The following is a 72,089-nucleotide window of genomic DNA, read 5'->3' on the forward strand; positions in this document are numbered from 1 at the left end:
TTACCTTTAAAAAATACATTTTTTTTTTTTTTATTTATCCTGTAACAGGCCTTAATTTTAAAACTAATTTGTTACATTGCCACACCATCCATTTAATTCAGCCAAAAAGCTGCAAAAAAATTGAATTAAATGTAATATTAAATATTAAATGTTTAAAATGTAAACTTCAAATCTATCTATTGTTACATTTAAAACCGTATTTAGTCACCAGGAGAGGGCAGCATTGCCTTCTCCATTTCTCTGGCTCTTTATCTCCATTTTAGTCCTTTGTGTGAAACAGTTTTTTTGTGCTTCTATATTTGTCCCAGATGGCACAAAATGCACTTGACACATGTAGAGCAACTGCAGCGGAGTCTATTTGAAATACCACAAGAGAGATGTTTTTAGTTTACTAAAGCACACATTCAGCATGAGAAATCCCAGTACCCCTCACGTACGACAATCATTACGACCGTGGATGACAATGTATTGTCAAAAGGACCCTATACTTCACCTGTAAACCTCAGACCTGCAAATTAAATCCCACGTAATTTATATTGAGAGCTAAATGGATATCAATGCAAAACAGATACTGTATAATAGTGTGTTTTCCAGTAACCCATGAGGAAGCTTTCCTTAATTTTGTCTGTCAACACGGACTATCTTGACCGTTGTGCTCCTATAAAAAACAGGCACTGTTTTGCTTCTACTTATAGAATCGAACCCAAGCTGTTGACTTGTGTGTGGCTGTGTGTATGTATTGCGTACATGTGTAGAGTCAGGTGTGCATGTGGGTTGAAGCGTGTGACGCAAAGTGCTCAAGAGAATCCTTGACGCACACGCTCGAACGAAAACGTGTCTCAAAACGTGTGGGAGGCTCAGAGCTTCAGAAACGCGGCTCTCCTCTTGTCGTTCTCCTCTCACGCGCGCCGTATCCTCTCGCCTGAGGACTTTCCTCAAACTGCATTTGCATTCGTTCTGTAACGTACCCTGGAAACGGTGGGCAAATGCTCAAGATGTATTTCCTTTTCTATCCCTCGTCTATATATAGGTGAATCGTGGGTGAAATGCCATCGATTTCGCCAAGGTCTCTAGTTCAGAACGGATGATACTTACGCTTTACAGCCAGTAAAAATAGATTAAACCTAAAGGGCGGAAAGTCCGGCGCGCACAGGCCGCTGTCTGTGAATGGCTTATGGGATTTTGCTTACACTTTAAACACACCAAGGTTGAACAAGATGGATGGGTTTGATCACGGAGAGTCGGCCGAGAATGTGCGGCCCATTACTTTTTACTTTATTTTTTACCTTAGAAGCCATCTTCTATAATTCACTGCTCAGCTGCTGAGTAATTTTGATCTAACCGCCGTGCTTTGTGTAGGCTTGACCCAAATGAATCGCTCGATCTCGACGAAGAGTTCCCGCCGAAGGTCTTTAATTTACGCCGAATGGGTGCGAATATCTTTCCGTTCAGCTCGTTTTTATATGGATAGGAGATTTCTTTAAATTACCATAAAGCATTTTTAAACAGTCAGTGGAGTGTTATTACTTCATTAGTCAGTGATGGCTTAAATACAGCTTGTCAATTTTTTTTTTTTTTACTGAAGAAACAGTTTGGAGGAAGTCTGTAATTAAACAATCATGATTTGATTGTTAATTTTACAAGACAGACAGTTTCGTTGTTGTTTTAAACACAAACGAAATGCACAATGTGGCTCCAAAATGTATTCAGATGGTTAAGGTCCACTGAAGTGCCTTATTCTGTGTGGTGACGTAATTTCAAATAACTAAATAACTCAGTCATTTTAAACAGGAAAACAGGGCGGGACATATCGATCAATCCCGCCCCCTTTTTAAAATAGCCAATAGCGTTTGGCCACTCGGTAAAGCCGCATTTGACAGCTTATGACAGCCACAGTCTAATTAGTGATGGGGAGTTCGGATCATTTTACCGACTCAGACCTTTGAGTGTCGTTCAGCAAAATGAACAAATCTTTTTTCGAGTCAATTCGCTCATTTTGGCAAAATATAATACAAATGTTACATGTTACCTCCCTAACACATCTACTGCATACACAAACGTTGATCACACTACAAACAAGACAAAACTATAATGCTATAAGAAACAGAAAAGATTAATTCATTGTTTACCTGTGTCTTTAGTCTATGATTAGCTCACCTCACCTCTTATCTGACAAGTTTTCGGGTTGGAGTCGTTCGTTCATCACGTGACAGCCCCATGAGCTTAAAAGAGAAGTCCACTTTCAGAACAACAATTCATAAATAATTTACTCCCCCCCTTGTCATCCAAGATGTTCATGTCTTTCTGCCTTCAGTCGTAAAGAAATTATGGTTTTTGAGGAAAGCATTTCAGGATTTTTTTTAAGCACAAAAGCTTGTGTAGCACAGGTTCTGGTATGCGCGTTCACGATGCTACGAATTGAATCATGTCAAAAGGTCACGCCGAATGTAGGCCGATCTACAGACCCAGTGTTTACAAAGCGAACGCCCAAAGACTAAGAAAGTAAGTCAAACGCTGTTTACAAACAAAAAGGTACAACGTGTAGGACGATTCTGAAGTTGTAGGAGAAAATAATATGGAGCTTTTCGCCATACTCAGATGATGAACTTAGACGTGATTCGTAGTAGTGATGGGAAGTTCAGATCATTTTACCGACTCGGACCTTTGAGTCTCATTCAGCAAAATGAACAGATCTTTTTCGAGTCATTTCGTTCATTTTAGCAAAATCAGCATCATGTGACAGCCCCATAAGATGAACGAACGACTAGAAAAACCCGAAGACTCAAAGCAGGTGAACTCATTCCAGTACAGAACCTAATAGGATGTTGCGCATGCGCGACTGGACGAATCACTCCCCAAAACGACTCGTTCTTCGCGAGTCACATTAAAGATTTGTTCAAAATGAACGAATCGTTCAAGAACGACCCGTGGACGCGCATCCGAGATGCAAATTTTGTCTTGTCTTTTTTATTTGAAAGAAAACACTTTTTGAGCTAACAGTTTAAAGTCTTTTTGGCACGTTGTGGTTGCAACATGTTAGTGTGATCTACACCTGTGGTTTCTCTGATAGGGTCGTGCCAACGTCATACACTCACTAAAAATGACCCAGTTATATGGACTAGTTAATTAAAGGTAATTATAAAAATTATGAAAGTGATTTTTTTTTTTTTGTCATCTAATGCAGAGATATTAGTACATTATAGTAATTAGTTCATTGTTCTGGAAGAGTATGTTCACTTATAGTCTGTTTCTGATGAAGTGATTCCTGTGTAAGTGCAGAGCTCCACCGTAAAGCTGGTTTGAGGAGAGTGTGACCTGGTTTCAGGGCAGATGACTGAACATTTGCTTGCTGTTTCAGGTCAGTGCTGTGCTGTCACTGAAAATCTTACATTTCACCTTGAGTGAATCTTGTACTTCTATTTTTACCTTTGGTAAACTTAAACGATTGGTTTTCTGAGATGTGTCCCATGTTCCCATGTTGTTGGAAATTCTCTGATTTATCAATTAGACAGTGTTTTTAGCTGATTAACATTGATTCAGTTTTGGTCAAACTGGAAAAAAAAAAAAAAAAAAAGAGGGAGGGACGTAAAGAACTTAAAATGTTATTAATGTTAAAAAAATATAAATGTTTTAAGAAACTTTTGTGAAGGAATAAAAATGTACAAAAAACAATCTGTTAAAAATAGAAATATTTCTAGCAAATACAAAAAAATCATTGCTAAAAAATGTAACTTGAAAATTCATTTGCAAATTGAAAAAAAATGTAGGAAAAATAACTTAATCAAAAAATATAAATATTACTTCTAGATAGTATAAAAATACTATGTAGTATTAAAAAATATAATTACAAATAAATTTTGTAGAGTGGAGAGAGTTTGTACAGGATTTTACACAAAATATGTAATGGGCCACTAGAGATGTATTTTAATTTAAAAAAAGAAATAATAATAATTTAATTTGCTTGATTGATTGATTTGGTTTGAAAAAAATATTAAAAAATTAAAATGTTACAATAAAAACATTCTCTCTGTGGGGGAAATGTTAAAAAAAATATAAATGTTTCAAGAAAATATAAGAATGCTTTGCTAAAAATAAAAATGTAACTGAAATTAAATTGAAAATAAAAAATGCTTTTGTAAAGGGAAAATTAAATGAAAATATGTAAAAGGAAAAACATAAGTAAAAAAATAACAATTAAAAAATATAAATATTACTTCTAGATAATATAAAAATACTATATAATATTAATTAAAAAATGTCATTGAAAATAATAAATTCTGTAGAGAGGAGGGAGTTTATACAGTAGTTGATACAAAAAAAAATAAAGAGCTTAAAATATTACAATAAATTTCTCTCTCTCTCTCTATGGGGCAAATGTAAAATGTGAAACTTAAAATGTTATTAATGTTAAATGTTACAAAATAAACATTTCAAGAAAATATAAAAATGCTTTGCAAAAAATAACAATTTAACTGAAAATTTGATTGTAAAATGAAAAAAAAAAATCATTTTGTGAAGGAAAAAATGTACAGCAATGCTCAAATAACATAACTTGAAAATTCATTTGAAAACTGAAATAGAAAATGTAAAGAGAAAAACGTAAAGAAATATAACTTCAAATCGCATTGAAAATAATAAATTCTATAGGGTGGAGAGAGATTATACAGCATTTTATACAAAATACGCAGTAATGAGCCACTAGAGATTTGGAAACAAAAAAACAAAAGAAGCATCAGACACTAGTTTGAAAATACATGATCCTTTATTTTTTGTGGTTGTACATAATTAGACATTTATCTATTTTATGCCCATATAAATTGTATAATTCTGTGTAGAATAGCAGAAACATGCTAGCCCTCATGAAGCATTGTTCAAGAACAACAGTTAACATAGACTCGATGGATTACATAAAACATTCCTTCTGTTTTGAAATCCATGCTTTATAGTAAATATGTGGAACGAATGTCATCGTCACGTTAATTATGCACCGCTCGGACTCCGGCCGTCACGTCTACCGAGTTCATCTCGCTCGTTTGGGTTCTTTAAGGCATGATCTCTCCGCTTTGCCTTCAGTAGACCTTCAGGATGCTTTACTGGAAATGCTAAGTTGCCACGACACACGACTATGTACAAGAAATGCTAATTTGAAACACTCTAAATGTAGCATAATCTTAACCTGACACCTTATTTTAAGTTATGGTGTGTAACCGTATGCAGTGGACCGAGTGAAAGGATGATTTCACACAGACTGTCAATACACATGTCCATACACAGGCCAATGCATTGATTCACAGAAGCTTAACATAAGCATACACATACTGCGATCCATCACGTCTTCTCAAGGCTGTTTGTTCCTCATCATGACAGGCTGATAGAAATAGTAACGCGGAGCCTATTTTTGTTTCTCATTTTAAACGGGGACTGAACGTTTTATGATGAACTATTTATTCTCAGTCTTCAAAGACGCTTGTGATGCTTCAAATATAACTTGAAAATGATGCCTTTCGTTCTTATGCGAAACACAACTGTTTTTGTCCATACAATGAAAGAATGATTATCATTGAAAACAGTTGTACTACTTAAAGGGACAGTTCACCCAAAAAAATGAAAATTACCCCATGATTTACTAACCCTCAAGCCATCTTAGGTATGCATGACTTTCTTCTTTCAGACGAATACAATCAGGGTTATATTAAAAAATGTTCTATTAACCTGCTGGAGCTATCTGGAGTACTTTTTATGATGGATTGATGCACTTTATTGGACTTCAAAATCTCAACACCCATTCACTGCCATTATAAAGCTTGGAAGAGCCAGAATATTTTTTAATATAATTCCGATTGTATTCGTCTGAAAGAAGAAAGTCATATACAGCTAAGATGGCTTGAGCGTTAGTAAATCATGGAGTAATTTTCATTTTTTGGGTGAACTGTCCCTTTAATTAGTACAACTGTTTTCAATGATAATAAATGATTATTTCATTGTATGGACAAAAACAATTGTGTTTCTGAAAGAAGAAAGTCATATACAGCTAGGATGGTTTGAGGTCGAGTAAATCGTGGGGTCATTTTCATTTTTGGGTGAACTGTCCTTTAATATTTTTGTGGAAACTGTGATTTTTTTTTTTTTTTACATTAAAAGTTCAAAAGAACAGCATTTTTAATGGAACTGTTTTATAGTAATTTAGATGTTTGTATTTAAAGGCATTTTTGTATTTAAATACAAGTTTTCACCTTACAGTAAAGAAAATTCAGCTTAATGTCAAGCAAAAACATTTTAATAAGCTAAATATTATACGTCTATTAATTGTTTATTTCGATTTTGAGATCAAATTTGACTCTGGCATGTTTTTAAATGGATTTCATGTCTTCCATGCTATGAAAGTTAAGTCAAATGAACATTTTGGACCCCAAAATATATATATTTTTTGTGTTTTCTGAAAGAAAGGAAGCCGTTTGAGTTTGAATTTGTAAGGAAATGAACAAAGTTTCATTTTTATGGGTGAACTATCCCTTTAAGATGTTGCCATTACTACAACTTTTGCTCCCACTATTTTCAAAGTTTGCAAATCTAATGATTTTAAACTCAATTTTCTAAACTTCAAAAATAATTTATGTCAGCTAGGGAGATGATTTTAAACTTTCTACTCTACAATTGGAGAGACATATCAAGCTGTTTTAAGCATTTAGACCATATACTTGTAAACATTTGGTTCTTAAAGGGACAGTTCACTCAAAATGAAAATTCTGTCATTATTTACTCTCACATGCTGTTTTAACCCTATAGACCAATTCGGTGTTTGCAAACAGTGATGACGTTTTTGTGGGCGGAGCCTATCTGGTGGCAGAAAATGACAGTTACAAAACAGATAGTTCCGGTCTTTGATTCTGATTGGTTGAGCCACATTCGAAGCTGTTGTAAATTACACTACAAACAAACACCTTTGTTACATCTGTGTGTTGCTCTACAACCACTTTGTTGCAACCACAATTGTTTCTGAGGAACTACATTGTTTGGCAGAAGAATACTGTTTGTATTAAAATCATTGCACTATATTTACTCTTTTTCACTATATTTACAGACTTTATAAAGTCTGAAATATGACACACAAACTGGCATTTGAGACAAAAAAGTCAGAATTGTAAGATAAAATAGGTAAATGTAAAATGTTATAGGTTTAAATAGTATTTCATGCTGTAACTGTAGGGCTAATATAGTATGTTCCCTATGAATTGCATATGTGAATATTATATAGACCTATTGTTTAAATTAAATTTATGCTTTAAATGTAGAGTAATCATAGCAGGTTTCATCCATTAGTCTGTACGAGCATCTGCGTTTAGCTTCAAATGGTGTCTTTGACGACAGTATTCTATAAAAATTATTCGCATTTCGATTCTGACATCCAAAGGCACAATATATTTTTCTCTTTTCCCATGGAGTTTTTCTGCCACCACAAAGTGCGCGCAGCTGCAAGTGACATAACTGTGACGCCTACTCCAAATTGGTCTATATGACTGACTTTCTTGTGTAAAACACAAAAGGAGAAAATTAGCAGAATGTTCACACTGCTCATTCCCATACAGTCTTTGGTCCCCATCCAGTTTCATTATGGAAAAGATCAGCTTTGACATTCTGCTATTTTTTTTTTTTCTCATGTTCAACAAGTATGGCTCATATGGGTTTGGAATGACATTATTTGAATATCCTTTGAAAGCACAAGCCAAGCTTCTCAAATTAGTTGAGCTATTTGTGTCAGCGTCTGTGTTTTAGTCTACGTCACACGAGCACCAGAAGCCCGTCCAGCTCTTCTAACTGATGACACAAGCACGGGAGCACAAAATGTGATTACATTTTCTAAATCTCTCCAACTGTGCAGCCTGCGAAAGCTCTCTGGAGTGTCACTAACAGGAGAATTATTCTCTTCAATAAGTAGCAAATGAGCTGCCTCTCTTAAATCCAGACGTTTGCGCTCCGTCTTTGGAGATTTCTCTTTGAAAGGACATTGGAAGTAAAGAATGGGATAAGCTTGGATTGCGGGAGGGGAATACATTGCTCATTCTGAAATGATTTCAAACTCCTCGTGAAATGTGAATCCTGATCGAATGACACACTATTAGTGTAGATTGCTGGTTTTCATATGCGGGGGAACAATCTAAGCTGATTTGTATGATTATGACTGCGTTCGGAATAGCATAATACTATACTCATTTTCTGTTTGCGTGGGGGCATCTAATCAGAAAATGTCCAGGTCATAATTCAACCGAATGAATAAATAAAGAAAAATGAAAAAAAAAAAAACCCATTATATTTTGCATAATGTAAAGCCTGTTTTAGGACCATTGATATTTCTGTTTTCCCTCTCAATATTTTGATTCAAAATATATCCTGGTGTATATTTTCTTGAAACTTTTTATTTAAAGTCAGCATAAAAAAAATAAATAAATAAAACAAAATTGGGGCTAATGAAAATGTTTTTGAAAAGAAATCTCTTATACTCACCAAGGCTGCATTTGTTTGATTAAAAATACACTAAAAACAGTAAAATTGTAAAATATTATTACAATTTAAAATACCTGTTTTCTATATGAATATTTTTTAAAATATAATTTATTCCTGTGATGCAAAGCTGAATTTTCAGCATCATTACTCCAGTCTTCAGTCACATGATCTTTCAGAAATCATTCTAATATGCTGATTTGCTGCTTAAGAAACATTTCTTGTTATTATCAATGTTGAAAACAGTTGTGCTGTTTAATATTTTGTGCGTACTGTGATATTTTTTTAGGATTCGCTGATGAGTAGAAAGTTCAAAAGAACAGCATTTATTTAAAATAAAAATCTTTTGCAGCATTACAAAAGATTTTTGTCACTTTTGATCAATTTAACGCATCCTTGCTGAATATAAGTATTCATTTCTTAAAAAAAAAAAAAAAAAAAGACCCCAAACTGTTGAGCGATACTGTGCAAATCATTTAAACATTTTAAAATTAGTTAATATTTTTACAAATAATTATATCAAGCTAAATATTACATGTAATAATATTTAGTTTGATATTATTAAAAATATATTTTCTTTTTCTTTCTTTAGATTTTGGGTTAAGACATGTTCTTGAATAGATTTGCCAAAATGTGCAGTATATGTGACTCTTGACCACAAAACCAGTCTCAAGTAGCACGGGTATAGTTGTAGCAATAGCCAAAAACAGTACATTGTAGGGGTCAAAATAATCGATTTTTCTTTTATGCCAAAAATCATCAGGATATTAAGTAAAGATCATATTCCATTAAGATGTTTTGTAAATTTCCTACCATAAATATGTCAAAACTTAATTTTTGATTAGTAATATGCGTTGCTAAGAACTTCATTTAGACAACTTTAAAGGTGATTTTCTCAATATTTTATTTTTTTGCACCCTCAGATTTCAGATTTTCCAAATATTGTCTTATCCTATCAAACCATACATCAATGAAAAGCTTATTTATTCAGCTTTCAGATGATGCATAAATCTCAATTTCAAAAATCGACCCATATGACTGGTTTTGTGGTTCTTGGTGACATATTATATGGAGAACAGCAAGAAATACAAACTCAGTCTTGCATTTCCAGGTTGATAAATGAACCAGCTGTGATTTTGAAACGGATCAGAAACAGACATTTTTCCATAAACTGGAAAGCAAGCAGTAAGCAGTACACTAGTATTCCACTCCGAACACATGAAATGTTCAATAATCTGCATTAAAAGTGCTGCCGGTTAATACAGGACCCGAAACCTCAACACATCTCTGAAGAGAAAGCACGTGGCCGGTCCTCTCTGGTTCGAGCCGGTCCTCACACCCAGCCTTCTGTTCCTGTGCGTAAGCCGCTCAGACAGAATATTGATATGAGCCATTTTTCACCCAGCAGTCTGCCTGAGCTCCCTTCCCCATGGCCAAGGTTAATTAGCAGTCATTAAAGAAGAAATATACGCGTTCCTCCTCTGGCGGGAATGAAAAACGAAGGTGCGGATGACTCGTGGATGGCAGCGGAGTGAGAGGACAGTCCGTTAGCCTGTCGCCATGGTGATAGAAACGAGAAGGTATTGGTCACCAATGCGGGGATGTTTAATTGTTCTCAGATTCCTTCAGGTGCCTTTCAGCTCACTTGATTAATGGTGCAATCCATCCCGACAATGAGGGCTTTTGAATATGAATGACCACACAAAGTCTTCTATACGTACATAGAAGTATCAGCCTTTTAACTTCTACGCTCTTCTATGCGTTTGAAAAATGAGATTGCTCTGTTTCAATTCCACTGCTCATTGTGTACTCATTCAGGTTGGTTTGGAGATTAATGGGAGGTTTTGTTCTTCAGATCAGATGCTAACAGTCTCATGCACGTCCTTGGGAAATGCATGCGGTCTGTAACCTTATTAAAGTCGAACTGCCGCAATGTTGTGGAGTCCCAAATGGCCAATGGCTGAGGGAATCAATGTTTTCTAGACCTCTGACCTGCATTTCTACAATTCTTCATTCCTGACATGTGAGGACTTATTCAGTCTAGCTGATAAGGACACTAACAGACAAGACTGCTCGCCTGGTCTTGCGTACATTTCGCTTGAATTGTCAAAACATTTCTTATACTGCGAATAAAGTCGACATGAAATGTACTCACACAACCCTTTTTACTTTTGTAATGTGATTTTGAAACCAAATTACTTTTTACAAAGAGCTTTGAAAAAAAAAAAAAAGATGAAAAACATGCTTAGGGCTGGGTAAAAACATTGATTTCACGATTTTAATCGATTCTAATTTTTACAAATAATATTGATTCTTATGTTGCGTTCATGCCGTATCGTAATTAGCGTTCACGTCAGCTGTTCACGTCCTCAGAATCAGAATTATGCTTTTCTATGGCAACACTATCAACGCCTAAACCTATGTTGGTCAGGTGGTACAGCGGTCATGGGGTACAAGTCGTAGCGCTCAGAAGACTCCCAGTTCACATGTTGTAATTACGAGCTCTACGAGGACGTGAACGCTTTCTAAAAGCAAAGTCCCTTTAAGGCAAGTCATTTCACTCAGCAGCCATCAAACTCGTTTAAAAAGCTTATTTTTCAGGCTAGATCAGCCAGTGCACATGCACAGTACTGAGTGCACGTCTCAGATCACCTTATTTTTTTAGTGTGGAAGTAAACTGTTCATAATCTGCCATAGGGAAACAATGAGACGAATATCGAAGTGCAGTAAACGGTAAAACAGTTTGCACTACAAACCAGTGTGTTCATAATTAAGATAATACATTAAAATGATATGTAAGACACACCAGTTTGCAATATCAAGCAGCGAAACGAGCTTTTTGTGCAGCTAAAAATAGCTGGAAGTGGATGAGACCGGAAGCCAGACACAAAAAAAAATTACAAATGGCTGCACCCACTCTTATAGGAAAAATAAGGTATCCAACCGGGACTTTGCGGCTATAATGAGCATTGCATCTTTCCCATAGACTGTAAAAAATATAGACGTAGTGTCTGTGACGTCACCCGTAGGTTTCTGAAGAGCATTTTTGAAGCTCTTAGCGGGCGGGAGTCGGCCGTCGCCATCTTGGAATCTCGTCACTGCACGGGCGGGACATAGATGGAGCTGGTTGCTGAAACCACGCCCGTCTAGTGCGACAGTGCTGACAGCAGCGGCAATCCACCTGTCACTCAAGTGGCCGCGCCCTACATTATGCAGAACTTTAAGGCTTAATATAAATTAAACGGATGAGTATATGGGATTGACTCCTTTTTGGAGCCAGTATCTAGCGGCCAGTCGATGAATTGCAGTTTTAGTCACTTCCGTTTTGGCTTCAGGAGGGAGACCGGAAGGTTGCCGCTTGATCTTTCCCGATTCAAAATGATACCAGTGACCAGTCTTGGATATTCTATAGTCTTTGTTACAAGTTGGAATCACGTAATAACGGGAATTCCGATATGGCTCGAACGCACCTTTAAATCCAAAGAATCGATTAGTCTACCCTGTTTTTATTTAATGAATGGATATAGCACGCCGTCCATCCAATAGGACAAATCAAAATAAGTGTTGTGCTTTGTTACTTTTTGTATGAAACACAGTCTCAGATTTCAAATTCTGTCTATTAGAGTATACAAACACTAAAGGCTGTTTTGGCGCTGTTTAATAGAGTGAGAGATCTTTATATTTCAAAAAATAAATTGGAGTAGAAATATAATTATGCAACTAATTTTATTATTATAAAAACCTAATTGAGTGTAATTTAGGCGTTTGTATATGGGTAATTGCTAGGATTCATTGCTTTTGTGTCCCCAGTAAAGATCATGATATTATTGCCTTAAATATTTCAACAACATCAAGTTTAAAGTTGTCTTTGACATAAATAACAGCTTTTGAATTTTAAGCATATTTAATTTTTAATTTAATTTAATTTTTCTAACAATTCTGAACATTTTGCAGCATTTTAAACCACCAAATATCCCCAGGCTTGTGTCTGCCATCAGTAATAGTTTTCTATAATATTAGTATTAAATTAATAATAAATAAATAAATATATAAAGGTTTTTAGCTTGTCTCTCATAAAATTGTCCACCCTGTTATATTTGACTACTGTCCCTTGTTACCATTTTTTTTTAATTAATTAATTAATTTATTTATTTATTTTTGCTCAGACTTGGCTGATTTTAGGTCAAAATGTCCACTCTGTTAGTGTCCACCCTGTTAAGTCAGAAAACAGGGTGGACATATTTAGTAAATGGATCCTTAAATGTATATACCTAAGATTGATCCAAAATTATTTTTCACATGTTTTACATCTCCATATTAATTACACAAGAATTGATTTAAAAAAAAAAAAAAAAAAAAAAAAGTGTAATTTGCGTGTAATTTAAGTGTTATGATGTCCAAAACACACTGAATACTAGGAATGACCTATTTCCTTCAACAAGGTGGACATGGAAGAATGGTGATATTTGGTGGTTTCAAATGTTGTAAAATATTTAGAATTGTTTAAAACAAACCAACTTAAATATGCTTAAAGTTCAAAGGGCATTATTTGTGTCAAAGGCAACTTTAAAATTGATGTTGTTGAAAATTTCAATATCATGATCTTTACTGGTGACACAAAAGACACCAAATCCCAAGCTGTTTATGAACCCGAATCCTGTATATGAGTCGAATCGTAAGCTTGTGAATCAGTATCGAATCGAGTCGTCAAATTTGTGTCAAAACCCAGCCCGAAACATAATGATAATTAAATGGTTCATTTTTAACTGCAAATGACTGGAAATGATAGAAAAAAAAAAAAATGCAAAATCAAATTCAGTAATGACCACCTGAATGAAAACAAGTAAACTGAAGTGTTTTGCTAGCAGTCTAATATACAAGATGATCATATATAAAATGTTTGAATATTTGGTTTAACTTTTGCAATTCTTGTCAACTAAATTGTCAAGAAAAATTAAAAGTGATTTTAAAATAGAAAAAAACTAAAACCATGAATAACAAAAAAGTGTAAAATTGTAGTTCCATAATATGAAATGCAGGATTTAAAAAAAAAAAAAAAAAAAGATATTATGTCCATTAATTAAGAATTAGTTAAATTTTGTGGCCACGTTTTACTAATTTGTGCACTTGTTTTAATTTAAGTAAAATGTGACCACGATTTAACTAAATCAAGGAATTAATAAGTAGTGGAAACAAATTCTCAATTCATAGCTATGATATCTTGTTTTTTCCAACCCGCATATCATATGGGGCTCCAGGAAAAATAAATAAATAAATAACATTAAATGTGCATTTTTACATCTTAAAATCAGGGTAGGTGATTTGGTTCTAAAACATTTTTTGTCATGCTGGTTGAAAGTCTCTTCACATTCTGCTAGCATCTAAGTTAAGTGGTCTAAATGCATTTATATGTGTATATATATATATATATATATATATATATATATATATCATCTGTGGAAGGCTTAGGACCATAAAATGTTCGTCCAATCATTTCCCTCGGTCCGAGGGCTACGATAGGCTGTCCTACCCGCCTGTCAACGTATTTATTTGCATCCCTCCGTGCACCTTTTTCGCGTCATCAGCACATTCATACGCTATTTCAGACCGAGCGAGAATGGAAGGCGTTAGTGTACTATTAAGTGCTTTGTACTGTAATGTTTTCTCAGTAAATGAGACATGAGGTAATTGACAGCGTTGCGTTCAACCCTCCACCAACGCCGTCTCTCATCGTGTCGCTAGTTAGCATCTGCTTGGTGCGTTTATGTGTTTTGGAGGAGCTGTGGCTTTGGAGACTGATTTTACAGGGCATCTTATGCTTTCAAAGCTAGCTTGCTATTGCTAGCCTCTGCAAAATCGCCTACCCACCCTTTAAGGATGATATCGAACCAGTAAGGAAAAAGAACTAGGAAGATGTAGTATGAAAGTAAATAGGGTCAGTTTTGATTTCATGTCGACTTTAAGACTGTTTAAAGGGAAAGAAATGTAAAAGAAGAGCCTGTAGAAAAAAGGCACCCGACTCTATATCATAGCGGCACATAAAAGCGGTAAATAGCCATACTCATGACCAAAATGCTAATGAATGTAATATGAGGACCAAAATAACCATCACTGTACAGTAATGTGCTCATTAGAGACAGCAAGCTGTTGATTTACTTGAGACACACAAGCGGTTAAATACGTTTTCTATCACTATTATAGTATGGAGGTCTTCATCGTCAATGGCTGATGTGCAGTGATTGGGCCGCAGGTGGGTGAATGCGACGCGGCCGATGTGGTCCATTGTTTTTCCTATGGATGTTTTCCTGAATGCCCTGAGAGCAAGAGTGCTGAGAAGAAAGATCCCACCGCACCAATTAAACCACATCAAATTAGCTAGACTGTCTGTGATTGGCTGCTGGAGGGAGGATAATGGAGGAAAGAAATCGAAGTGTGAAAAGAAAAAAACAAGTACACAAGATAGCGACGAGTATGGAGTGAAGTGAAATATCGTAATGTCATCCCTGTCAGAAACCTGATCCTGGTTCGGAGCTGATAATGACGGTGAGCTCGGAAAAATAAAAAAAACGCTCTCGCTTCTTTTTTTCACAACACACCTTCCTGGTTTATTTGGGGTTTATGCGTGGTGGCAGGTTTCTCCTTATCTCTGTGAGTCTACACCGGAGCCGAAGACACTCCTGGTGGTACGGCGTCTCTGGTTTTCCAGCTCACAGCGGGGTTTGAGTCCTTCAGCTGTGGATCGAAACTCAAACGGCTCAAGCTTCCAGGTCTGGAACCATCTCGTCCATTTCGTCCTCGAGTTTGTGTCAGTGTGCCAAACAGACAAGCACCAAAGAGTTCATGTTGGTCGATGGGAATACTAAAAGGTCGTTTGACTGAGGATGAGAGGTGGGCTTCACAACTTTGTGATTTGATGGCTTACTTGTTTTGTCTCAGAGCACTTTGGGGGAAGACAAAACAAAACGAGAGTTAAAAGAACATAGACCGCATTTCCTCAAGGAAATATAACAATTGCTTGCAAGGCAGTAAAAGAACAGTGTTTTAGGTGAGCTCAGGACACTAAATGTGCGTCTTATTGTCAGTCGGCGGCACACAGGAATCAATAGACACGCTATGTTCCAAAAGCTAGTGAACTGCCTAGGCAGCAATTTAAGGCATCATAGGTCCGACACAAAGGCTGTTCCAAAAGGTAGGCGGTGTAATTATATTAGCATCGCATGAATCCTTTGTGGACAAGAATACATTGCGATGAACAGTCCAATTAAAGGAGAACTCCGCTTCCAGAGCAACAATTTACAAATAATTTACTCCCCCCCTTGTCATGCAAGATGTTCATGTCTTTCTGTCTTCAGTCGTAAAGAAATTATGGTTTTTGAGGAAAATATTTCAGAATTTTTCTTCATATGATGGACTTGATTGGTGCCCCCATTTTGAACTTTCAAAATGTAGTTTAAATGCAGCTTCAAAGGGCTCTAAAAGATCCCAGCCGAGGAAGAAGGGTCTTATCTAGCGAAACGATCTGTCAGTTTTTTTTGGGAAAAAAAGGTGTACTTTTTAAGCCCAAAGCTTGTGTAGCACAGGCTCTGGGATGCACGTTCACAATGCTACGAATTAGTGATGGTTCATTCTTGAACGATTCATTCATTTTGAACGATTCTTTAATGGGAAGAACGAGTCATCTCGGGGAGTGATTCATTCAGTCGCGCAACATCCTATAAGGTTCTGTACTGAAATTAGTTCACTTGTTTTGAGTCTTCGGGTTTTTCGAGTCGTTCATCTTATGGGGCTGTCACGTGATGAACGAATGACTCAAACCCGAAAACTTGTCAGATAAGAGGTGAGGTGAGCTAATTATAGACTAAAGACCCAGGTAAACAATTAATTAATCTTTTCTGTTTCTTATAGCATTATAGTTTTGTCTTGTTTGTAGTGTGATCAGTGTTTGTGTAAGCAGTAGATGTGTTAGGGAAGTAACACGTAACATTTTAATTATATTTTTTGATAAAATAAACGAAATGACTCAAAAAGATTCGTTCATTTTGCTGAACGAGACTCAAAGGTCCGAGTCGGTAAAATGATCTAAACTTCCCATCAATACTACGAATCACATCTAAGTTCATTGCCTGTGTACTCCAGCTCAAAAAGGTAGAGTATGGCGAAAAACTCCATCTTATTTTCTCCTACAACTTCAGAATCGTCCGACATCGTTGTACCTTTTTGTTTGTAAACAGCGTTTGACTTTCTTGCACTTTAGTCTTTGCACGTTCGCTTTGTAAACACTGGGTCTGTAGTTCCGCGTGACCTTTCGACGTGATTCAATAGTATGTCGTGAACGCGCATCCCAGAGCCTGCTCTACACAAGCTTTTGTGTTTAAGAAGTATACAAATTTTTATTTTCTGAAAAAAATGAGCGATCGTTTCGCTAAATAAGACCCTTCTTCCTCGGCTGGGATCGTTTAGAGCCCTTTGAAGCTGCATTTATACTACATTTTGGAAGTTCAAAATCGGGGCACCAATTAAGTCCATTATATGAAGAAAAATCCTGAAATGCTTTCCTCAAAAACCACAATTTCTTTACAGCTGAAGACAGAAAGACATGAATATCTTGGATGAGAAGGGGGTGAGTAAATTATTTGTGAATTGTTGTTCTGGAAGTGGACTTCTCCTTTTATCCAAGAAGGCAGACAAAGTGAGAGAAATGTCAATTATAAACATACTTCTAATTCACTTAATACTAAAATGCATAGCTACAAATTGTTTCAAATGATTAAAACTAGGGTTGCGATGATAAGTCCATGCATCGCAATTCACGGATCAATTCTGAGATTTTCCGAATGCATCATTACTCTCTCTGGAATCGAATCTGAGTTTCATTTATAACAGCAGATGGTGCTCTCTCGATTACTTTTAGATTACTTTTCAATTACTTTCGACCTAACTTGTTTATCACAATGATTTAAATAAAATAATCTTGTACCATATTGACATAAAAATACAAAAACTAATATATCCTGTTTGTTGTGAAGTGCAAACAAATAAAGTGCATTACTAACTTTATATTACGTCAAGGTTTCCCAAACTGGTGTTTGTGAAGGAACTGCAAGGGATTTATGAGTTTAATGAAAAACTAATAATTAATTAAATCATGTGAAAAGGTTAAATTAAAATACATCATTTTAAAATCAATCAAAACTTACTAAAAAAATTGGTATTTGTTTACCTGCATGTCATGTGACCATAACCAATGGCAGATAAACAATGAATATGCAAATGTGATACTTAATTATTAAAATATTTATTTTAAAATCTCAGGGTACTTCAAGTAAATATATTAGGTAAAAAAGATCAGATGACAAAAAAGATTGTGAATTTGTGCAGTTTAATGTGTTTGAAAGACAAAATCCTTCCAAAGACATAGAAATACATTCATTAATTGTTAAATAACATATATAATAATATTTTTTTAATTAAAATTAACATTTGTTTTCTATTTAAATATATATTTTAAAATGTAATTTATTCCTGTGATGCAAAGTTGAATTTTCAGCATTATTACTCCAGTCTTAATTTACACGATCCTTCAGAAATCATTCTAATATGCTGATTTACTGCTCAAGAAACATTTCTGATTAATTAATAGTTTTGTTGCTTCATAAATTTGAGGAAACAGTAATACTTTTTTTCTTTGATTCTTTGATAAATAGAAAGTTAAAAAAAAAACAGCATTAATTTTGTAACATTACGAATGTCCTGACATTTGATCAGTCTAATGCATCTTTGCTGAATAAAAGTAATTATTCATTAAAAAAAAAAAAATCTTACTGATTTTATTTATATATATATATATATATATATATACACATATATATATATATATAATATATATATATATATATGTATGTATATGTATGTGTATATATATATATATATATACACACATTTGATGAATAAAGTCTGGAGTCTGGAGGCTTTAAGAAGTTTAATATTTTGGTTTGGCGATTTTGGTCTGAACTACAGTGAGGAATGTCAATAGAGTGCTGCCTTGCAAGTACTTTAATTAAATTAATTAACATTTCCCAAGTCTGTAACCGTAATATCCCATCAATGGTACGTAAAATGGTTTGTATTAGAAAAGCAAACTATAAACCATTTCTTGAAAACTACCAAGCAACAGAAGATCAAACTTCATGTGATATTTTAGTATTTTTGATTCTGTCAAGCAAGCACAGAAACAAGCAAGCAAACATACCTGTCCTGAGGCTAAAGCCTATTATTGCCGACAGGGGAAGGCGTAATTAGACCTTGCTGCGCAGTAGTCCCCCCGTAGGGTGCTCTGGGGTACTGCACTCTGACGAGTTCTTGGCTTTGTCCTTGTTATTGTTGGGCTCGTTGTCTTTGATGATGTCATACTGGCGGCAGAACAGAGCTATCACACCTGTGCACAAACAAGAGTGAGAGAGAATGACGATTCAGAGAGCTGAAGACAGGATGGCAGAGTGGTCGTGATGGATGGGACGTCGTCGAAAAAAGGAAAGGAAATATGTAATGATGGATTGCACCATGATTCTGTCCCAAATAATAACATATCAATTATAGCCAGACTAGAACAGGATGATGAGCTGCGCTTCGGCCTTGAGTTTACGTTGTGCTGGTACTGTCCCATTTGATGATTTATTCTCCAGACTTCTCAAAGGCTTGATATGGATTATAAAAAAGATAAGGAAGGCCTCTAAGACCCAATTATAACATAAAACAAAATTCTCGCAATTTCTCTGCTCTACAAGAAAGAAAGGGTTTATGACCACAGACTACAGATCTTGAAAACTTTATAAGCCCAACTTAATGACTTTTTTATTGAAATCCCATCATTTGCATATGTACACACAAGAAGTTAGAAATGTCATAAAACTTCCAGAATGTGAATGAAAGACACTGCAACTATTGCAAAGAAACGGCAAGTAACACACTGAAGTAAACGTGAAATTTTGAAGTAGAAACGGGCGTTTTCTCCAAGGAGGCAAGGGAGGCAGTTTCTCCTCAAAATATTGGATGAGAAAAAAACACCAATATTACAAAATATAACATTCTAAAGAGTATACATCACTTGTTTTACTAAAAAACACTGTCCTACAGCAACACCAGCAGAAAAAGTTACAGCGTGAGTCTGTGTCTCTCTCGCCTCCCCTGAGTCCATTGAGTTTTAACAGACCCCCTAAAGCATGTCTTGAGTTTGGTCGGGGGTAATTGAGAATGAATGGGGGAAAGTCACATGAGAGGAGGCAGTGCCTCCATCGCGATATGATTGGAAATGACTAGTTGTGTTCGGCTGTGAAAAAAAAGAAGTCAGCAGATTGTACCTGAACTTCGAAGGGGACTCAACCCTCTTTTTAGTTGTGATATATTGTCTGTTGTTTTAGGAAGCCAAACAAATTAGAATATAATAATATTAATAATAATAACAACAATGACAGTAATATTGTAATATTGCCATACATTGTAAAACAACTGCACTGTAAAATAAATAAAAAATGAGTTTTTAATAGGTATATTATTTTTTTTGCTTTACACTACAGTAGGGAAATCACAATACTCCTTTCCTAATTTCTACACTTGAAAGAGATATTTTAAATTTAAACTGCGTTTAAACCATTAGCTGTCAGCAATTCATACTGCACTTATAAGCTTATATTGACCGAAACAGCAGTAGAGCTCTTATTTTGAAGGAAACCCCCAGCTTCAGTGAAACAGGCTTACAAAAAACGTCTCACTACAAATCTTGTGAAATGCTGTAATCATCTGTTGCGAAAATAAAGCTTAACTGGTGGCTGTTGCGTTTCCAAATGCACCCTAAACATTCATTCACAGTGAACTGATCCTTTCTGAGGCGCGGAAAATACCGAATAATGAGCTGATCGGAAAACGAAGGGATTAAGCCATATTGTGCATTCGGTTTTAGTTCGTTTGACAGATACTGTGCCAAAGCATAATGACCCGAAGCACAACTTCAAAGACCTTTTGTATTAGAATGAGGAGTTTAAATATATTTTAAAAACTACACTTTTTGCTTGGAAGACCTATCATTTCATATCGTCATGTGACCATGATAATATCATTACTTCCCTATTCTACAGCGCTTATTGATCTTAGTTTGTTACTTTTTAACATTTACTAATGCATTGTTAAAGGAGAAGTTCACTTCCAGAACAAAAAAATTACAGATGATTTACTCCAGAACAGATGATTTACTCCAGATAAACATTCCAGAAATTCTCGCCATATAGTGGACTTCAATGGTGCCCCCAAGTTCAAAGAGCTCTAAATGATTCCAGTCAAGGAAGAAGGGTCTTATCTAGTGAAACGATCAGTCATTTTTTACACAAATTGACAATTTATATACTTTCTAACCTCAAATGCTCATCTTGTCTCGTCTCTGCGATGCCTATGTGTAGTCTATGCAATCCGGGTCGATGCATTTAGGGTAGGTCGAAAAACTCTGTCTTGTTTCTTCTTCAACATCAAAATTGTCCTACATCGCTATTTTTAATTTTGTTTTTGTAAAGGCCGTTTAATGTTCTTTGCATGTTCACTTGGGTCACTGGGTCAGTACTTCTGCAGCGATGTAGGACGATTTTAAAGTTGGGGAAGAAAGCGAGATGGGAGTTTTTTTGACATACCCTAACTTTATTGACTGTATTGACCTGGACAAAAAAAAACAGTTCACTTTCGCTAGATAGTTTCACTAGATAAGACCCTTCTTCCTTCTTTAGACCCATTTGAAGCTGCATTCAAATGCATTTTGGAAGTTCAAACTTGGGGGCACCATTGAAGTCCATTATATTCAGATAATTCCTGAAATTTTTCTCCTCAAAAAACATAATTTCATATTGACTGAAGAAATAAAGACACAAACATCTTGAGTGACAAGTGGGTGAGTAAATAATCTGTACATTTTTTGTTATGGAAGTGAACTTCTCCTTTAAAAATAACAAAGTTGTGTTTGTTAACATTAGTTAATGCACTCCATATAATGGATTGGTATGGTGCCCCGAGTTTGAACTTCCAAAATTCAGTTTAAATACGGCTTCAAACGATCCCAAATGCAGTTGTAAACTATCCCAACCAAGGAAGAAGGGTCTTATCTAGCGAAAAACATTAAATACTTTTTAATCTCAAACGCTCGTCTTGTCTTACTCTCCCTGAACTCTGTGTACTCTGGCTCAAGACAGTTGGGGTATGTCAACTTCAAAAATTATTTCAAAATCACCCTACATTGCTGCAGAAGTTCAGACCCAGTCTTTGCAAAGTGAACATGCAAAGAAGATCAAACACCCTTAACAAAAAAGGTAAAACAGCGATTTAGGATGATTTTGAAGTTGAGGGAGAATATGAGATGGGAGTTTTTCGACATACCCTAACTGTCATGAACCAGAAAAACAGGTCGGGAGGAGCAAGACAAGACGAGCGTTTGGCATTAAAAAGTATATAAATTGTATTATTTTTATGAAAATGACCGATCGTTTCAGTACATAAGACCCTTCTTCCTCAGCTGGGATCGTTTACAACTACATTTAGGATGGTTTGAAGCCGCATTTACACTGCCTTTTGGAAGTTCAAACTCGGGGCACCATAGCAGTCCATTATAAGGAGTATAATCCTGAAATGTTTTCCTCAAAAAATGTAATTTATAACAACAGAAGAAAGAAAGACATGAACATCTTGGATGACAAGGGGGTGAGTACATTATTTGTAAATTGTTGTTCTGGAAGTGGACTTCTCCTTTAACTAACATGAACAAACAATGGATGACTTCATTTTTTATTAATTAACATCAACAAAGAATAATAGTGTAATAAATGTATTGTCCATTGTGCGTTCAAGTTAATTAATACATTGACTAATATTAACAAATGGCCCCTTATTGTAAAGTGTTACCAAACTTTTTAAAAACTATACATTTTTTGAGTTTTAGAAATGTTGTATTCTATAGCATTGATTCTGTAACCTACATATTCTTTTTCTTCACATGTGACTGTTAATCGAAGTGTGAACAGAAGAAATCACATTCAATCTGACATTTTCAAATTTAATCTAGGTGGCTTTTAAATGTGGAAATACATTTGTGTGAATGTAGGCAATGTGTCAACGATAAGATGATTCTCACCGGCAAACTGCTTGATCGCTGGTCGCATTCTTACCTGCCCACATGACGAGAACCACCACAATGATAATGAGCTCTCCAGCCCTGAGCTGGGCGGCCTGCCCAACTTCCTCCATGGTCACTTCATCTGTGTGAATTCAGACAATCACAATTCATTTGCATGTTTTCCAAGCCGTTATCAAAGCTCAGGCATCATGACAACACGCAAACCACAGTAGAATTATTCAAGGACCATCTTCGAATATCTAATTAATTCTTTAATTAGTCTCAAGGGGATATAAAGCCTAAAGCAAACATTCCTCTCTGGTTCAGATATAACCAAACCTTCATCCTTCTTGCCAAAAACCACGATCGTTTTTATCAAACTGGCTGCTTCCAGCCAAACCACAGTGGAAGCTCATCAGAAGCCATGTTAGAGGATCACTTCAGGGTTGAGCTCTCCTCTCTCTCTGGGACGAGACCTCAGGGGTCACTTTCTTGTCTGGAGATTGAAAGCGTCTAGTAATTAAAGCCTTGTTAGTTAAAAGAAACCATACGGAGCGTTCTGCTCTGTGTTCGCTGATTAACCACAGAGGGGAAAGCGAAGTTCTTCAGCGACCTGCTTATCTGAAGGAGCAGAAGCGCCGCGTTTCGTAATGACTGGGAGAAGTTACACTCGTCTCTTTGTGCGCGGCTCTTCTTTCTCTGAAGAAAACGTCGATACCCTTCAGGTGAAACTGAAATGTTATTGGATGTCTCAGGCGTTTGAGTGCAGGGGGAAAAGTTAGAGCATTTTTCAGCTCAGCATTGACATCAATACACGTCATGAGTCCAGTGAGAAAAACAACATGAAGCCACCCTGAAGCGATGGAGAGGGGAGGCCCGCGGAGAGAAAGATTAACTGTCTGTGTTTATTAGCCGCTCTGGTATTTAGTGAAGTGTAATGGTGCTCGCTTGATTAATTAGAGTGTAACGTGAGCACTAATGCCTGATGATTAAACTGTTTTTTTGTAAACGCTCCTGCTATCTTACTGACACGCGCGTCAGCTAAGAGTTAGCCATCCGTAAACCACTCTCTGCTGCGCCTAAGCACATTTCTACCCCTGATCCATCACAAATGACATTAGTGCAGAGTTAACAGATTTTAGATAGATCCTAAAAAGAGAACTTTATACCTTAATGAAGAGTGTCTCTTAAATGCCATAACTTAATAAATCTGCATCTTAATTTGCAGGTTAATTTTTACATAGGGCCACAGTGTTTTCCAGAATTTGTGAAAATATACAGTTGTCAGTGTAAGTATTGGATTCAGTTTTAAAAATGAATTTAAAAATTTGGTCCCTCTTTATATTAGGTGGCCTTAACTACATCAAAAATAAGTTCAGTGTACTTACTGTGTTCATATTGTATTGCAAAACACTTTTACTGCTATTAAGGTGGGATACGGTAAGGTTAGGGACAGGTTTGGTGGTATGGGTAGGTTTAAGGGTGAGTTAAAGTGTAAGGTATGGGTCAACTGTGTAATGTAATGTAATTACAGAAATTAATTACAGATGTAATTACATGCAGGGTTTTTTTTTTTTTTTTTTTTTTTTTTTTTTTTGAATATGTAAAAACATGTATGAACAATAAGTGCACTGTATCAAATGATTAATTTAAATGTAAGTACATAGTAGTTAATGCCACCTAATTTAAACCCAAAAACCCTAAAATTGTGTTTGGTATGCTGGTAAAATAATGTAAGCAAGAACTTTTGACTTTGAAAGAGTTCAGAATATGAAATATTTTATAATAATTTGACACTTTTTTTTCATTTAAAATGGCTAAAATTAGTAAAATGTGGTTAAAATTAGATTTTTATTTTTTGGGGCCCACTGTATGTTATATACTATAACATTTAACAGTATTTTAATTTAATATTTAGGGCTTCAAGCATGTAGCGCTGACACTCTATTGTAACTGTTAGAATGGTCACAGATCAGCGATCTCCCCGTAAACCTGATTGTGCAGACCAAATCGTAAGTCGTAGAGACTTGAAACTTGGAGGGAGGGTAGTATTCACACCGCCAACAACGTGACCAAGACTCACCCCAATCGGCCTGACTGGGGGCGCTACAGCGAACAAAAGTACAAAACCGCTCATAAGTCCTAAACCGTCAGTCGCAGGCTCAAGTGTCTTATGTCGTCAGAATCCCAGGCTTAGGCCGGAATAAATGCATGCCTTTGGGTATTTTGCATTTTTTTGAAAAATACACTTTTGCAAACTAGTCATGAGCCTGGCGAAATTTTTGGGTATTTCCAAGTTTTGGAAAAACCTTGTTTTGCAAAGTAGTCCTAGGTTTTTCACCTGATCGGAATCAAACCAGTGCAGAAAGATTCTCTGGAAAGTGATTATCAAAAATTATCAAAAAAAAAAGCTGAACTTTCGACTTGCCGTCGCAAAGGGATGCCAAAATGTTTGAAAGGGGCAGGGTCACTTTTAGTAAAATGCCTATAATGCCTATAAATGCCTATAACCGAATGAGATATCTCAGCCAAATGCAGAACACTTCTGTAAGAGCTCATTCTAAGGTCACAGGAAAAAAAATGCAGAGCTTGGCCATTTGGTGGTGCCATAAGAGGAAAAAAAACATGGCTATAACTGCACAACCATTTGTCGTTTCAGCATGAAAATTAGTGTGCACGGTCTTGGTCCAAAGTGCCACAAGTGTCTACAAGTACATTTCCGTATCTCAAAACACATGGTCACCATTGGTTGACGAAGTTTAAGCACCTGTTAGACAAGGTTAACGGAGGGCGATCAGAATGAAACTCGGTAGGCCTACATGCATACATGTGATTATTCATATAATATGATAGAATTCCTCATTGAGGACAGCTTTGCCTCTAGAACCACTGCTGTCAATCAAATTGTTTGTTAAATGATTGAAAAACACTGCAGTATAGTTCTTTGGACTCTCTAGGCCAATAATTATCAAAAAAAAAAAAAAATGTTGAAATTTACCCTTTGGGAAGCCATAACTGGGTCGTTTAGAAAAGGGGCCTATCCAAATTTATCCAAAATCCTATAAACCCTTAAAGAAAGCTCAAAGCTTCATAAAACCTGCTGAGCACATGCGACAGGTGATTCTAAACAAGCATGCAATGTTCTAAGGGCATCGAACCACAGCTGGGGCTAAATAAACATTACAGTAATAATATTTCTATGGTAAATTATTACATTTTAAATCATTGATGTAGGTGGTTACAAGCTTGCTAAATAATTATATATATATATATACACATTTTAAATAAAATAGTGTTCTTTTCAACTTTCTATCCTCGGGGGAAAAAATAAAACCTTATGGTTTCTGCAAAAATATTTCAACATTAATGATAATAATCCATACAAAATCAGTGGAAACGCTTTACAATGAGGTGTCATTAGTTATGAACATGAACATGAACGAACAATGAACAATACATTGATTACACTATTTATAAATCTTTATTAATGTTAGTTAATAAAAATACAGTCATTCATTGTTTGTTCATGTTAGTTCACAGTGCATTATTAATAATATTAATTAGTAAATGCTGAAATTAACATTAACTAAGATTAATAAATGCTGTAGAAGTATTATTCGCTCTTAGTTCATGTTAACTAATGTAGTTAACTAATGAACCTTATTGTAAAGTGTTGCCAAATCAGCATATTAAAATGATTTCTGAAGGATCATGTGACTGGAGCAATGACACTGAAACGATACAGCTTTGATATCACAGGAATGAACTACAGGAAAGTATAATATTTTTAAATAGAAAGCAGTTATTGTATATTGGGATAATAGGATTTCATAATATTACAGTCTTTACAGTTTTTTTTTTTTTTTTTTTTATTTTTTTTTTTATCAAATAAATAAAGCCTCTGTGAGAATAAGAGACTTCTTTTAAAAACATTTAGTGACCTCAGGCTTTTGAACAGTAGATGTACACTATATTTATCACTTTTTTGTGAGTAACATTTCTTGAAACTAAATCATGGTTCACTGTTCTTCAAAAGCATGGATGTGAGGGATGAAGCGGTATCATCACTTGACATTTCACTGATGCCTGCGGTTGCACCTCAGCGAAAACTCCCGTGTGGATCCTGCCCCGACTCTAACCTGCACGACTGAGGGTTTGACACCAAATGTCACCAGCACGATCCAGTGCCAAAGTCTGGCGCTCACCCACAAAATGGCAAGCGTTTCTGGAACATAAACCTCCCCAGCAGATGTTTGTCCAAGTAAGTAGGTCATCGAAATGGATTATACAACAGAAAAATTGACTGTATTGTGCGTCGCTCTGAATAAGGCAAGCTCCTAGTAACAGAAAAATTAATAGGAAAACGCACAAAAGTGAACACTTATGCCCTGAATTATAACACAACACCACTTTTAGAACGGTTGTATAACCACCTCCCGCTGCTTTTTTTTCCCTCTACGGAAGTGTTTTGACGGTTAGTCATCTTTCAAATGAATGTTTTTAAGCTGTACAAATCTTAAAGCATGGATGTGTTTTATCAGCACTGTGTCTCTGCATATAAGCCCCAGAATCTGAATCAAGTATGCCTGATTCATCCTAAAATCAAAATTGTCATAATTTCCTCGCACTCATGTTGTTCTAAAGTGTATAAAGGGACATGTCTAAAAAAATAGGCGTACTAGTTCCATGCAATTGCAATAAATGGATCTTAGGGATTTTAAGCTTCAAAAAGCGCCATTAAAGTCATAAAAGGGTTCATACATTTGTAAACTATGAATCACTCAGACCAGGTTTGCGAACTTGGACCATCTATCCACTGAAAGAATAATCTGTTTGTGAGTCAGACAACTTCGTCATTGAACATCTCACACAGAACTACAGCTGAAGTCAAAAATTTCAGATAATAATCCAGGAAATTTCAGCTCTGTTCTAGCCTGTACTCCTTATTCCAGCACTTCTCATGTTATTGCCCCCTTAGCGTGAATCGCTTTGTTTCATTCCCTATTTGTAAGTCACTTTGGATAAAAGCATCTGCTAAATGAGTAAATGTAAGCTTCAATCTCTTCATAACACAAAGCTATCAAATGTCCTCAGAAGACTATAGGAATATAGTGCGCAAGGCATATAAACTTACTTTATGACACTGTTATGGAGCTTTTTGCTTTTTTGGAGCTTTACAGCCCAAGTCCTCATTCTTTGTCATTTTATTGAAAAGAATCACCAGCAAATTCTTCGAAAACAACTTTTGTTTCACACAGATAAGAAAGACAGTCATACAGGTTTGGGCTGACATTACGATGAGTAATAATAAGTGAATTTACATTTCTAGGTGAACAATGCTTTTAAATTTTATATTTTATTGTGGTTTTTCATGGCCCCTCTTATCAGAACTGCAAGATACAGTTGTGTTCAAAAGTTTACATACCCCTTGCAGAAAATGCAAAATGTTCCATTTTAACAAAATAAGAGGGATCATAAAAATTGCATGTTATTTTTTTATTCAGTACTGTCTTGAATAAGCTATTTCACAGAACATGTGTTTATTATACTCCACAAGACAAAATAATTGAATTTATAAAAATGACTCCATTCAAAAGTGTACATACCCTTGAATATTAATACTATGTATTGTTTCCTGGATGATCCACGACTGTTTTTATATTTAGTGTTATAGTTATAGTTGTTCATGAGCAGAAAAAATCCTCCAGCTCCTGCACATTATTTGGTTTTCCAGCAGCATCTTCATATTTGAACTCTCTCCAAAAGTGAATGTATGATTTTGAGATATTTTCACACTGAGGACAATTGAGAGACTCACACAACATTCACATTTTCAACATTTACTGATGCTCAAGAAAGCAACACAATGCATTAAGAGCCGGGAGTGTAAACTTGTAACTTATATTGTCTTCTTCGAGACGTAAATATTTATGTAGCTTCTGATGTGCAATACTAAATGGAAAAAAAAACAACTGTAAAAAAAAAAAAAAGTACATTGTGTTGCCTTCTTAAGCGTCAGTAATTGTTTTCACCTTTTGTAATAGTTATCACAAAAGATAAAAACAGTCATGGATCATCCAGGAAACGACACACGGTATTAAATTTCAAGGGTATGTAAACTTTTGATCGGGGTCATTTATATAAATTCAGTTATTATTTTGTCTTGTGGAGTATATATATAAACATCTGTTATGTGAAGTAGTTTATTCATGATAGTATTAAAAAAAAATAACATACAGTTTTCAAAATCCCTCTTATTTTGTTAAAATTATTAACATTTAGCATATTCTGCAAGGGGTATGTAAATTTATGAGCACAACTGTATAACGTTGAAATTACAAGAAATTTAAAGCTATTTTTATCACTAATTAATCACACATTTTTTAATTAATTGCGATTAATCCCAACTAAGGTTTTTAAAAATACTTTTATATTGCAATAATATCACATTCAATCTTCAAATTAATGTATAAACAACATAAAGACAGTATATTTTTAATTTTTGTTAAAGGAGAAGTTCACTTCCAGAACAAAAATGTACTGATAATTTACTCACCCCCTTGTCATCCAAGATGTTCATGTCTTTCTTTCTTCAGTCATAAAGAAATAATGTTTTTTCAGGAAAACATTTCAGGATTTTTTCTCTATATTACTTCTATGGTGCCCCCAAGTTTGAACTTCCAAAATGTAGTTTAAGTGCAGTCTCAAATGGCTCTAAACGTAGTCTGTGTTATTCGGGTCTTCAAAATCATCCTACATCGCAATTTTACCTTTTTTTTTGTATAGGGTGTTTGATCTTCTTTGCATGTTCACTTTGTAAACACTGGGTCGGTACTTCTGCAGCAATGTAGGACGATTTTTAAGTTGGGGAAGAAAACATGATGGGAGTTTTTCAACATACCCTAACTGTATTGACTCAGAGTTTATGCATACATAGACAAGCATTTGAGGTTAAAAAGTATATAAATTGTCAAATTTTTGTGAAAATGACAGATCGTTTTGCGATCGGCTGGGATCGTTTAGAGCCATTTGAAGCTGCATTTAAACTACATTTTGGAAATTCAAACTTGGGGGCACCATAGAAGTCCATCGACTGAAGAAAAAAAGACATGAACATCTTGGATGACAAGGGGGTGAGTAAATTATCTGTAAATTTTTGTTCTGGCGATGAACTTCTCCTTTGAATATTTCTTTATGACTAAAGGTGAGTATCACTGATACCAATATTACTGATGTCTCTGGGAAATTGATCTCTTTTCCTAATATTTAACCATTGATAATAGCCATTCAACATTACAGTATAATTGAGAGCTATCAATTCTAACATTTATTAGAGTTTAAAAAATAACTTCTAATTTAAGTGAACTTAAAACAGTCTTCACATGAACCCATTAAATGCCTGTGCCCTTAAGCAAGTAGGAAATATACAGAATTTGAATAAAGTTATCAAACACTACATACTAAATTAAATATAGATTAATCCTTAAAGCTCTTTGATTAACAGACATCACAGCAGGTGGGTTATTAGCTTATTTGGCTGCTATTACTTTAAGAGCTGCCACTGCTGAACGTGGCGCCTGTAGCTGAAGTGAAGTTGGAGTTCTCGTCTGAAAATTCTCCAATTTGACATGGTCGTAAAGTCGTTTTGCGACTAAATAAACGTAATTCTTGTCAAGAAAAAAGACATACGCAGCAGTTGTGAGTGGGATGGCCAACCCTAGCCTCACCCATGCATTAAATATTTTAATGCCGCTAAACTGGAAAAATTAATCACCTGTGTTAACGTGCTAATTTTGACAGCACTAAAGAAATTACATTGTAAATATGCTAAATAAAGTTGTAATTGCAGGATATGAATTGTTTCCATTTCCAAAATGGTACTCTGAAGTGCTTCACATGGTTTATGTTTGTTAGCGCTGACATACCTGGGCTTTTGGAGGCCAGTTTCTCTGACTCTTTGGGAGTGCGGAACAGAACAGGTTCACTCAGAGGGCTGGTGCCGCTCATGCTAATGGACTGCACATGGACTATGTACTCTGTGTCCTCCTCCAAGTCCCACAATGCACATGAACGAGTGGTGGTGTTCACTTCCTGGATGAATCGTAGCATACGAACGTCCTTTTTCTGTGAACATTAAAATAAAATCAATTTCAAATCTGAGACTGCTAATAATTCAAGGACAAATCAAGCATAGCATTTGCTCTGACAGGTCAATTTCTGCCTTCTCAGCTGATGCAGATCTACTTATAGGAATACAATGTCTATCACAGCATCTCTATATGTGTTCCTGAACCACAAAACCAGTCAAAAGGCTCAGTTTTTGTTTTTATTTGAGATTAATACATCATCTGAAAGCTGAATAAATAAGCTTTCTGCTGATGTATGGTTACCCTGCTGCCTTAAAATTTTAAGTTCAGTCAACTCAAATAAGTTTAGTCAGCTTGAAATGTTAAGTTGTACCAAGTGACAACATAGATATTTCTATTTGTTAAACTTAAAAGCAAGGTACACTGTAAAAACCAATTTGTTGAGTCAGCTTAAAATAATTTGTAACCTGGCTGCCTTAAAATTTTAAGTTCAGTCAACTCAAAAAAAGTTTATTCAGCTTGAAATGTTAAATTATACTAAGTGACAGCTTAGATATTTGAGTTTAATCAACTTAAAATTTTAAGGCAGCTGGGTTACTTACTCATCTGTTAAGTTTAGCAAACACAAATATCTAAGTTGTTACTTAGTACAACTTAACATTTCAAGTTGAATAAACTTATTTTAGTTGACTGAACTTAAAATTTTAAGGCAGCAGGGTAACAAATTATTTTAAGTTGACTCAACAAATTGTTTTTTACAGCATAGGAAAATATTTGGGCCAAGATTGGGCCAACTATTTGAAAATCTGGAATCTGAGGGTGCAAAAAAAAATAAAAATCTTAAGAAAACTGCCTTTAAATTTATCCGAATGCAGTTCTTAGCAATGCATATTACCAATCAAAAGTTAGGTTTTGATATATTTACAGTAGGAAATTTACAAAATATCTTCCTGCAATATGATCTTTACTTAATATCCTAATGATTTTTGGCATAAAAGAAAAATTGATAATTTTGACCCATACAATGTATTGTTGGCTATTGTTACAAATATACCCATTCTACTTATGACTGCTTTTGCGGTTCAGGGTCACATATAAGGCTCATTCAGTATTATTCAGCAGCTTTATCATTTTGCTCAGCAGCTGATTACCCTCCTCCATCCCTAGCTCCTCTTGATCCTCAGTCAGGACTTGGCCTACTGCTATTCCTCATTGAATCAGATTCTTTTATCTTGAATTATGCTGTTACATTAAATTGTCATTAAGAGCATTAATGATATCTGCTACATTTAGTTCTGTTCTGTTTACCCTAGGGGGTTATTGCTGCTCTCTCTTTCCTTATCCATGCTAGCCTGCCCAGAACAGAACCACACAGCCAAATACAAAATGTATTTGCTTCACAAAGCGGTAAGATGTCAATCAACACCATTTTTGAAGACAAGTCCACTGACATTAATCTGCTCTCCTGTCTGGTTTGTTTGTCAGACAAAATGACAGATTGAGCATTCTGATTGGTCAGATCAGCTGTCAATCATTCTGTTTTCAAAGGGTCAGTTGTCAGTCATCTTTGACGATAGTGGTCCTGACAGAAATGTGGTTGATGCCACAAGCATTAAAGTCAAAATAAAACCTAAATTCATTCCATTTACTTATTACTAATTGTGAACAATTAATCAGTGTGTTAATCTAAAGAAATAACTGGCACTGTAATACTTGTAATAATCAGTATGTAATATGCAGCAGCTTTGCTCTTGATTGACATCACTCATATTTCTCCTCTATCCATTTATTTATATTTATTTATTTATTTACACTACCAGTCAATAGTTTTTGCACAGTAAGATTTTTAATGATCTTTAAAGAAGTCTCTTCTGCTCACCAAGCCTGCATTTATTTGATCCAAAGTACAGCAAAAGCAGTAATATTGTGAAATATTTTTACTATTTAAAATAACTGTTATCTATTTTAATATATTTTAAGATGTAATTTATTCCTGTGATCAAAGCTTTTTTTTTTGGAAAATAAATGATAGAAATTAATACTTTTATTTCGCAAGGATGCTTTACATTGATCAAAAGTGATGATAAAGACATTTATAATGTTACAAAATATTTCTATTTCAGATAAAAGCCATTCTTCTGAACTGTCTATTCATCAAAGAAACCTGAAAAAAATTCTACTCAACTATTTTCAACATAATAATAATATCAGAATATTAGAATGATTTCTCAAGGATCATGTGACTGGAGTGATGATGCTAAAAATTTAGCATTGAAATCACAGGAATAAATTACATTTTAAAATATTTCAAATAGAAAGCAGTTATTTTAAATGGTAAAAATATTTCAAAATTTTACCGTTTTTGCTGTACTTTGGATCAAATAAATGCAGGCTTGGTGACTTCTTTAAAAACTGGTATTGTATTTTTTGACAGATAAAATTATAGCCATTTAACAACAAAAAAGCCCTTATTTTTAATATTTAATTTGGCCAATACTGCAAATGATCAGATCTTTATTTTTTCTTATTATTTAAATCTCTCATTTATTATTAAAACCAATTCCAGAACAAAACCACTTTTATGTTTTGTGCTTTTAATAACTTCAAATACATAAACTGCAAATGACAAATGTCACCTCCATGAAACCCATTATAACAAATATTAATGAATCATTAGATATGGTTTCTCTTTCATTTCTCTCTCTGCTCTGTTTGTGCATGTATCAAAAGTGAGAGAAAAGAGAAATATTTCACATCCCGTGTAATATTACTGCCAGTTTTCCTCCCACTTCAAAGCAGGTTTACAAAAGTTAACTAAATCTAAAACTAAAACCATAAATTCCTTTTTTAAATAAAATAATAGCCAAAATAAACAACATTTCTCATTTTAATTTTAGTTTAACTCAGTGTACTAAAATAATTTAAACCATAACTGAAATAAAAATAATAAAAACTACACAGTTTAAAAAAAGAACAAATAAAAATGACAAAAATAATTCATTTACTAAAACTTTAACTAAAATTAAAATAAGAAAAAACTACTTTAAAATATTAATATCAATGATTCTAAACATAGTTTCAAAGCTTATGATGCACATTAGTTTTCAAGCTAAATAAGTTTTAACAATGTCCTGTTAGCCAATGACCTGCATTTAAATGAAGTCATTGCCAGATTTACAGTGTGCACTAATAAACAGTGCTATCAGTGCAATTCTTTCTTAGTGAATTCCCATCATAGTTGTGATAAGAGGCATGTGAAATTCATAAAGAGAAAAACAGTTAACACACACACATACACACACACATATTCATTCACACTGCAGAAACTCTGTCTCGCTCAGTTTGGTGACAAGCTGTAATGGCTTTGTACTCCAGCAGATGGTCACTGCAGTCCTTATTACGGAGGTCTCCACAGTGACTGCTTTCCTCAAATCTGCTTACACACACACACAAACTAATGCATGCATGCATAAAACATTTACAGAAAGCTCAAGGCCACCTAAAATATCAACAGCATGTGCCCTCGAAGAGAAAGCAGCCCAGTCTACATCGACACATAATCAACATGCTTACACAAGCATTTCTCCATGATATTGCCTCATTAAACTTGAGTTATGAGGCGATTTTCCCGTGTTTTGCACATGTAACGACTCGAAATTGACCATAAACTGGTTCAATACCTGCTGGGTGATGGCGAACCCAATGACTGGGTCTCCCTCCAGAATGTCCCATGTCACTATCGCAGAGTTCCCCTCCAGTGCTTTGATGGTCACATTGAGCGGAGCAGATAAACTGTCTGAGGATGACAAAAATAAAAGACACAAAGGGATAAAAGGTGCTGATGTGACACTGCAACATCTGTCATGCTTACAGAAAATGTGTGGCAGAAAATGTGCTTGCCTGTATGTTGCATGCTTTCTCTACACAGGAACTTCAACTTGCTTATTTTTAATGTATGAGGATGGGGTAGTCACACATGTTTAAGTCTCAAGCAAGTCTGAAGTCCCTACCATCATGTCTCAAGTAAGTCAAGTCCTAGTGCAAACAAACCAAGCAGGTCAAGTCACAGTACCAAACAGAAACATATTTTTTCCCAAAAAAATGATTTATTTTTACCTCAGAAATGAACTGGTTCTGTGTTTTGTGTTTGTTTGCCAATTTATGTCGAAAAAATAATTTAATCACAATTAGGGCTGTCATTATTTGGTAATCTGTCGATTATTCTAATGATTAATCAAACGATTGGATTTTAAATAATATTTTTGTAGTAAAAATCCACCTAAGTGAACAATAGCCTTTCAAATAAAATATAATAGCAATGAGGCACTAATAATTAGTTCAAATAAAGTATCAAAAGCAAGTAATTATATTGTTTTACTTAACAAAACTGTTAAAACACATGTATTATAAACATTAGAGCTAATGTACATTGCACATTACAACAAATGACTGTAGAGGGCACCACCGGCCTGATGATTGTTTTTACACTTTACTGTTCGATTTAATTCTTGTTTAATATTGACTAAACAACATTTAATTCAAATGTCCACTTAATCTTTAATATATGGCCATTTCTTTATGATAGAAGTGCTACAGCCACTGTAATGTCTTGAATATGTGGAAATCAAAACGTGTAGTGGGGGTTTAAGAGTTGAGGGTTTTTGTTTTGAAATTGTGATGAACATTTAGCATATTTAGAACCATATTGAAGAAATTCTCCTGTGTTTGTGTAGGTTTATTAATTATTTACTTTAAAAATCTGATGAAATAGCACGTTGCGTTCCCAGATGAATGTTATAATAAACCCAAACTCACAAAAACATGCAGAGATGGATTTTGAGACACTTCATACATGTAAATGATAACAGTTTGTGTAGCAGCATTTACTGTGAATGGAGCCGCTCTGAGACGCACGTACGTAACCAACACGCATGTAAATAATTAGTGCATATACTAAACCTGCATTGCATATATTTATTTCATTGAATCGCACTATCTGTGAATTCTTAATAGCTTTATGCTTTATTATGATTTTTTAATAGGTTTAATATGTGGAATGCGCCACTTCCGGTATTTTCCCAATTCCTCGACATGGGCAAAATTCGCATTTAGAAAATATTAGCATTTAAAACTTACAGTCTCACTTCCGCCAATATGCATCAGCGGTTTTGATGACATCACCCTGCACCTCAGCTTCACATTAAACTTTCTGTCCAATCAAATGCTCTCTAGAATCTGAAGCGTCCCGCCCCTACACGCTTAAGCTGTAGCTGAAATCAGTCTCTTGTTCACAGAATTTGTATTTTTTGTACACTGAATGGCACATAGTGCACTATATAGGAGATAGGGAACAATTCAGTGTAAATATGCTTTCCGTTGGGGCAAATGAAATGTGGTTTCAATGTGTGTCACGCGAACCCCCACAGCGCGCACACAGTCTGCTCCGGGCCAGAGACAAGATAGCATGTAGCAGACCACAAACGCATTGGACCCATTTGAATTCTACACGCTATATATTATAGCAATATGGATGAAATTGCGGCTGTCATACGGTATCAAATGCAGCTTTACCGAGTCAACAGCTCTGGCCCAAGCTTTGATATGAACAAAACACTATTGGTTATTTAAAAAAAGGGGACGGGACTGCTTGATATGTCCTGCCCTGTTTTCCTGTTTCAGCTGAAATTATGTCAATACATAGACAGGGTTCCCACACCTTGGTTAACTTCAAATTAAGGACCTTTTAAGGATTTTCTTGGTTTCCTCAAATTCAAGGACTTAATGTGGGGACACATTTCAAGTGAGAGCAAGGTTTACATCATGTTACCTTGCTCGTGTTACCTTTTTTGCATTTATTTTTGGTCACATGACAGTGATCTGATATTCTACTTCTTGTATTTCTGTTTTGAAAAAAACAGAATGAAGAGTATTTGGCTCTGCACCTGGCCAAGTGATGGTCCTTTCTTTGTCATTTTAATTATTATAATTAAAACGCCCCCAACATAGTGCAATGACCATATCCCATATCAAAACTCAAAATATTTCATTTCCACTTAAAATGGATATTTTACAGTCAGCCTTGTGCAGATTGATCATAAACACAGCTAAAAGGCTTCCTACCAGTGTCCATCACAAAACTTAACATCTTGCACAGTTTTATCACATTTAGAATGCAAAATGTTTCAAAACAGGCATTTCAGTTAAATGTAATTTATGCAGTATTTCAAACATTTAACCCTTCACAGAGAGATGACTGACAAATCATGCTGGAGGATTTGCTGCTCAGTAGATAATGTGCTCATATCTGATCTTGTAAGATGTGCTTCTTTTATACAAAGTGCGTATGATTGCGAAATTGAAAGTGAATAGCACTCATTCAAAAGAGATTTAAATACTCTGCATGCGGCTCCCTAATGCACAAATATAATATACAATATTGGAACAACTGCGTGAGCTGGCGGTAATTTCCCAAAATTCAGCTACGGCAGGAAGTAACACAAAATCTTGCCATAAAATAACAATAAATTAAATTTGCTACCTATCACATTCTGTTTTATCAACATCTACACCAGAAGTTGCGTTAACTGAAAATGGTCCGTCACTGACAGAATTTTTTTTATGAGTGACGGAAAAATCTGAAGACTGTCCGTCACTTTGACAGATTACACTGAGGGTGATTGTGGCGGGAGGAGCAAGATGACAGACACAGTGGGTGTGACGTCAGGCCTTGGAAAGGCTTTTATTGAACATAAAATAAACAAAAGTGTCCAAACCCAAGAGGGGTTCTGGTGTCCTCGTCGTGCTGGGGTTCCATAAAGGAGGGGCAGTGTTCAGAAGGGAAGGGTCCAGGTAAGGGGCGGAGTCCGGCGGCCGCACTCGCTACCCGCTGCGGTCTGCTGCAAGAGGGGCTTCTTTTAGCATCTGGGTGCGGTTCATGTCCGGACCGCGGGTACGGCAGCTCGTTCATTTTGGCGGCGCTCGATCCCTCGACGCGTCCTTCCTGGACCCAGAAGGACACCACCGTGCATGCACAGGGAAGAGACCGGTCTCCCGAGGAGAAGCGTGCTTGGCATTTCATCAGTGGCGGTGACGAGGCTTCATTCACGTCAGATGTGCCTCATCACATGCCGCCAGACCTGGCTGTCTCGGCGCCCCTCCTCGTCACAGTGATCCATTGTAAATTGTAACTGTAATTCCCACCCCTTTCCAGTTAGTGGCGAATGTGCTCCGCTTTGGCAGCAGAGCACAGGTTCCAGAACAAAAACGAAACTGTCACAAATGTTTGCCATGCATTTGTTTATGCACAGGTGAGTACACAGAAGCTACAGGGATTTATCATGTCACATTAAAGAGCGCCAAAATGGTATTTATTGCTTAAATTTCCTAATTAAATGGACAGAATTTAAAATCTGGGACTTTGTTTTGTATCAAATGTAACACAAAACTTAGCTTACTGATGTTTTTTGGAAGGAAGGCACACTCTGTGTACTGTTCATTCATCAGCTGAAAACAGCATAGACCAAAAGATGGATTGGGATTTAAGAATCGATATTGGTTCATCAAAATGAGAATCTATTAAAATCGAGAAATCGTTTATGTATTTATTTTTTTGTTTACCCAGCCCTAACGTATTTTGCTGTTTTTAAACACTGTGCTGTTGTCCTGTAGGTTCATGATTAAAAATCAAAATGTGAACAAAAATAAAAGCATTTAAATGTTATTATAATTAAAATATGAAAATTAAAATGACAGGTAAGAATAGATTATGATGGACAGTGTTAAAGTCTAGTGAAACCTCTGGTCTATACCTACCCCAACCCTGAACCTACCCCTTGCAATAATGCAAATACAGTAATTACTGTTGTTCAGCATCACAAAAATGATGCAGTAAACCCTGGTAGAAGCTGTATCTTATTTAGCCTCAACCCCGATTGGCCTCTGCTTTTTTTCTGCGGCCAATGAGATTTCTTGCTCATTATTTAAATAGTCTGGTTCAGTGTTCACTGTAAACTGATCCTACAGCACACCATCAGAGTTCCTCTAAAACCCTCCGCCTCCCCCAGCACCACCTGTCTAGATCGGCTTATGATGTATGCATATTCATGCAGCAGCAGCAGCATATATTACATGCTCACTGAAGCAAGTCTATTGGCAGCATCAAGCCCAAACGTTCTCTGCTGCAGCAGTGTGCATAGCAGATTGAATCTGCCAAGAACAAATACATAAACACTGTCATATCCATTGTATTCTAAAATTGATCTGAGAGTTGTCCTCATTAAAACATTATAAAAGTTTTCCAAATATGCTTGAACACAGTAGCCTACCATACACAAGCTAATTGCCTAATAAAAATCATTTATAGTTATGCAGAATGTACAAGCCAAATTCTTATTTGTTATTATCCTTTACAATTTATTTACAGTTCTGTTGCTAGGGTGCTTCTATATGGTCACTTGCATTCACAGGACACCCAAGCACAACTACATAGCCATGGCAAGATACTGTCATGCATATGATATGAATTATAATGTCAGTACACAGTTTTTTTCACCCCAAATGGTTTGTCATACTCTATTCTCTGTTATGTCATTCTCAAACTCTAAATGAACAGTGTGGTTTGGCTGATGGAATTGCCCTGATGCTTAGCTCCATGTTTGCTCTAGATCAATATTTCCACTGCTCTTTACTTTTATTTACTGTGTGGGAGCTCTTAGATTGTTATCTGAACCAGCCTCTTTGTCTTTGATGGTCATCAAACAAAGAAAATGGCCTGGCACAGCCTAGAGTACACAAAGCAAGCTGCCGTTTGGCCACTGGGCATTTTTTATGAATTAAATGGAAATGGTTTGTGGCGAAGACATCAGAAGTTGTGTGTCATCATCACTTGTCAGAATGATAATATGCTGTTACATAAATCGGTGCGAGAAGATCTAATCATCAGTAATGTTTGTTGACTACGGAGTGAAATGCTTGTCTGCTTAACGTCATCCATCACAATGTAACAAATTCACACCCCGCAGATGGGAAATAATGTATTTAAAGGGGATGACAGACAGAGAAAGCCAGTCATCCCTGAGGACACAATATGTCTCCCACTGGGCACGATGTGTTTGGAGCAGTCATACATTACACTTTAAATAGGGGAGTAATGTAACATGCATTCAGAAACATGCCTCAGTGGTTTATTGATGCCTATGGGGAGCACATTCGCATCCCAGAATTCATGGTTCATGAAATCTTGCTGTGCAAAAGGTTAGTTTGTGCCAAAATCTAAAATTTGTCTTCATTTACTCATTCTCATGTAGTTTTGAACCACTTCTCTATATAGAACACAAAATGAGAAATAAAAGCATATGATCAGCAAAGCAATATTAATGCACTATGTGCTACATTTTTTTTTTTTGCCATGTTGTTATGTTGAAAAAACGTTAATGAATCAAAGAATGAGACGAATGAAAGCATGATAAACTCAAAACAACAACAACAAAATGAAAATAAACTTTTGGCAACTAACTGGAGTTAGAAAAAAAGTACTTAAATTAAAATGAATAAAAATGACAAAAGCATATAATTAAAGGACTTAAATTTAAACAAATCTGAAACAAAATTAATGCAGTTTGTGTTATATTTTAACGTTTTTTGTCATGGCGTGGTGTATTATGTTATAAAACTACACTGACCAAAATTATAAACGCAACACTTTTGTTTTTGCCCCCATTTTTCATGAGCTGAACTGAAAACCTTTTTCTATGTACACAAAAGGCCTATTTCTCTCAAACATTGTTCACAAATCTGTCTAAATCTGTGTTAGTGAGCACTTCTCCTTTGCTGAGATAATCCATCCACCTCACAGGTGTGGCATATCAAGATGCTGATTAGACAGCATCATTATTGTACAGGTGTGCTTTAGGCTGGTCACAATAAAAGGCCACTCTAAAATGTGCAGTTTTGTCACACAGCACAATGCCACAGATGACGCAAGTTTTGAGGGAACGTTCAGTTGGTATGCTGACTGCAGGAATGTCCACCAGCGCTGTTGCCTGTGAATTGAATGTTTATTTCTCTACCATAAGCCGTCTCCAAAGGTGTTTCAGAGAATTTGGCAGTACACCCAAACGGCCTCACAACCGCAGACAACGTGTAACCACACCAGCCCAGGACCTCCACATCCAGCATCTTCACCTCCAAGATCGTCTGAGACCAGCCACCTGGACAGCTGCTGCAACAATCGGTTTGCATAACCAAAGAATTTCTGCACAAACTGTGAGAAACCGTCTCAGGGAAGCTCATCTACATGCTTGTCATCCTCATCAGGGTCTCGACCTGACTGCAGTTCGTTGTCATAACTTGACTTGAGTGGGCAAATGCTCACATTCAATGGCGTCTGGCACTTTGGAGAGGTGTTCTCTTCACAGATGAATCCCGGTTTTCACTGTACAGGGCAGCGTGTATGGAGTCGTGTTGGTGAGCGGCTTTCTGATGTCAACGTTGTGGATTGAGTGGTCCATGGTGGCGGTGGGGTTGTGGTATGGGCAGGCGTATGTTATGGACAACGAACACAGATGCATTTTATTGATGGCATTTTGAATGAACAGAGATACCGTGATGAGATCCTGAGGCCCATTGTTGTGCCATTCATCCAAGACCATCACAGTGTGCTATATTAAGGTCTTTTGCCATGTTATTCTGTTTTATGTTAGTAAGTTTTAAAGTACAACTATTTTAACGTGTTTTTATTCATTGAAACAAACTGAAATACAGGATAGATGAAAATCTTGAATAAATGAAAGAATGAAAAGAATAAAAGAATGAAAAACAAAAAAAATTAAAATAAGAAACATTCTTTGGAATGACTGAAATTAGAAAAGTTTATGTTCTTAAATTACTAAAACTAAAGTAAAAGTGAAATAAACAGAAAGTGAATTAATCCCGGTTTTCACTGTACAGGGCAGATGGCAGACAGCATGTATGGAGTCGTGTGGGTGAGCGGTTTGCTGATGTCAACGTTGTGGATCGAGTGGCCCATGGTGGTGGTGGGGTTATGGTATGGGCAGGCATATGTTATGGACAACGAACACAGATGCATTTTATTGATGGCATTTTGAATGAACAGAGATACCGTGACGGCCCATTGTGGTCCATTGTTGTGCCATTCATCCACGACCATCACCTCATGTTGCAGCATAATAATGCACGGCCCCATGTTGCAAGGATCTGTACACAATTCCTGGAAGCTGAAAACATCCCAGTTCTTGCATGGCCAGCATACTCACCGGACATGTCACCCATTGAGCATGTTTGGGATGCGACAGCGTGTTCCAGTTCCTGCCAATATCCAGCAACTTCACACAGCCATTGAAGAGGAGTGGACCAACATTCCACAGGCCACAATCAACAACCTGATCAACTCTATGCAAAGGAGATGTGTTGCACTGCATGACGCAATGGTGGTCACACCAGATACTGACTGGTTTTCGGACCACCCCCCAATACAGTAAAACTGCACATTTTAGAGTGGCCTTTTATTGTGGCCAGCCTAAAGCACACATGTGCAATAATCATGCTGTCTAATCAGCATCTTGATATGCCACACCTGTGAGGTGGATGGATTATCTCGGCAAAAGAGAAGTGTTCACAAACACAGATTTAGACAGATTTGTGAACATTATTTGAGAGAAATAGGCCTTTTGTGTACATAGAAAAAGGCTTTGAGTTCAGCTCATGAAAAATGGGGGCAAAAACAAAAGTGTTGTGTTTATAATTTTGGTCAGTGTATTAAAATGTGTTTTTGTTAAGTGAGTTAAAACAACTGAAACAAACTGAAATAAATAGATAAAAACTTTAGTAAATGAAAGAATGAAAAGCTAAAAAAAACTAATATAAAAAACTTTGGCAACTAACTGAAATAATAAAATAAAATAAGTCGAAGTACTTAAAATACTAAAACTAAAGTAAAACTGAAATAAAAATAAAGCTAAATAGAAACGAAATTAATAAAAATGACAAAAGCATACAACAAAATTACTAAAATGTAAACCAATTTTAAACAAAATGAATGCACTTTGTTTCATATTTTAATGTTTTTTGCCATGTTGTTGTTTTATGTTGTAAAATTATTTAAAAATGTGTTTAATTGAAACAAACTGAAATAAAACATAAATGAAAAACTTGAATGAATATAAGAATGAAAAGAATGAAAGAATGAAAATAAGTTGAATTACCTAAATTACTAAAACTTAAGTAAAACTGAAATAAAAATAAAGATAAATAGAAAATTAATAAAAATGACAAAAGCATATAACAAAATTTCTAAAATGTAGACATATTTACAAATGAATGAACAGTGTGCTATATTAAGGTCTTTTATATTAAGTCTTTTTAAAACATATAAAACATAAATAAGAGAATGAAAGATTAAACAACTAAAAAAAAACAATAACAACAAAAATGAAAGTAACAAAACAAATAAGTACTTAAATGACTAAAACTAAAGTAAAACTAAAAAATAAGGATAAACCGAAATTAAATTAATAAAAATGGCAAATGCATAAAATGATGTTACTAAAACTGAAACAAATTTTAAACAAAATGAATGCACTGTGTGCTATATTTTAACGTCTTTCGCCATGTTGTTACGTTTTGTTATGCTGTACAGTAAAACTATTAAAGTGTTTTTGTTAACTGAAAAACCTGAATGAATGAAAGAATCAAAAGAATGAAAAAAAGAGAATGTAAGAAACATTGTTTGGCAACTAACTGAAATTAGAAAAAAAGTTTATGTACTTAAATGACTAAAGCTAAAGTAAAACTAAAATAAATAGAAAGATAAATAGAAACTAAATTAATAAAACATGACAAAGGCATAAAACAAATTACCAAAATTAAAAAAAAAACATAAAAAAATTAATGCACTTTGTGCTATATTTTAATGTCTTTTGCCATGTTGTTGTGTTTCATGTTGTTATTTAAAGTAAAACTATTAAAGTGTTTTTTAATTTAAACAAACTGAAATGAAAGCTGAAAAACTTGAATGAATGAACAAATTATAAAGAATGAAAAACTCAAAATAAATAAATAAATGAATAAAAATAAGAAACATTGTTTGGCAACTAATTAAAATGATAAAAACTGAAGTAATAAAATTACTAAAGCAAAAGTAAAACTAAAGTATATAACAACATTTAATAGTTATTAAATAAAAAAATAATAAATATTAAAATAGTATATAAATGCTATGAACTATGGTTTTAAGTACCATTTTCAGTGAATAACAACTTGAATTTTGATTTCTTAAACTATTGTATAACTTCAGAAGACTCTGAAGTCTGCACAAGTCATATTTTTACTTTTAGAAACTTTAATAGTGTCATATGTTCAACTCTCATACTGCTGCCAGTATGCTTGTATTGTATGGAAAAGCATGAACATTCTGCTAAACTACTTCTTTTGGTTTCCATGGAAGTAAGTTATAGGAATTTGGGACGACATCAGAATCAGATTTTCATTTGTTGGCTAAACAATTCCTTTAAATATGAAATCATTGGCTTGATATTTTCTTATTCCAGCAACTCTAATCAAGCCATTTGTACTCATTTCACCTTTAATGATTGGACGTGTTTTATAATGTGCCTTTTATTTGGATATTTTCCAAGTCTTCAACACCGTGACTTCACCTAATACTCACTGGTGAAGCCTTTCAACTTAAATTACCCTCTTAAAAACGAATAAGGTCAAGCTGCCTCAAATACATTTGTTACCACCACTGATAAGTTGAGGTTTCAGACATGATGTTAACACATACAGTACATTAATGTAACCTCAGGCAGAAGATGTTCATTCAGTCTTTCTGGATGCCATCGGTCCGTAATGGCTTCTCTCATGAGACTCATGTGAGCGTTCTATAGGTCCTTGGCTTGCAGCCAGACACCAAACCTAAAGTGTATTAGTCTGTCTGCGGAGACAAACGTGATTTGAATGTATGGACTCTCAGAGCATTCAATCTCGCAATGAGCACTGCTCAGGAATAGCATCCCTTGGAAAAGTTCACGCGATTCATTTTTCAAACTGTCAAACTAAACTCACAATCACATTTGCTCGTTGCTTTTAGAAGCATAAGCATTCTGGTTCCTATATGTCTGAGGGGTGTGCAGTCAGGTGGGCAGCGGCGGTCCGGTGATACTTGTTATACCTAGACCTGCAGCTGTGATTTAGGGAGCCCAGGCTATGAGGTGAATCTTCTGGCTTGGCTTGACTGCCTCCACGGTCCCTGGACATGGCAGCCCTCGTAAATATGTAGCTTAGCACTGCCGTCCCAAAGGAAGCCTTGAAGGGATATTTATCGCTGTAAATTTTGGTCAGGAGCTGAGGTTCTGTCACATTGTAAAGAGTAACCTGAAGCTTATTTGATGGGGAGAGGTTGTGCCAATTTGTTTTAGAGTATTTTTTTAAGTAGAGAAATATTTTTTTGTCTTTGTACAAGGCCGTCAGGTGCAGCAGCTGTTCAAAATCAGATCACAAGTCTGAATTGGATTACAAAAAGTATTACGGTGCAGCAGCAAATTGCACATGACTGATTTTACAACACTGCATAATGAGTCTTCAGTGTCTACAAGAAAACTTATAAAAATAAGCCAACAAGAAACAAATTATACATGTCCCATCATTAGAGGTGAAGTAGATTATTAGAAATGTTGAAAACAGTTGCTTCTTAATAGTTTTGTGGAAGGTAATGCATTAATATTAATATTTGTAGAATGATAAATAGAAAGTTTAAAAGTACAGCATTTATTAAAAGCAGAAATCTTTTGTAACAATGCAAAAGGATTTACTGTGACTTTGGATGAATTTAATGCATCCTTGCTAAACAGATTTTCTTTTTCTTTTTACAGGTATTATTTTTTTTCCCAAACAAACAAACAAACAAAACAACACACTGCACCACAGACGTATTTTCACATGCATTATAAACTTTCAGAACAAAAAATCAGCCAAAATTCAGCTAATATTGTGCACATGTGTGATTATAGTTTGGGGAAATAATTTCCAAAAGTGAGCTACGTCTGACAAAAATTGAGTCTTCAGAATATATGAAAGTCAAATTTATTAGCTAAAAAAAATTATCTTTAGCGTTAGAGTTTGTTTTGTGTGTCACGATTTGAGTACTCAATTTTAAAAAAATCCTCCATTCCATTTTTCCCTTGTCAATTAACCAGCAAAATACCGAAAGTGGCAAATTCCACGGACACGAATCCATGAAACGCATTATTAGACCGTTTTTCAAGGTTGCATGATATGTTAAACCCGTTAAAATTATAATAACGCATAATGCTATCGTTCTCAGTAAATACTGCTCCACAAAACTGTTATCATTTAACGTTACGTGTGAAGTGTCTCAAACTCCATCTCTGCCTATTGCTGTGAGTTTGGGTTTATTATAACGTTCATCTGGAAACGCAACATGCATCATTTCATCAGATTTGTAAGGTAAATCATTTATAAACCTACGCAAACACAGGAGAATACAATATCTTTGTATTTTTCTTCATCGTGATTTCAAAATAAAAGCTCAAACCCTCACTCGGAGTTTACACGTTTTGATATCCGCATATTCAAGAAATGACAGTGGCTGTAGCATTTCTGTCGTAAAGTAATGGCCAAATATTAAAGATTAAGTGGACATTTGAATTAAATGTTGTTTAGTCAATATTAAACAAGGATTAGATCACGCAGTGAAGTGTAAAAACAACCATTAGGCTGAAGTCTACTGTTCGCTTAGGTCTATTTTTTTTACTAAAAAAAGTTATTATAACTTTTTCGACTGATCGACTGATTACTCGATTACCAAAATAATCATTAGTGACAGCCCTAGTCTCGTGTAATCTAATTAGCTTTATAAAAACACAAAAAGTCTGTTGTATGTCCTCATTTAGATAGTAAAGTAAATGTTTGTGTTAGTCAGGTTTTTGTGTGGAGCAAAATGATACAAACCTGAGTTATCTACATTGTGGAGACCAGCCAATGGACCACAGAAGAAAAAAAAAGCCTAATGAACATACTAAATCATATCTTAATGGAATTCTAAAACCACAGAAAGGTTTCTGTGAGAGTTAGGGAACCGAAATTATCATTAGTTCAGCATAAAAATAATAGAAGTCAAAGAAAAATCCGCACTGTGACAAGAAAAAAAGTGAAAAAATTAGGGAAACTTGCAGCTTAGACCGACGTTTCATTATTTCCTTGACCTGCAAGATTATTTCTTACTGTACAGTAATTTAGCAAAGCTCCCTTATGGGGAGGAAAAGGTCTCTGCTTAACAATTCAGTGATGTCAGAGATGACAGGATGCAGTTTTGCCTGAAGTCTGTAAGCGGTTTCACAGCTCAAGCTGACCTCTAGACTGAGAATATTACACCCTTGAGATTCAAATCCCACTCTCTGATCCACAGACCCATGGCCTGCCTTCAACTCAGAGGAAGTGATGCAAACAGCTTCCCTCCAGCATCTAATAACATCTTAGCTTGGAGTCTGCCTGCGCCCCACCTGACGGCCTCTTATTTTCAGGTACTTTAGACAATATTTTGTGAGAGTAATATCAGCCAGCGAGTACGTCAGCCACCATCTATAAAGATTGTGTTTTAATTAGGGCCTTAATTCAACTCGCTTATTTTGTGTGATTAATTATAAAAAATAAAATTACAGTGACTAAAAAATGAACACATTTAATCAAACCATATGACCCACACACACAAAAAAGTGAAATTTGCACAAATTTGGCAGATTTTACAGTATTGCATTGCAGCATTTACACTTTTATTCAGCAAGGACACTTTAGTCAACAGTGACAGTAAAGAGGTTTATAATGTTACAAAATATTCCTATTTCAAATAAATGCTATTATATTGAACTTTATATTATCCTGAGAAAAATAGATAAATAAATAAATAAATTAGTTATTATTATGAGTTATTATTATCAATGTTTAAAAGTAAAAAAAGTATATATATATATATATATATATATATATAATATAATTATATATATATATTTTAAAGATTTTTTAAAGTAAGCAAATCAGCATATAAGAATGATTTCTATAGGTTCATATGACTCTGAAGACTGAAGTAATGATCCTGAAAATTCAGTTTTGCAATCACATGAATAAGCCCTGGTGAGCATAAGAGATTTCTTTAAAAGACATTAAAAAGATCAATATATATTGGCCTATTGTCTCTTTCATTAGCTTTATTATCTTTTATTATTCAGCAAATATAGCAGAGAGTGAAACTGTAAAATGCATTAACCAGTGCAGCACAGTTACAAACGGCTGAGCAATTCAGGCTTTATGTGCTTCACCAAACTGCGTGACAAACAATATACTGACGTCTCTTTTTGTACGTCTATTTAAGTATTGTCAGCGCCTTCATTTGCAGGCTTTCATCAGTTAAATATTCATTTACTGTATGTGATTACCCACGATTAATTCAACAATTTTATGCAATTAACATTTTACTGACTGACATCCCTAATGCGTCAAAAACAAAATCTCAGACTGATAAACTGATATGTAATGCACAGGAGCGATTGGCCCCACTAAACAACATCAAACTCATAAAATATTCACAATGTCCTCCCGTAGCTTTGATGAGATGCCTGACACTGTCAGATGAAACAAACATGTGAGAGCTCGGAGCGAGGAACTCCACGTTGCACATTGCGGGGGCACCTCTGCCTTTCATCACAGGCGTCATAACAAAACACATCAGGCCTGTAATAAAACCAAACCCGGCGTACGGCCTCTAAAGTTGATCAGTTATTCTCTGACATGTTTGTTTCACCTGCTTCCTCTGTTGCTTCTGTGTTTGGAACTGTGTTCTTTTCATAATGGTGAGGAAATGTCACTTGCTCTCTTCATTAATATTCCTCCGTCCTGCATCACTGCCAGAGCCTCAGTATAAAGACGTATGGGCAGAGGCTTTGTTGCCACTCTAGACCACATAAAAGAGAAAAGCGGGGTGAAAATGGTTCGGTGTGCTTTGTTTCTGTGTATTGTCAGCCGTGGATGTCTATTACGGTTAATCTGTACATAATGTTACACATTAACAGCCACAACACCGTAATCACGTAACACACGCTGCGCTCTTATTTCCACAAACAAACAGCTATGTTTCCACATCCCAAATTTATGTCTTGACAGATATATGGCACGGCCATATCATTTCACAGCAACTTTTATGATACACTTCTATAGCAGTATATAATTTTCAGATTGGCAAACAGGTGCTGCTGATGTGAAATAGTAGACTGTTTTAGCAGACTGCCCTTCTTTACCAAACAACTGTAATAGAATGAAATCACAGGTGACTTCCTCTAGAAAGCCATACGTTTAAGTCCTGTAGGTTTCTTGATGGCGGTTATTACCGATGCACTGATTTATCATCCGATTAATGCAATTTTCTGTTGACTGTTTAATGATCAAAACTAATTATGTCTTGTCAATCAAAAGGGGGCGGGGAAAGCATTTGCTGAAACTCACTCAGCCTGCGTCCCAGTGTAGCCATCCTAAATTCTATGTGATAGTAGTCATTTTCAATACTATTTAGGACAGATAGGGTGGATAGTATGCACATTGGGATGCAGGGTCAGTGTATAAAATGTCTCTGGCTTGGGTGAAAATGACTGCAGAATTGCAATTTGCAATATAAAAAAACAGATTTCTTTTTTTTTTTTTTTTTTAGATTAAATTTTACACAGAATGCAAGCATCACAACAACATTCAATGCCCTTATCAGTTATATCATCAACAAATCTAATCTAACAGATTCAAACATACACTAAAAAAATTGTAACCTAAAAATCATAACATCTTAAAATATATATCTAAATATATGTATGCCACCAAAACTACTTTAAATAAGGTAGAAATAGTTTTTTGAAGTAACAATTGCAGGTTACCATTTCTGCAGTTTAGCAAGCTGCAAAATATAATTTCTAATTAGTGCTGATATATACTTTTTTCTAAATGTTTTTTTTTTCTCTCCATAATGCACTCATTTTCATGCCAGTACAAATAGAAATTACTTAAAGCTACTTAAAATACACATACAATATGTGGACCAAACTGCTGAAAACTTGCTAATTAGGACCAGTTATTGTTATGAATATTTACATTTGCATTTGCCATTGCATTCATGCACCCTAATATGTTTTAATGCTTTTGTTTCAGTGTTTTCCATCAAAAACCGAAGATGAATGTACAGAAATTGTGGTAGTCATTAGTTTACAATTGCCATGCAAATTATTTGCACTGTATTTTTAATATCTCAGCTCTTTATATTGAGAAGTTGAGTTATAAAGCACTTTACAAAAGTAAATTATTATTGTAATTTATTTCCAAGCTGTGCAATTAACTATCAGTATTAAAAAAAAAAATCTAAAAAATGATATTACCAACAATCTCTGCACATCTTTGTATTAGTGTAAAACCAGATTTTTTATAGGTTTGCAAAAAAATTAAAATAATAAATTGTCATTATTTTTGGGTTATATCCAGGCCAGAGAACATGCATACTAATACAACACGTCGATAAATGATAAAGCTTTGAAAGCCTAAATTAATGGAGAAAGACAAACGCAAATACGATTAAACGGGATGGATTTGTGACGTTAACAACTAAAGTAATCATTATTCTGCTGTAGTTATTTAGCTGTGCTAGTTATCAGATCGTTTCCTATTTAACAAATGAATTCAGTAGCCTACTATAAATGTGTCTTCGTCCAGACACATTCCCTAAATCCCAGTGCCCTAAAATGTGATGTATTGTGCATTCAAACTGTCATTTCTGTCTGGCGACCAGGTTTCTGCTGTCTCTGTGAACAGAATCAATTAGGATCACATGAATTGTTCACAGCATTTACATGCAGTCTGAATGAACAGTGGAAACCACGAGCGTCTTGTGCTTCCCAATGGAGGGCTGAACAGGTAGTAGCGCATCATTTATTCATCTCATACCCGCAACCTGTCTGTTCTCTGCCAATGTGAACATATCAGAATGCATTGCACTATGGATATTATTTGTAGTTAATAGATAAAACCGTTGCAATTCTGTCTATGCATGCAAAATAGTGTAAAGGGGTTTCGTGTCTCTTTCTATACCGTGCGCAAAAGCCCAACCATGACCATATATTATAATGACATTTCTTTCAAAATGAATGCAATCACGCAAACTTACCGGCATTAACCGAGGACACGGAGATATAAGCCAAAAACAACAATAACAGCGCAGCGCACAAGCCTTTAATTCCCCACATCCTTCAAGGAATTCTTTACATTCTGTTCGGAAGACGTTGAATCCCATTTACTCGCAAGATTTTTAAACTTATAAGTCGGCGTCTATGTGTTTAACATTCACGACTGGTTACCGTCTTTATTCCTGCATCAGTCCAGAACAGCACTGGATCTAAACTCCGTACTTGCCGCAGAAAGTCGACATGAGAGGACTGCGTGAGCCCATTGGACGGCATATGTCACTGTTACCGATGGGACGTAACGCTTACATCCTCCAGGTGTCGCTCGGTGGCTCACAAAGCCGAGTCCTCTATTTAAACGTACTTAAATTTACGTTGGGTTTTAAGAGCATTTCTAAGCCAAAAAGCATATTGCATTAAACTTATTATTAATACTCTACGTGTCTAGCATATCAACGACAAGTCAGTTTCAGCAATCGCTGTATAAAGGCTAAATAAAAGACTCTAATCTGTAATCACAAACGACCACGATTCGTCCGCTTATTCAGCGTTGAGAAAAGTAACAGATGCCACGTGACAACGCTGTCTGAGTTCCAACAGTGGTCTGGACGATAATTCACACCCGAATAAAGACACTGAGGATCTTCAGAACAGAAAAAGGACTGGAATTGAAGAAGAAAGGAGTGTACTCAGACCGTTAGGGGGTCTAAATAATAACTCTCAAACTGTGGCATGACCCAAAAACCAAAGGTTCAGGGAAGCTTTAAAAGTAGGCTACACGAAGGCCTACGAAACTGTTTTGATATACATGTTTCAACAGCTTATTTAAATAATATTTCATGTTATTCCAAACCAGTAAGACCTTAAAGATAATTAAGTTATCTTAAATTAAAATATTTTTGATAAAATCTGAAAGCTTTCTGACTTTGCATATAAAGCAATGTAAGTGAAATCCCTGTTGAAAAATCAGCATATGCTGTTTATGTATGTTTTGAAGCAGGGCTGCTGGCTTGAGCTGGTTTAAGCTGGTCCTGAGCAGGAGCTAGTTGCTTAGGACCAGCTTAAAATCAACACATGACCAGCTAAGGACCAGCTCAAACCAGCAGCCATGCTTCAAAACATACCTAAACAGCATATGCTGTTTTTTGCAACAGGGATTTCACTTACGTTGCTGCACAAACGTAGTATGGACATTGGTAAAACAGTCCATTGTGACATCAGTGGTTCAACCGCAAATACAAAGCTACGAGAATACTTTTTGTGCACAAAGAAAACAAAAATAATGACTTTATTCAGCAATTCTTCTCCATTTCACTACATTTCTAGGCCTGTGAACATTTCAATTATGTTGCTGTCTGGGTAAGAAAGCTCTTGGATTTCATCAAAAATATCTTAATTTGTGATGTGAAGATGAACGAAGGCCCTACGGGTTTGGAACGACATGAGAGTGATTAATTAATGACAGAATTTTTATTTTTGGGTGAACTATGCATATTTTCACCTAGCATAAAATAAATGCTTAAATACAGTAACTCAAAGATACACTTATGTGCTAACTGTTAGGATCATTGACTGACAAAACACACATTTTGTAATATACTGTATTTTATTATAGCGTTATGTATGATTAAAAAAAAACTTTAGTTTTCTGTTTTAAACTTTTAAAATTGAAAATCTGTGCTACATTTAAAAAAAAAATGGTAAACTTAAATGTAACATCTAAGTTAACTGGTTTTCAAGGCAAAAATAGTTTTTAATATCACTGAATTGACTGAAATACATTTATTTATATAACAAAACTACATTTTATGGGTAAATTGAACAGAAATAGCTTTTTAAGGTAGCAATTGCAGGTCAACACTTTTTACAGTGGGTGTCAAATAATAATCTTGGTTTTGGCAAGACCCAATCGATTGCAAGATTTTCCACAGAAGTTTCTTTAAATATGTGACCCTGGACCACAAAACCAGTCATATGGGTCAGTTTTTTGAAATTGAGATTTATACATAATCTGAAAGCTGAATAAACAAACTGTGATGCATTGATGTATGGTTTGTTAGGACAGGACAATATTTGCCCAATATACAACTATTTGGAAATCTGGAATCTGAGGGTGCAAAAAAATCAAAATATTGAGAAAATCGCCTTTAAAGTTGTCCAGATGAAGTTCTTAGCAATGCATATTACTAATATATATTTAACTTTTTTATATATTTATGGTAGGAAATTTACAAAATAGCTTCATGGAAGATATCTTTACTTCATATCATAATAGTTTTTACAAATATACCCATTCTACTTATGACTGGTTTTGTGGTCCACGATCACATATATAACCCACCTCAGTCATTGTGTAGGTTGCACACTGATTGTAGACAGAGAGACAATGTCTGGGTTGTTAAGCTCCACCTATTTTAGGACTCCCTTTGTCATGGTAATTGCCATTCTACGCGTGTATTACATTTCTATGGTGTAGCCACTACCTGGGACAGCGCAATGAGCTCTGCACGACAGCTTCAGCTTTACTACGCATCGACGCTTTCAGTGTACAACATGAGGTACACAACTACAAAGCAGCTCAAAATGCGATGACTAAAGCTAAACGGACGCTTCAGTGACTGCTGCTCTATAGTCATCCGCTGCAGCCCATTCAGTCTCCAAATGAAATTCTGAGTGAAAGTGCTGGCAATGTCTTCATCGCTCCCCCTCGCTTGTTCCTGCCAGAATGCTTACTGAGGGAAACCACTCTTCCTAAATTTGTGGAGGTCTTTCCAGCTCTCTCCTTTCACTCTCATGCCAAGTGCTGAGAAAATACCCTCTGCGTACCGAAAGGAATTGCCTCTGGATGACACCACTCTAAATTCTCACAATGCACTTTCCATTCACACCGTCTGACACATTTTCATTATTCTAATGCACCTACAGTTGTCCTGATGTTGTCAGAATGCCAAAAACAAATACAATGTGTACATTCAGGATATGCTGACATTTACACTTGCAATGCAGATTTTATCAAGTGTGACACTGGGCCTATTAAACCAAGTCACTTCTTGATTTTAATATACTGATGTAGTTCTATTTAACCAGCTTCATTTACACAAGTAATGTCTTACATGTATCCCAAACCACCTTCAAATCTGTCTCAAATGCATCTTTAAGGGCATTTAATCTTACAATGTATCTGAATATGGCTACTTCCATACCATATGGTAGGGGAAAAAATGAAAAGAGTTGCATTTTCACAGTATTTCCAAAAACGGTAGGTGAAAAGTACCCGGATGACCTACTACTTCTGGCAAGACATACTAAATATGCATTCAATGGATACTTTACCATCCCATCAGAGTCAGTACTGTCATTTTACTTAAAGGTGACACATGAAAATCTGACTTTTTTCCATGTTTAAGTGCCATAATCATGTCCCCTGTCCCCTACCAACCCAGAAAACATTAAAAAGGGACAACCCAGTAATTTCATATTGGTAAGCCTTTTTCTGCAACGTGAAAAAAACAAGCACGTCAGATTTTGCTCCCTAGATTTAGAATGTCTAAAGCGGACTATCAAAATAAAGTGTTACCTGATTTTTTTCCCCAGCTGTTTACCTTTACAATTTTTTTAACTCCTGTGTGTTTTTAACAAACTTGTGTTTGACAGTTTAAGTGCAATAAGACATGAAAGAAAAATTAGTTTAGTACACACATGCTGCTTGACAGCCACTTTCTGTGCGCGTGCTTTGGATGTATGCACTTAGAAAACCCTATATCAGAAGTTTAAACTAATATGGATTAAAACACAAGATTTTAGTGCTATAATAATCCAAACCAAACAGATGTTTTTTTAGGGTACAGGCTGTAAAGGCAAAGTCCTATTCTGGAAAAGGGGGTTAAATTAGCATTTAAGGGACATGCACAAAAACAGCGTGTTTCTGCTTCTATTTAAAATGAGCATTTTCAAAATGATATAATAAATGATCTGTGGAGTATTTTGAGCTGAAACTTCACAGACACATTGTGGGAACACCTGAGACGTATATTGCATGTTGTAAAAAGGGGCATAATTGGTCTCCTTTAATTTTGAAAACATCACAGAAGCATAAAATGAATGACAGGTCTGATTTGAAGCTTGCATTTTCAAGATTACTGGCTGATTTTGGGAATAGAATGAATGAAACTCCACAAAGTACCCACTCTTAACAGGCAGTTGTGTGTATTATGGCTCACAGTGAGACCTCAGAGAGGTTTGGGAATTTTATTCGATTTTTAAAATAATTAACAGAAAATATCTTGTGTTTTTCTATGGGTGCTCGGCCATTCGAAAGTGGCTTGAGCTCCTGAGGGCTCAAGCACCCATAGGAACGGTACCTATGGGTCACGTGACAGAAGCAGTATGTACTATGTCTGGATTTCATTCATACTATCCACCTTATTTTTCCCGTAACAGTGGCCACGGCCATTTGTAAATTTTACGGATCTGTTTGGCTGCTTAATGTTGCGAATTAGTGTGTCTTAGTCACACTGGTTTGTAGTGGAAACAGTTTACTGCACGTTGTTATTATTGTTGTTATTTCCCTAAAGCGACTAATGAACCGTATATATATATATATATATAGTTGCATGTTACTGTTTATTTAGTACTGACCTGATTAAGATATTTCACATTAAATATATTTACATACAGTCCACAAGAGAAAATAATAGCTGAATTTATAAAAATGACCCTGTTCAAAAGTTTACATCCCCTTGATTCTTAATACTATGTTCTTACCTAAATGATCCACAGCTGTTTTTTTTTTTTTTTTTTTTTTTTCAGTGATAGTTGTCTATGAGTCCCTTGTTTGTCTTGAACAGTTAAACTGCCTGCTGTTCTTCAGAAAAAAATCCTTCAGGTCCCACAAATTCTTTGGTTTTCCAGCATTTTTGTGTATTTGAACCGTTTCCAACAATGACTATAATTTGGAGATCCATCTTTTCACATTGAGGACAACTGAGGGACTCATATGCAACTATTACAGCTGGTTCAAACACTCACTGATGCTCCAGAAGGAAACACAATGCATTAAGAGTTGGGGGGTGAAAAGTTTTGAATTTGAAGATCAGGGTAAATTGAACTTATTTTGTCTTCTGGGAAACATGCAACTATCTTCTGTAGCCTCTGAAGGGTATTACAAAATGAAAAAAAAAAAAAAGATGTGCACATTTAATGAATCGTTTTTCCTTCTGGAGCATCAGCGAGTGTTTAAACCTTCTGTAATAGTTGCATATGAGTCCCTCAGTTGTCCTCAGTGTGAAAATCATACAGTCATTGTTGGAAAGGGTTCAAATACACAACAATGCTGGGAAACCAAAGAATTAGTGGGACCTGAAGGATTTTCCTGAATAACAGCAGGCAGTTTAACTGTTCAGGACAAACAAGGGGCTCATGAACAACTATAACTAAACAAAAAAACACAGCTGTGGATCATTCAGGTAACAACACTGTATTAAGAATCAAGGGGATGTAAACTTTTGAACCAGGTGAATTTATAAAAATGATGACTATTTTCTCTTGTGGACTATATGCAAACATCTTTCATGTTCCTCTGAAAACCTCCACTTTCCCAGCTCCACCTGTATAGATTGCCTACGGGTTATTATATGTGCTACTTGTGCAGCGGCAGTATGTCTTAAATACTCAGCGCTGTATTGGCGTATTTATTGGCAGTAGCAAGTTCCTGTACTTGCAGCAGCAGCAGCAATTCAGCAGTGTAGCAGATCTATTCTGCCAAGACTATATACATTAACACTGGCATATCCATTACCATGCTAAGATCCTCAAAGATTTGACATGACAGAAACACTATAATAGTATACAATTAACACTAAATTAACACTGGTAAATACGCTTGCTATCAATGGGTCAGCCCTCAGCACAATAAAGAGGTCTTAGTTTGCAACTATCTGACCTTCCTCTAAAGAACAAGTCCAACACATTCTGATGTTAATGACTGAATGAGACATTAGAGAGCAGGACATTTAGAGTTAGAGACAGCATGTTCCAACACAGTTTCAAATGCTGCGGTCCGTGTGGGAACTTTTTGTCCATCTTTATGTTGCTCCTGCCCTTGAGACTAGTACAACTCGGATACAATATGTGGGACATTCTTCCATCTTTTTGGCAGATGCTGAGTTGTTCAGTGTGCAGAATGAAAATCTGATGTTTAGCATTACGCTTTGTCTCTCTTTCTTTCACTGTTTGAATATGTTTATGTGCTGGTGTTTGCATGCATGAATTAGCGGCTGTGTAGGCAGAATTTTAATCGGAGAGGGATTTTGATCTAATGAGATTGTGCTGCGGCTGCTTTGGACAAAAACTCATATTTATATGGATAGTGTTTATCACTTATCATTTTTTTGGTGTGAGCCAAATGAGATTTTATTATTCAGTCTCCACTAGTGGTTTGGGTCACTGTGGACCCCTGTGAAATTCAATATAGCTGGATGTATAAGTTCATTTTTAAGCACTAACACTCTACAGTGTTTCTTCTGTCTACGGCTGCTGTGTAACGATCATTGAGTACTAGATCAAGAGGGAAATAGCTCTTAAATGAAAAAAAGAAATCAATACGTAATTAGCATTTTGATCAAACTGTTGTTAAAATCTCTTTTTACCATGTTTTACTAAAAATGAATAAATTAGAGAAATCGATAACACTTGAGGGAAGGCGCAAGACTTGCTGAGTTGTCTGGAAAAGAAACACGCTTTTTAGTAATAGAGTGTAGCCTCAGGCGAGAGGTTCTTGTCACGGGAACTCTCAGTAAGAAGTGCTGTCCACAGGAGATGTTGGCTGTTTTCAGCAGTATCTCATCCACAACATATAGACAGAGTGTATGCTGAAAGTAGACTTCCAGGGACTTGAAGTGGGACTGCCACGTTTATGTAATGGCCATATGGCTGCTGTTACACTTGAATGCTCAGTCAGATACTCTGTTTCTCTTTCTTAAAGGGATAGTTCACCTGAAAATAAAATTCTATTATTTATCCATCCTATATGGTGTTCCAAACGTGCATTTTTTTCTTTTTTAAAACACAAAAGGAGAATTATGCTGGTTGTTTTTTTGTGTTGTAATTTAAAAGCATCATTCATGAGAGCTAAGGCTTTTAAACTTCAACAAGGACACGAAGGCACAATAAATGTATCATCAAAAATCCATATGATTTGTGCATTATATTTCAAGACTTCTGAAGTCACATTTCTACATGGGGATTGAGTTATAGGAAAGAGTGGGGTAAGTTGATTCAGTGGGTAAGTTGAGCCACCCCCATGTATTTTGGAACCGCCTATCATTTCTGCCAGACTGTGAAAAGGAGAAACACATGGGAGGAGTGGAAGGCAGCCATTTACTTTAAAAACAGTCTTTTGCTTGTCAAAATAAAAAATTAGCATGACAGATGGAATGGCTGTTACATCAAAGCAAATTTCTGCAGGTCTAAAAATATGTATGATGCATATAGGTGATTTAGCAATATATAAATCTATGCAAATCATTTAACTAAATATTAGCCTGATTTGGTAAGCTAGCGTTTTTTTTTTTTTTTTGCCAAAATTTTTTTGCCAAAATGGCAGATATGGAGCAAAGTGAGCTAAATGCTGTAGGGTAAATTGAGCCAGCATTTATTATACCCCATTATAAGGCACTGACGTTAAGATAAATCTCTGAAGTATACAGTGGTATTTTAATGTGATATTACACATTTGGTTTACTTTATGATATATATATATATATATATATATATATATATCAATATATATCAATATATATATATATATATATGCTATTTAATAGCAATTAGATATGTGCTATTTGTACTTTATCTGATAGGGACAGTGTACAAGTGCACCAAATCCTTCTGATATAATAACAAGAAGATGTTTTTCATTACATTATCATAATCATATATATCTTTCCATCTGTAGTCCTGATGGCCTGTTCGACAAGCTACTATTCCAAGAATCTTCTGACTAAAATGTTTGTTAGATTCAGTGACATTTATTCCTTTATTATAATTTAGTTTTATTTAATTTTACTCAACAAATCCTCTGTTTAGTCTGTTTTTGGGAAGGTTACAACTTTGGTGTTCAACATTTGTTTTAGAAATGGAAACAATTAAAGACAATAAATTAAAAACTTAATTTGGTTCATTTGTGTTGTTAAAGTTGGCTTTAAGAAAAGAAATATGATTGTTTGTAAAAGGACATTTGATTATTAAATTTGTTTTTAAGATACCTTTCAAATTTCACATGGGTTTGAATCAGATTCAATCAGATGGTCAGTTTACACCCAGATGGTGCATCTTAGCCTCTGATTCGGATTGACTTACCCCTACCCTGGGGTAAGCTGAGCCACAGGAACACTTTTTTTTATAAGAATTCATATTTTTAGAAACCTTCGTTACAGATACATTCTTAAAATGATAGGAAACTACTTCAGAATTACTTCAGATACTTTCATAGTACTTCTGCCTCATTTTCCCTTATCTTGAGGACTGATTCAAAAGAATGACATTGCTTTTTCTATTATGAACTTTCATGTATGAGCCAATGAGCACAAATAAAAACCTAATAGAACTATGATATGGTATTAATAGTATTGATAGTTCTGCGAAAAACAAATAAAAATAAAAAAAACACTGCTTCCCATTCAATGTATGCTCTCAGAAGCAAATGTAAGCACTGTAACTTGGGTACCCTTTCAAAAGGTACACTGTAAAAAAAACAATTTGTTGAGTCAGCTTAAAATAATTTGTTACCTGGCTGCCTTTCAAATTTTAAATTCAATCAACTCTACGAAGTTTAGTCAACTTGAAATGTTAAGTTGTATTAAGTGACAACTTATATATTTGAGTTGATTCAACTTAAAATTTTAAGGCAGCTGGATAACTAGCCCAGCTTTTAAGTTTAACAAACCAAATGTTTAGTTTAGTCAACTCAAATATCTAAGTTGTGACTCAGTACAACTTAACATGTCAAGTTGACTTAATTTGAGACTCATTTGAGTTGACAGCTTAAAATTGTAAGGCAGCAATATAACAAATTATTTCAAGTTGATTTAGCAAATTGTTTTTTTTGTTTGTTTTTTTTTTGACAGTGTACTAAAATGTATACTGTAGATACTTATTTATAGTGTAACTGCATGAAAAATAGCAACACGCACATCCTTCAAAGTTTCTCCTTTTGTTACATGCCATTAATGATGCCAGAATGAGTTTTTGCTGAACTAATTATTTCATTTCTGACTTTCAGTTCCATCCTCTCCCAGGTTCTCATCCTGAAGTATTCATTTATCTCTGGATGTAGGTTTTTATATCACTCCCTTCCTATTTTTTGCAGATAGAAAGAAATGAGGGCACAGCAGTTCTGCACACACTGTAGTTCAGGGCAGCAGATGTAGAGAGTCTATAAATTGGCGTGAAGGTGAATCTGTGTCTCTGCATTACTGGGGCTGATCCTGAGGGATAACCCCACATCTTGTGTTTTTCCGAGCGTGAGCCCATTGTCTGTACTTCCTGATCCATCTCACGTTCTCCCAGTCATTCCTGCACAGCTGAGGCTTATGGAGATATAATGAGCGTTTATGTTTTATGTTTTCGAGCATGTGTGATCTTACAGCTGCAATGAGTACTAGGCCTTTTCGCAAGTCTGGTTGTGTGAAACTGTTGGTCTGTTTCGGTTTATTGTTTCTACTCCTACAAAAAAGCTAAAGTAGGTGACAGCAACTAAAATGAAGCGTTTGTTTTTAGCACCTGGACTCCTAGACCTCACATGCTGGTCTCAGTGGGCACTATCTTAGAGAACAAATCACTAAACAGGTTTACAAGATGCCATTTGCTTTATGTTGCAGACGGTCGTGCTGACTCACCGATGGGCCGCAGTGGTTCTGTTGACAGGATGAGAATCTCGGAGCGTGAGCAGTGATTGATAGGCGGGGTGGCGCTTTTCTCTGCATGCAAATGAATAATTTTCTCCTCCATTTTTTTTCTCTGGCCTCATATATCTTTCTTCTGTTCCTTCTGGAGGTGCTTCAGATGATTCATGCACTTTAGAGAAACTCACACGTTTTAGAGGATTTAATTGACTGCTCCAAAGAGCATCATAAATATTGAATGGTGGTCTGGTGGTCGCTATATTTCATAATTAAGCTCCATGTCAGAAAGTTCACAGTCATCCGCAGAGCAAATTTCAGTCATTGCAACAATTCCAATGGCACAGATCATGGGATCCTACTTTGCTGGAATGTTTTTCTCTCTGCACTTCAAAGAATGTAACTATTACACCTCTCCTTAATAAGTCACATTAATAAAATTTAAATTCTCTCATGTTGTTCCAAACCTGTAACCTGTGAGACCTTTGTGCATCTTCAGAATGCAAATTAAGATATTTTTGATGAAATCTGAGAACTTTCTGACCCTGAATAAAACAGCAATGTGACTGTCAAGGCTCAGAAAGGTAGTAAGGACATTCTTTGCACACAAAAACTATTTTCATAACTGCATAAAATTACAGTTGAACCACTGATGTCACATGCACTATTTTAATGATGTCCTTACTATCTTTCTTGGCCTTAAACGTGTCAGTTGCATTGCTGTCTATGTAGGGTCAGAAAGCTCTCACATTTCATCAAAAAATATCTTAATTTGTGTTCCAAAGATGAACGAAGGTCTTACAGGTTTGGAACGACATGAGGGTGAGTAATTAATGATAGAATTTTCATTTTTGGGTGAGCTAATTCTTTAAGTATATTCTTTTAAAATATGTTAATTCTGAAATAAGTACTATTTTTAAGAATATGCTGAAGTATACTTCTTTTTCACAAGTTAATCAATAAGTAGTAGTGATGCAATATTGTGCTAACTAACTAATATTACACGATGGATTATGTTGGGTATTACCTGGAATGATTCCTAGATTTCTGATAAATGTAACATACTGAAACATTAAAAGAGATGGGGAATATTTCAGACAAAGAAAAAAATAAGAGAGAGAGAAAAGTAGCTGGGGAGAAGAGTGAGGGAAATATGTGCAGTGAGCAAAAAGACAGACGAATGAATGGATAGATTTTCATCAGACATAAGAGACCTGACATTCAGAATTTGAGAAACAGAGGAAGAGAGAGCGTGAGCAGCTGCATCCCTACAGTCCAGTTCAAGTTCAACACTTCTACAAAGTCACCGACAGCATCTAAGGCCCTGTTTGCACCTGCTGTTAACATCTGTATCAGGTGGTCAACCAGTGCACAATACTGCTTACACCTGATGATAATGTGTCTCTAATCAACCTCCTGTGAATATGTGATCGGATTTCAAGAGGAGGCTCTCAGAATCATTACATACAGTGCCTTGCGAAAGTATTCATACCCCTTCATTTTTTACGTTTTGTTATGTTGCAGCCTTATGTTGAACTGCTTTAAATTACTTTATTTCCACATCAATCTACACTCCATACAGCATAATGACAAAGCACAAAACAGGTTTAAATAAAAAGCAATAAAATGATTCCATTGCATAAGTATTCTTAACCTTTTCTGGGACACTTGTAATTGAGCTCAGGTGCATTAATATTGCTTGTGGGTGTAGTAAATTTTTAATGGAGTTAAACTGTGGCAAATTCATTTAAATAAGTATGATTTGGAAAGGCACACACCTCTCAGAAAAGGTCTAACAGCTGAAAATGCATATCAGACCAAAAACAGCCCTGAGGTCAAAATAACTGCCTGTAGAGCTCAGAAACAGGCTTCCGTCAAGGCACAGATTTGGGGAGGAGTTCAGAAAAAATTCTGCTGCATTGAAGGTTCACAGTAGTCTCTGTTATCCATAATGGAAGAAGCTTAGAACAACTAGGACTCATCCTAGAGCTGGCCTCGTTGGCCAAACTGAGCAATTGATAGAGGAGGGTCTTGGTTAGAATTGTGACCAAGATGCTGATGATCACTCTAGTTGAGCTCCATGATCATATATGCAGATGGAAGAATCCTACAAAAGGACAAACATCACTGCAATACAATACCATCTGGGCTTTATGGTGGTGCGGCAAGACTCTTCTTAGTGAAGACACAAAAAACACACTTGGAATTTGAAAAAAAAGCACCTAAAGGACACTCAGATTGTCAGAAACAAGATTATCTGGTCTAATGAACCTCAATTCCAAAAATCATGTTTGAAGGAAACCAGGCACTGCTGATTTCCTATAGAGTACCATCCCATAAGTAAAGTGTGTTGGTAGCAGCCTCATTTTGTGGGGCTGTTTTTCAGCAGCAGGGACTGAGGGACTTGTCAGAGTAAAAGGAGACCTCAACACAGCAAAATATAGATATAGCCTTAATGAAAACCCAGTCCAAAGCATTTAAAACCTCAGACTGGGCAGAAGGATCACCTTCCAACAGGACAATCACCCTAAGCACACAGCAAGAGTGGCTTATAGACAACTCTGTGAATGTCCTTGAACCCAATCAAACATTCCTGGAGAAACCTGAAAATGTCTGCCGGCCCCTATCCAAGCTGACAGAGCTTGAGAGGTGAAGGGGTGAGACGAAGAATGACAGATAATTGTTAAATGCAGATGTGCAAACCTTGTCGAATCGTACCCAAAAAGACTTGACGGTATGAATACTTATGTTTTATTTTTAATACATTTACAAAGTTGTCACAAATCTGTTTTTTTGCTTTGTCATTATGGTGTATGGAGTGTAAATTGATGTGATGGAAAAAGTAGTTTAACATAAAGCTGCAACACAAAAAACGTGAAAAAATTAAGGGGTATGAATACTTTTGCAAGGCACTGTATGTCATTGTTTATAAATGCTGGACAAAAAGTCTAAATAAATAGCTGGTCATAACCAACAAAGTATAAAATCCTTGTTTTAGTGCAGTAGTTGATTGACCACTTGAGGCGAGTAGGTGGTCCTAAAGTACTAGCATTGCAATGAATAATATTATACAAATGCAATTTGGTCAGCTACCTCAGAATGTGATCAGATCACCTCAAATAGATTTTACTACCAAGGCTAAATGAGGTCTAAAAAGAAATAAAAAGGAAAAGCACTTTTTTAGCATCATGCTCATACCCTCTACAACCTCTATAGTGCTTTATTGTCTGTCTTTCACTCTCACTGGCCCTCTTTTTCTTCCCAGCATCCTCCTTGCCTCTCTGCTTCTAGGCATTTCTGGCAGAGAGCTGTTCCTCTGGTGACTGGTTGTGTAGAGCGAATTTACTTTAGTGATGCTGGAATGCAGAGTTAGCATGAAGCAGAAGGAGAAGCTGTCCTCCTGATAAGGAGACCGAAGCAAATAGCTGGAAGAAGTTTGTAAATGACCCTCCATTTTACATCAGCGTTTTTCTCCAGCCCTCAGAAAGGGCTTGCATAAGAAAGCAGCGTTGAGGGCGCAATCGCAATGATTATACGTCAATGAGAGCAGCCCTGGCTCTGCTCGATCATCACTGCATCCTTACCACAGCAGATCCCCTAATTAACCTCTCTGATTTTAATCTCAAATATGCACAGACATACACACACAGTTCACAGTGAAGGACAACACGCATCAATAAGCCCTCATGATAGCACATGCAAGCAAACACAAACAACATTTGGATATTCCTTATAAAGGATCATTTACACACATTATTTGCATTTTCCACATCTGTCTCTGTAAGTGGTTTCTAAATAGGTTTATCATCAAGGTTCAGGTTTTTATACTTGAAAATGAATATTTATAGAGTTTGGAAGTCCATCATCAGGTGATTTGAACCATCAATTTTGATTTAAAGAAAAAAAAAGAAAATCAGAAAAAAAGTGTTTCAATGAGGGAATGAATTACATTCCATGAAGCGTTAAACATGATGTAATCAAATTAAAAACAATGAAAAATATAAAACTGTTTATGTAAAGTTATTGATTAAAACCTAAATGTATATTGTAATATTTATATTGTATATTGTAATACTGAGATAAAAACTTTTTACTATCATTGATACACTATGATTGTTTTTGTTAATATTTTGAATTAGGTATTTTTTAATATTCTCTGTTTTAGTTTTAACAATTTTGTTGTGTTTTTTGAATATATTTATATAGTTCTTAGTTTTACTTTATTTAGTTTTAGTTATTTTAATACTTCGACTTAAAATAAGAAATAGCTAGAAACAGATTTTTATTTTAATTATTTTTCACTTTATTTCCACTAAAACAAAATAGGTTTAGTCAAATATTTTTGAAGATGTTTTTTAAAGAAGTCTCTTCTGCTTACCAAGCCTGCATTTATTTGATGCAAAATACAGCAAAAGCAGTAATATTATGAAATATTTTTTACTTTATAAAATAACCGTTTTCTATTTGAATATATTTGAAAACATAATTTATTCCTGTGATCAAAGCTAAATTTTCAACATCATTACTCCTGTCTTCAGCGTCACACGATCCTTCAGAAATCATTCTAATTTAAAACAGTTGAGTATATTTTTTCAGGATTCTTTGATGAATAGAATGATCCAAAAATCAGCATTTATCTGAAATAAAAAGCTGTTGTAACATTATAAACTATACACAAAACCTTGGACTCAGTATAATTTTATTTAATTATAGAAATTAATACTTTTAATTAGTAAGAATGCTTTAAATTGATCGAAAGTGATGATAAAGACATTTATAATGTTACAAAAGATTTCTATTTCAGATAAATGCTGTTCTTGTAAACTTTCTGTTCATTAAAGAAACCTGAAGAAAATCTATTCAGCTGTTTTCAACAAAATAATAATAATACATGTTTTTTTGAGTAGCAAATCAAAATATGTGACCCTGGACCACAAAACCAGTCTTAAGTCGCTGGGTTTTATTTGTAGCAATAATCAAAAATACATTGTATGGGTCAAAATTATTGATTTTTCATTTATGGCAAAAATCGTTAGGAAATTAATTAAAGATCATGTTCCATTAAGATATTTTGTAAATTTCCTACTGTAAATATATAAAAACTTAATTTTTGATTAGTAATATACATTGTTAAGAACATTATTTAAAGAACTTTAAAGGTGATTTTCTCAATATTTAGATTTTTTTGCACCCTCAGATTCCTGATTTTTAAATAGTTGTATCTCGGCCAAATATTGTCCTATCCTAACAAACCATACATAAATGAAAAGCTTATTTATTCAGCTTTCATATGATGTATAAGTCTCAATTTTGAAAAAATGACCCTTACGACTGGTTTTGTGATCCAGGGTCACATATTAGAATGTTTCTGAAGGATCACGTGACCGGAGTAATGATGATAAAAATTTAGCTTTGAAATCACAGGAATAAATTACAAACTGTTATTTTAAATAGTAAAAATATTTCACAATTTTACTGTTTTGCTGTAGTTTGGATCAAATAAACGTAGGCTTGGTGAGAAGAAGAGACTTCTTTAAAAAAACATGAAAAATCTTGCTGTTCAAAAACGTTTGACTGGTAGTGTATATATATGTAGTGATTTTACCCCATTGTTGTTGGAAAAAATAATGTAACGATTCAGTATCAAAGCAATTTTATTTATAAAATTTGTGGTGCCTTGTTAACAAGTTTCTGTGTGCGCAGCACAATCTCTAATCTCTGAAATGAGCTAATTAAGACAGGTGATCAGGATTTTCACAAATTTCAGTTTTTGCCTACTTAAATCGAGTTGCTGCAGGTAATGATTTTCATTGGTCTTTATGAATAATCAACGCTTATGTATGTATAACCGCCCATCTGGGAAATCAATTTAGCACATATCGGTATCACTCTGTGGTCTTGCGTTCTGGTCATCTAAAATAAAATAATTAGCCCTACCTTGAGTCTCAAACGGTTACTGACAGGGTAAATAATGGCCTCAGTGCTGAGAACCTGTTATGAACAAAACTTTTAATGGATGGCAAGGACTTCGGGAGTATGTAGTTACACCATAAAACCGAAAACACAACTCGGAAAAGCAACGAACCGGTAAGAGAAACGAAGAGCTAGATGAACTAGAGCTTAAAATAGAGAAAGTCGTGCTATGTTATAGCAAGTTATGTTAGCTAACTAGCAGATAGAAACGTATCTTGGTTTGCGGATTATGGTTGAACACGTTTTGCTTTTTGCAACACAAAAAGGAGGCTTAGTCATTAAAAACCGTATATTTTTCCATGTGATATTTCTTATATTTGTCAGCCGAATAATAACTCGGTAGTTAATATTTTCCACACAACAGGTACTTTTAATGTCAGGCAAAGATGAAATCTTTAATGGTAAATCAGTTTAACTAGCTAATAATTTTATCAAAAAATGATTTTGAGCTCTGTTTGATTACTGTTCTTTATTATGTACAACTGATCACTTGCCATTGAATAGCAGTTAAACATCACAGTCCATCAGTAAATCACTTACTAATTATGATTAAGAGTTCATAAAGAATAGTCAGTCTCTAAAATGTTTACCAACGGTTTTAAATTGCTTATACATTAAACAATTTATTATAACTTGCTCATTAACAAACTCATTAATCAATTTACTCCTACTCGGTCTTAATCATCCCAAATGTCTAGGCCTTCACAGAATCTGCTACAATAGGATTCTACAGCGAGTACAGTTGATAGTGTTTTATCTGTATCCTGCTTCACACCTTGTGCATTTCTATAAATTGCTTGATAACACTAAAGGGCACCATGTTATGAAATTTATATTCTATAAATTTTAATTTCTATAAATTTTATTAATTTCTATAAATTTTATGCAATTTATAGAGTTAAAATACGTTTCATACGTCTTAGAACGAAAGGGGCCATAGAACGTTCATGACCTTGCATGACTTGTTTTATTTATAACTACACATGTGCATAATGACACGTTTAGCTTTGTTCCTCATACTGTACATTAACGCATGTGTCACATACATACCGAAAGCTTAATCCGTGTTTGCCCTGCAAATCTGGCAGATTAGTCGAAAAAGGCGGGCAGACAGGGTTCCTGCACAGATGGAGCCAGATCTGCGTTTGATCGGTAAATATTTACCCAGCCTGTGAGTGGGTGCTACAGCATGCAGAGGACAGTCGGCATCGCTCACTGGACAGTGTGTGCTGAGCTCGGCCACCTGGGTGCACGTGTGTGTATGTGTGCATGTGCTTGTGTACACAGCCCAGCATCCCTGCGGAGAGATTTAGAGAATTGACTCTCCGCTTGCGTCCATGCTGCACTGTAAATCTGATTTTCCCCTAGACTCATATGAAACACACACACTCTGACATTTATATATGAAAAATTAAATATTGTATCTGCCAATCGGGGGCAGCAGCTCAATATATCAAAGCGTCCCAGCATATACAAGAGGTTCAATTGTTGTTCAAATCACACACCATAAGATGGAAGAAGTGTGATCTAAGTGACTTTGACTGTTGAACAATTGTTTATGCCCGACGGCAGTTGGAGTATTTCAGCAACTGTTGATCTCCTGGGAGCGCACAACAGTCCCAGCAGTTTATAAAGTGATGCAAAATGTTCCTTCATGTTTATATTGTGCTATAAACTTGAAATAAAGAGAAAAAAACACATTTATAATTTGTATTTCGTGATAAAATTGACAGCTGAGCTGTGTTAAATTAAAAGCAACAAAGTACAAAATTATTGCGAATATTGGGTAGCTGTTGCACTACAAATAATTAATAGATTTGAAGACGTTAAATATTATTTCCAGTCATTTACTGTATTACACCGTGAATAAAACAGCTTGTGAATAGTCACTTATATACCTCAGAAAAGACAACATAACTTATGTTAACAAGTTGGAGTCCATTTCAATCTTTAGATTTTTTTTGTTGTTTTTAATTATATACATGTGAGGAATGAAAGATCGGATGCCACAGACGATTTTGCGGAGTAGGTGGTGGAATTTTCACAAAGAAAACCGTATAATTTAATAAACACGAATATCTCATTGTAATCAGAAAGATGATTGATTCACATGAATACAGCGATCTGTCACGCCACATTAGAGAGCTTGAAAAACACATTATTGCAAGACGCATTGTTTGTATTTTGCTATAACTGACAGATTTTGAAAGCTGAGACTGTGTTTTATATTAAAAGTATCAAAAGCACAAAGCTTATTGCTATTATTGGGTGGCTGGTGCACTACAAATAGGCCTACTGAATGCAATTGAGGACGTAAAATATTATTTCCAAGCGTACTGAAGTAATCATATATATATTAAAATAAATTCCGGTACCCTGGCAACTTCTCCCGGTGCTCCCAATCTGGACCATTTAATTGCTACTTTTAATTCTCGTAATTTCGACTTTATTCTCAAAACATTTCGACTTTATTCTCATAATTTTGTCTTTATTCTGGAAACATTTCGACTTTATTCTTGTCATTTCAACTTTATTCCCGAAACATTTAGACTATATTCTTGTAATTTCGTCTTTATTCTGAAAACATTTAAACTGTATTCTTGTAATTTCAACTTTATTCTGGAAATATTTCAACTTTGTTCTTGTCATTTCAACTTTATTCTCAAAACATTTAGACTTTATTCTTGTAATTTCGTCTTTGTTCTTGAAACATTTTGACTTTATTCTTGTCATTTCAACTTTATTCTTGTAATTTCGACTTTATTCTTGAAACATTTCAACTTTATTCTTGTAATTTCGACTTTATTCTTAACATTTTGACTTTATTCTTATGATATTTTGACTTTATTCTCTTAATTTTGACTTTATTCTTATGATATGTCGACTTCATTCTCATAGTTTTGACTTTATTCTCAAAATATTACATTAATCTCCTAAATTAAGATTTTTTACTTTTAAACATGGCACTAAAACACTGTCATACATTTTAATAGATTACATTGTGAATGTTTTATGCCTTCATTTGATTACCTCCATTTTTGATAGTAAATTTGTGTTAAATCATAAATCCAGAAAATGAAAACAGACAACATAGATTTTCTGAAAAATTAAAAATGTCATACTGCAATTTAATGAAAAGTTGTTAATATTGATTAGATATGCTTTTAGATGATTACATTTTAATTTTATTTCAACCATTAAAATTGAATCAAGAAACATTCAAACAGAAAAACCCTGAACTTGAGAACATTAAAACAATTTGAGAAAAAATACTTTCATATTTCAAGAACTTCATATTTCATATTATATCATTTCGTTTCATATAATGAACATTTAACATTTAAATAAAATGTTAAATTGTAAAAGTTTTATGATTTCAAATAATTGCTTTTTGATTACTACAAATTAATTTAACTATTAAAACACATGGTGCTATTTCAGGCATGCGAGTACCAGAACATGATGAATGCAAGCGAAGCAAGAGCACTGAGATTTGGCATTTATCCGACTTGGGACAGTCCTGTGCACTTACTTCCTGTTGCTTGCACATGCTCAAGTGGCCAAGACTGCAATATTTTCTTGGCAGTATAAATAGACCCTAATCGCAGCCTTAAAGACGTCACTGACCAATCTCATTTTAGGAATTGTTGATATCTGGGATTTTCTCTTTTTTAATAAATTAAATGTCTTCCTAGGTAAATTAATTTTACTTAATGTAACTTCATTTATATCTATACTGATTCAGGTTATTGTGGCGTAGATAAAAGTCACATGAAGTGGAATTTCATCCTGTTTTCTAAATGTTTCTTATTGATGTTATTGCGAATGGTATATCCATGCTTGTTTGTTTGTTTGTTTGTTTGCCTTTATTTTAAATCAAAATATCATGAAATAATTTCTCTCTGGTGATGTATGCTGGACTTCTCCCATCACTGAGTTACATAATACACATCAGTCCTGGTGTATCCATAAGCATTTTTTTTGCAAATACTGTGTTGATAGATGCTACCAGTACTCTGTTTTGTTTCAAAGGCTCTTAAAAAGCATAAAGAGGTGATTTTTTATTATTATTATTTTTTTCCCCTGTCCACTGCCTTTGTCATCTCTTGTGAAGGGTTTGGGATTATGCACGTTTTGTGTGTTTTTGTGTTGCCATCAGTTGGTGTCATTTTCCTGCAGCTCCAGAGCAATTATTCACATAGCTTTTATGACTCAGAATATAAATAGAAATGAGAATTTATCCCTTATACTGTTGCAGCTTTTAAGTTGCTATAGGAAGGACGTCTGCGCTCCGTCCATAAGAGGCTTTTTCACAGTACACAGCCTCAACTCTGAACCTCATTTTGGTCCCCTGTATTGCATGTCTGGCTGTGTTGGTATTAAAGAAGATATATGAAAGTCCCACTCCAGCAGCATGAAGACGGGCTGGTTGCTTCACTGGATGTGGATGGGGTTTAATTAGCTTGTAGGCCCTGAGGACGCAGTGAAGACTTCCTGGGATTAGTAAATTGCATTCCTACGCTGCCAGCATTTTCCCATGTCGGGTCTCATTTGTATTCATGGGTATTTGGGAGGGAAAAAAACAACAACATATTCCTCAGGATGCTTTTTGTTTTTGTGTGTTGCAAGGGGAATTAAACTTGTTGTTTAGGGGCTAGATTGTTATGATAGTGGTTGGATTGTGCTATGAGTGTTTTCTTCTGCTGAGTCTGTTAAGAACTTTCCATTGTGGGAAAGCACACTTGAATTGATTTATATGTTACCGTTTACTGAAAAGTCAATGTAGGTTTACTTTCATGTCTAAAGAAATGAAACAGTGACTTCTGTAGCAATACTGCAGGACACAAAAAAAGAATACAAATACAGATAAAAGCATTTTAAAATTATGATTAAAAAATGTTTAAAAAGCCTAACCCTATTTAACTTTTTATGAATGAATTTATGAATGAATTTCGAACTAATCAGTTGTGTGGTTGACTCAATGACTCATTTATAAAAACAGTCACTTACTTTGCAGTCATTAAGAAGTATGTTCTATATAGCATGACTGTGTCTGTACGAATGTAACAGACAACAGCAATTGGTAAACAGCTACTTTTTTTTTTTTTTTTTGTCAAATGAATCAGTGTTTTTGAGGCAATCAGTTAAACAAATGATTCATGACTCGTTCATAAACAGAGCTATTTTGTTTAAATGAATCAGTGTCTTTGAATGAATCATTGAGTAAATGATTTATGTTTCTCTC

The 72,089-nt window shown here is 35.2% G+C and overlaps 1 protein-coding gene across 2 annotated transcripts; it reads right to left on the minus strand.

Moving 5' to 3' along the window:
- Positions 1-12,399: 12,399 nt before the first annotated feature.
- fndc5b (fibronectin type III domain containing 5b) lies at positions 12,400-51,233 on the minus strand. Of its 2 annotated transcripts, XM_051136020.1 has the most exons (6): positions 50,957-51,233; positions 34,410-34,525; positions 30,568-30,766; positions 22,695-22,784; positions 18,749-18,934; positions 12,400-15,439 (listed from the first exon to the last, which is right to left on the minus strand). In XM_051136020.1, exons 1-5 carry the CDS (start codon positions 51,033-51,035, stop codon positions 18,795-18,797), a joined length of 624 nt encoding a protein of 207 aa, XP_050991977.1. In that variant the 5' UTR covers positions 51,036-51,233; the 3' UTR covers positions 12,400-15,439; positions 18,749-18,794. The 2 variants fall into 2 exon arrangements, with proteins under 2 accessions (XP_050991977.1, XP_050991978.1); XM_051136021.1 differs by lacking the exon at positions 22,695-22,784.
- Between the last annotated feature and the right edge of the window lie 20,856 nt (positions 51,234-72,089).

Source organism: Labeo rohita, chromosome 19 (genome assembly GCF_022985175.1).
Source record: "Labeo rohita strain BAU-BD-2019 chromosome 19, IGBB_LRoh.1.0, whole genome shotgun sequence".
Classification (NCBI taxonomy): domain Eukaryota; kingdom Metazoa; phylum Chordata; class Actinopteri; order Cypriniformes; family Cyprinidae; genus Labeo; species Labeo rohita.

Bases quoted from the DNA above. Each gene is read 5' to 3' on its own strand.
- fndc5b (XM_051136020.1), bottom strand. From the start codon at position 51,035: ATGTGGGGAATTAAAGGCTTGTGCGCTGCGCTGTTATTGTTGTTTTTG. The intron at 34,526-50,956 runs GTAAGTTTGCGT...TGTCATCCTCAG, and splicing joins CGTGTCCTCGGTTAATGCCG to ACAGTTTATCTGCTCCGCTC. The intron at 22,785-30,567 runs GTATGTCAGCGC...GAATTCACACAG, and splicing joins ACTGGCCTCCAAAAGCCCAG to ATGAAGTGACCATGGAGGAA.